The sequence below is a fragment of the Bidens hawaiensis genome, unplaced genomic scaffold (genome assembly GCF_021521415.1).
Source record: "Bidens hawaiensis isolate Kalapana, Puna unplaced genomic scaffold, B.hawaiensis_p1.1 tig00029987_1, whole genome shotgun sequence".
Taxonomy (NCBI): Eukaryota; Viridiplantae; Streptophyta; class Magnoliopsida; order Asterales; family Asteraceae; genus Bidens; species Bidens hawaiensis.
Window position 1 is genome coordinate 154,282 of NW_027494991.1, and position 72,089 is coordinate 226,370.

Here is a 72,089-nt window from a genome sequence, read left to right on the forward strand (position 1 = left end):
GCATCCAGTAACAAACCCAGATCAATTTCAACATGGGTAAAAAAAACAAAATTAAAAATTGATAAAAAAAGATTAATTTTGGGTACCAAAAAAAGCCCTAATTTTGAAGATCTGAATAATAATAATAAAACAATAATAAAAATTATGAATTACAGAAGTTGTACCTGCAAATTGGGTGGATGAATTGGAATGTGAAATCAATCAATTGCAATTGCAATAGTAAATTATTAATCGAATAAATGTTATTCGATTAATAATAATAATAATAATATAGAAAAAAGGACCTGTGTAAAGTGAGATGGATATATACCTTGTGTCTTTGTTTGTGTGAAACGAATTAGGGTTTGAGAGAATAATAATTGAACAAGAGAAGAAGATTCAGTAATCGTTTTCACTCAATATGGTCATGGATCTTCCTTTTCCTTCCAATCTTATTATTATTATTATTATTATTCAATTGTTTATATATAGTTTATGACGTTAGCAAGTTATCCTGGTGACCCAATGGTAAAAGGTCATCGTCAGCCGGTCCAATCCAATCGTATGAAACCCTTAAGCGCCGTTAACTTATCTCAGGTTTTGAGGAAAAGCCGTAGCTCAAAGACCCACAGGTGGTAAAACTCGGACGCCCTCTAGATCGAATTGAAGATCACAATAGGGCTGGCAATTCGTGTCTTAACAAGTTTAACAGGTATGAAGCGACACGCAAAACAAAAGTATAAAACATGAATACGACTTGTTTAACTACTTTATATGTCATGACTATAAGACAGTTTTAAGTTTCATGTACCAATAAGGGAATATAATAGAGTCTAACCTACTAATTTCAATTATTTAAGAAAATTAAAAAATCACATACCGCACTTTTTTGCTTAACAGGTCTTATCGTGTATTTAACAGGTACCCAATTGCCAGCCCTAGATCACAAAGATTTAGCGTGTCTTACAGTCAAATTAGGTTATGCAGTTTGTATTTGAGGTGTACAAAACCAATTTTAAACCAAAACTGAACCGGTTTATAAAATGAACTAGTTTGGTTAACAGCTGGTCAAAACCGGTTTGAGTAACCGGTTTAAAAGCAAGATAGGCCGGTCTGGTCACGTCGGTTCGGTCTGGTTTATAAACCGTTTCAACATGTTTTAACCCAGTTTTCCTCAAACCAGTTCGGTTTTAAAATCGGTTCGGTAGATCTTAAGGGGAATCGGTCCTAAAACTGGCAGTTTGTGTCGGTTTGTGTGAAACCGGTTTTAAACCCAAACCGGTTCGGTTCAGTTTGCCTAAAACCGGTCCCAAACCGGTTTTTATACGCCTCTAGTTTGTATGATATGTGGAAAGGTTTTATATGAACATGTGTAAAAATAAGATAAGACCATGTCAGCCTAGACCCCGTCATAGTCTTGGCGGGCATTTAGGGTACGGTTTCGGTTGGGGCATAGAATTATATATACGTGTATGTAACGATTTTTTTAAAACATTAACAAGTTAAATTGGGCATAAAAAAATGAAACATGAGCCTCGTAATTTAGCATTAGATTGTTTTCATATTTCGGGCCAAATAATATGGGAAAAAAATGTCTAGTAGTTAACAATTTGAAGAGGTAGGTCCCAGCAGAGCCCAGTTGGACCCGCAAGACTCACCTCAAAGAGGGACGTCTGCGCAGTTGAACCCGCAAGACTCACCTTCAACAGGGACGTCTGCGCAAAGGCTAAACTCGCAACCCCTTGAAGAGGGACGTCTGCGTAGAAACCAACTGGGCCCGCAGGACCCACCATGCTCAGAGACGTGACGTCCTTACGCGCAGTACGCAAGCTGTTCCCGCAGGAAAAGCCTCCCAATGGTGAAGTACTCCGCCTGTTCCCGCAGTTGCGGATACAAGCCATCAGGGAAGGCTACCTGCGCAGCAAAGCTACACGCACAAGGCACTTAACTCTTAAATAATTCAGTAATGTCACCTGAAGAAGGAGTGAGCAAGCCGGGAACACTCCCGCACAAAGCCGGGAGAACTCCCGCCCAAATGAGCCAGTCCGTACGATACTGGAGGATCTTTTGTACTGTACCTGACGAGGTATGGACAAAAGATCTGACCAAAGATACGACAGCTCACTGACAACAGTATGACGAGCAGCACGCTCTTGTACTGTATGTCACTATTAGCCGCTGCCTACTCACCAACCTGTCGGAGGACGTGCATGGCATGGCCTGCAGTTGGTGGAACAGGAATAGTACACAGCGGCCTGGTCATTATCAGCCGCTGCCTATCCACTAACCACCGGCATGGCATGTGCGTAGCCCACAGTTGGCAGAACAGGAACACTATTCAGCCGACTGTACCTGCTTGGAAACCTACCTTCGGCTATAAATACTCCAACACCTTGGAATGGTATCATCTCATCTTATCTCATATCTCATATCTTGATATATTACCTGATATCTGCTCTAGTCATTCTCTTAATATACACCTATATTCAAGAGCAATCTAGTCTGATTCTCACGCCGGAGGGTGGTCACAAGGAGGTACCCCCCCTTCTCAGTGACGAGCTCACGGTGTCTGTTTTGCAGGTTATCAGAAGAACCATCTTCGCCGGATCTAACCCCTCGTGGGAAACATCTATTTAACCCCCAGATTGTCCATAATCTGCCCGGGGTCACTTAGTGTTTCTTCATTGGCGCCATCTGTGGGACAAAAGCTAGAACTTAAGTCTTTTTCAGTTTTCTCAAAACTTCTGGAAAGATGGTTAAAGTTACTCCGGTCCCAAAACCAACGAGTGACCAAGAAACCCCGGTAACCACAACCCCAGCTACTGGGGGGAATACCGGCGACTACACAGTTTTTACGAACACTACCCCGGTTACCCAAGCCGGGGCAAGTGCAGTAAATTTTACGAACACAACCCAAGTTACCCGAGCTGGGGCAAGTGCAGTAAATAATCCTTCACTGGGATTCACCGATACCCAGCTAGAGAGACAACGAACGAGACTCCCCCGCCAAACACTCAATGAAGTTAAAGCATGGGCGGAAGCACGTCAAAAAGAATTCCAAGCTGAGTTGGATGAACGCTTACGTTCACTCCAACAGGCTAATGAATTCGGAGAGTACTTGGACGATGATTCGGAGGAATCCGATAGTGACGCAAACCCTCGTCATAGGGCGAAAGGGAAGCGTAAGGAAACGGACTCCCAACCGATAAGGCATTTTGGAGAAACCTTCAAACCAAAAAACGCGGGTGGAAACCCACGTGACTTCTCCAAAACATTTAGACCAACTGCTGCAAAGGCGGGAACGTCCAAATTTGCAAGGGACATTGCGGAAGTAATCGCCCCGAAAAGTGCCAAACAGATGTCCAACATCGGCACTTACGATGGTATATCTGATCCAGACGATCATTTGAACAGGTTCATAGCGGGGGCAACCGTCAGTAGTTGGACGGAACCTACGTGGTGTTACATGTTCCAAATGACGCTTGTTGGGGCAGCTAGAGCGTGGTTCGATCGTCTACCGGTCCACCACATCTACGATTGGGCAGACTTCCAGCAGAAGTTCAGCCAACACTTCAGCCAACAAAGAAAGTATACCGAAGAGCAATGGACAATCCTCAACTGCGTCCGAGAGGAAGATGAGTCTTTACTAGACTTCATCACGCGCTTCAATTCAAAGAAGCTAAGTCTGGGCACTATTAGCGAAGATCTTGTTCGCGCTGCTTTCATCCAGGGCGCGAAAGACCCAGAGCTCGTCCGCACCTTAACGGGTAAAGATGGCATGCTGTCCACATGGGATGCCATCATGACAGCAGCTAAACGCTTTGCGGAAACGGAGAAGCAACTGGGTAGAGATCCCCCCCAGAGCACAAACCTCTACACCCAGAAAACAAGAGAAGACAACGTCCTTACCGCCCGACTAAACAAAAAGCGGAAGCTAGGCATTTGGCAGTCAAGGGTAAACTTTGACACCTCATCCGGCTTGCAACATCGGTTAGGCGGAAGGGATAACGTACAGTCGAACCAGAACTCCAGATGGACGCCACTCACCAAAAGCGTCACCGAGATATTCGCCACTGAGAAGCTCCCATGGCCAAAGGCTCCAATAATCCGACATCGTCACAATGTTGATCGGAGCAAATACTGTGACTTTCACAGGACAAAAGGCCACAACACTGAAGAATGCACAGACGTGAAGGACATCGTCGAAGTATTTGTCAGAGATGGGACGCTCGCGCACCTCGTGGCGTAACGAACGCTGAGCAGGCTGATGCGTGTAGAACCCCAGTTGGGGAAAACACTAATAAAACTGCAGCTTCAATGTTGGAGACTACATACTGCGTAAACAACGAGATTCCGAACCAAGTGCATATCGGCTCGAAAGGCTCGATGACACTCCCAAGAACATGGAAGGGAGCTCAATTACACAATCTGCATGTAGATCAATTCCAAACTTGTAAAAGAAAAGGCCCAGAGCCACTTCTAATGGAAATGATTCTCCTTATCACATTGACGCTGATGGTCCTATATTTATACTTATGAACTTTCCACACTGATATGCCGGTCTTCACCGCATACATAAGTGGGGAAAGAAGTCGTTGCGTGTGGAAGGCGGCAAAACCCGCATAAACACAAAAAACGGCAAACCTTCACGCAGGTCAGTCATAGGTAAAGTTTGGTGATCCCACTAAATGAAAGTGCCGGTCCTAACCGCACAAATCATGATAGAGGAAACCGAACTAACCTATTGACAACCGCGCGTCGAACGGTTAATTTATTCAAAACACTGATATGCCGGTATTCACCGTATACATAAGTGGGGAAAGAAGTCGTTGCGTGTGGAAGGCGGCAAAACCCGCAACTTCGTTCACCTTCTCCACCACCGGATGCGGGAAGGCGGCATACTGGTTCACTGTTTGGTCATATACAGCTTCAGTATCCACATCATATAAAGGGAAGTTGGAAGGCGGGATGCCCTTCTCAACGAACCCTAGACCAAGCAGGAAGCCGGCCTTTTCCCCATCCTCATGAGAAGCGTTGAGGGCTGCGCTCATGGAATCGTCATATGATGTGTCCGTGAAGACTCGATGCACAACCTACAAGAAAAAATACAAGTATAAAAACCTTTTCTATGTACAAAGAAAAGCGTAAAGATATTATGAAATTACGCATACCTGAGACAACGCTTCTCGAAGAAGCCATTCCTTGGCAACCAGAGCCTCCTGGAGGGCAGCTTGAGCTTGGTTACAGGCGCGTTCCGCTTCACTTTTGTTAAGGTTGGCGAGCAACACTTCCTTAGCAGCAGCCTCTTCAACGCCCTTTAGCTTCCGCTCAGTGTGGTCAAGCACGCCCCTCTGGTCCAAGATCTCTTGGAGCTTCTTGGTGTCTTCCATAGCCAAGGCATCATGAGCCTGCTGGAGCCTCTCTAGCTTGGCTTTAAGCTCCTCATTCTCAATGCGTAGAGGCTCAGCAACAGCTTCAGCCTTGGTGGCCCTCTCAGTTGCGTTCCGTGCAGTTTCCTTAGCCAGCCGAAGCTGTTCGTTAACAGCTTGGGCAGCCTTGGAACGGGCCTCGAGACGGGCCTGAACTTCAACTTCAAGGGCCTGGAAGGCCTTCTCCTTTTCCGCAGCCACTGCGGCAAGCCTCTTGTTCTCCTCCCGGATGGCCCGCGCCTGAGCCACTTCCAGGCTACGCGCCGTCTTTAACTTGTCGTATTCACGACAAAGTAACTCGACGCGCGGCTGCATCCGGGCAAGGAGAATCCGCAGTTCATTCGACAGCCTACCCTCCTGGTAGCTGGACATGGCTTCCCCCAGCGCACCGGCAGGGGCGGCGTGGCGCGCCCATTCGACGCATTCTACAGGCGTCCGAATGGTTGTTCCTCTGCGGATGTTCCATCGTGGAACATACACTTCATTGGAATCCGACACTGCAAAAGCAAAAGGCAGTTAGGAAAAGATGATAAATATATATATATATATATATATATATATATATATATATATATATATAATAAAGACCCTACACACCTGTAGGGTCGACGACAGGCCTGTAGCCGCCAAACCCATCACCCGAACCTAACGGATATCCATCCAAGAGGTCAGGCAGATGGGAAGGAGGCAGAGATTGGCTTGACGCCCCAACCCCGGACATACCTGAAGGACCGCCGTAGTCGCCGGCGCCGGAGGAGGCATAGCGGAGGCCGCCGCGGTAGAAACCAGCGGAGGTGAACTCACAACCGCGGCCGCGGCTGCGGAAGAATCCACAGAAACACTCACCGCCGGCTCAGTGAATGAATCAGTAAATATGGCACTAACAGCCGGCGGGGACGTCGTCACAGTTGGAACAGTTGGCTCAACCGGGTGAGCAACTGAACCAACAACTGAAGCAGGCGCAGTCGCCTGGGTCATCGCCTCAGGTAGGTTGACCAAACCTACCGTCACGGGTCAGGAGGAGCTCCTCCCCGCTCCACCCTGGAATGCGGTAGCATCCACGCCTGCACAAAGAAGATATAAGTATAATGGTGGAAAGCTATGCAGTTAAAGTAAAGGAAGATTATACTTACGGGTTTTCTTGAGCCTAAAGGTGCGAACAGGCGGGGACGAACCCGATGGAGCCGGCCTCTTCATACCGGTCACCGTCGTCGTCCTGGGCTGCTCGGAGGTGACAGTCGTCTCAGCCTCCGGAGCAGTGGTCTCAACACCACCTGGGTTCCCCGCCGCCTCCTCGCTCTCGGTCTCCGAGTTTGACCGGTTCCCCGGATCGGCAGTGGAGGCAACCTTCACCTTCCCCTTCCCGCCGGCAGCCTTCTTCTTCCTCGCCAATAAAGGACCATCTGCGGATTCCTCATCAGAAGATGACAAAATTAGAGGAATTCCCGAAGAGGTTTGAGCATTGAGAGGGCGAGGGTCAAAAAGTTCTTTACCTGGCCGCCTGGCGCTCAGGATCTCGTGGCCTGGCGGGTAGACCTCCACGAACCGATCCGCCGTTTGCTCAAGGATGGGCAACTCGTGCTCATCTAGAGCACGAGTACCCATCCGAGCGGGACCATCACTCTCCCGCGGCTGCAGGAGAGACTGCAAGTCGTTTCCCTCTGAAATAAAAAAAAAAAAGAGACAGCTAGAAGAAAAACCTATATCAACAAAGAAGACAGAGCATACCGTAAGGGACAGAGTTCAAACCGTATTCGAGGACGATGGGAATCTGTGACGCCTCCTTCCACACCCGGCTCATCCCGAGCATCACCATCCCGGACTCCGCAAAGCGGTACACCAGAGTCTGGATCCGGGAGATCTTGGCGAACCACTCCGCCTCCTGGTGGTTGAGGGCGTGAAGGGCGGGGAGTGCTCTCCCATTCTTAAACGTCATCGCAAGGGGGACGACGCGAGCGGAGATATAAAAAAACTCCCGCTTCCACGACCGAAGACTGCCCTCGGTAGCGCAGATCTTCAACCCCTTGATCCGATTGACCAAGGTGTACCACCCCTAGATGCACCTCCAGGAGTAGAAGGTCATCAACCGATCAACGTGGGGCTCCACGCCCAGAATGAGGCACACCCACTCAAAGTGGCGGATCTTGACGATCGCCATCGGGTGTACCTCAGTCAGATGCACACCGTGTCTCTCCAAGACACGGTATACAAACTTCGTCAATGGGAACCTGAGATTCCCATAGACGAAGAATGTAGCGTACACCCCTATCTTACCCTTGGGGGCATCGTACACCGTCTGGTGTGGCTCCGGAAACTCAGGCTCGAACGGCTCGAGCATGAACTTCCGGACGACGTATTGATAGAGGTCGGCCGGAAGAGCACACTGGCACTCGCCAGCAGTACTCTTGTCATCCTTATCGGAAGTGGACGACGGATTCTCGACGAACACATCAGACTCCTCAGCAGTAGCCTGAACATCATGGGAAGAAGACATTATGGAAGGATGAAAGGCAACGATTTCAGAGAATATTCGCCGGAAATCGCTTAGAAGGAGAAGATAGAAGTGAAGGTGTGGATTACAAAGGACCCCCTCCCCCTTTATATACTCATCGCAATGAATGCGATGAATTTAATGCGGAGGAGAGAGAAAAGAGCTGGTGCAATGAAACTATGACACGTGGAAAAAGCAAGCTGGCAACAGCTGTTGACGGGACGCGCGCCGTAAAATCCGCACCCACGCGCCCAAAAAATCGCGCCCACGCGCCTGAAAAAGCGTCTGGAATGACCATGTACTGTCAAGTCGCCATAACTTCCTGCACGTCCTGACACTGTCAGAAGAAACCGTCGGACGACGTTTCAACAGTTTGGACTGTTCTTATCCTTTCACCAACTCTTCGAATTTCAAAAAGATTCAAAAAGATTCAAAAGTAAGCGGGAATATACCCCTTACCTTGGCAACCAAGTAACTATAAGACAGGTGCGAGTACAGTATTAAGGCAAAACCCTTCACATACTTAGCACCTGCAGGGAATTGAAGACAAGAATACCTCGGCAACCAAGTAACCATAAGACGGGTGCGAGTACGGTGTCAAGGCAAAACCCTTCACATACTTAGCACCCGCAGGAAATTGAAGCCAGGAATACCTTGGAAGTAAAGTAACTATAAGAGGAGTGCGGGTACAGTGTCAAGGCGAAACCCTTCACATACCTAGCACTCCGCAAGGAATTGAAACCAAGAAGGATCTTCTGGGCCGTGCTTGCGGAAACGGGAATAACATCCCCGCATAGCGGGAACGTCGAGAACTAGATTGTTTGAAGCTCCAAGATGGAATTGGTTGTTTAAACATAATTGATCACTATGTTCAAAACTACCAAAACCTCATGGAGAATCTACACAAGTGGAACTCAACGCTCCTGACTTGCGAGGAGGTTACAGACCTACCCGCATCATACCCAAAGATCAAGCAGGAAAGTCGGGAATTTCTGCACGTGACATTAGGACTTCCGCGGGAAGAATCCCCATGGAAAACCTTAAAACTAAACCCTTTTCAAAACCCTTTGCTTAAAGTCCAAAAGTTCACCTCACTTATTAACAATTCATGAGAAGAACATTGGACTGGGGGGACTTGAAGTGGTAGGTCCCAGCAGAGCCCAGTTGGACCCGCAAGACTCACCTCAAAGAGGGACGTCTGCGCAGTTGAACCCGCAAGACTCACCTTCAACAGGGACGTATGCGCAAAGGCTAAACTCGCAACCCCTTGAAGAGGGACGTCTGCGTAGAAACCAACTGGGCCCGCAGGACCCACCATGCTCAGAGACGTGACGTCCTTACGCGCAGTACGCAAGCTGTTCCCGCAGGAAAAGCCTCCCAATGGTGAAGTACTCCGCCTGTTCCCGCAGTTGCGGATACAAGCCATCAGGGAAGGCTACCTGCGCAGCAAAGCTACACGCACAAGGCACTTAACTCTTAAATAATTCAGTAATGTCACCTGAAGAAGGAGTGAGCAAGCCGGGAACACTCCCGCACAAAGCCGGGAGAACTCCCGCCCAAATGAGCCAGTCCGTACGATACTGGAGGATCTTTTGTACTGTACCTGATGAGGTATGGACAAAAGATCTGACCAAGGATACGACAGCTCACTGACAACAGTATGACGAGCAGCACGCTCTTGTCACTATTAGCCGCTGCCTACTCACCAACCTGTCGGAGGACGTGCATGGCCTGCAGTTGGTAGAACAGGAATAGTACACAACCGGCCTGGTCACTATCAGCCGCTGCCTATCCACCAACCACCGGCATGACATGTGCGTAGCCCACAGTTGGCAGAACAGGAACACTATTCAGCCGGCTGTACCTGCTTGGAAACCTACCTTCGACTATAAATACTCCAACACCTTGGAATGGTATCATCTCATCTTATCTCATATCTCATATCTTGATATATTACCTGATATCTGCTCTAGTCATTCTCTTAATATACACCTATATTCAAGAGCAATCTAGTCTGATTCTCACGCCGGAGGGTGGTCACAAGGAGGTACCCCCCCTTCTCAGTGACGAGCTCACGGTGTCTGTTTTGCAGGTTATCAGAAGAACCATCTTCGCCGGATCTAACCCCTCGTGGGAAACATCTATTTAACCCCCAGATTGTCCATAATCTGCCCGGGGTCACTTAGTGTTTCTTCACAATTAGTCCGCTTACATTTAATTGAGCCAGAAATATGAAAACACATTCTAGTAATTTAGCAATTAGTTTGTTTATGTTTAACTACGCCAATAATTTTGAAGGAGAATACACACACACACACACACACATATATATGAGGCCTGTTTTTATATTTGTCTTGAACACTCGAAATCTCATGCACAACCTTGAGATAAGATTTTATACAGATGGTTTAAGGCGATATGTTGTTATACAGACAGTCTAACTTTACCAAAACTTACTAATGTGATGATTGTGTGGTGTGTTATAAGTTAGACTACAAGTCATATAACCAAGGTTTATAAGAACCTGTTTAAAAAATAAAATAACATTTTACACGAGTTGTTATACGAATCATTTAAGGTAATGTGGAAAAAGTTTTATAGTTCACACAAATTTAATAAGAGAGTAAAGTTAAAATATAAAGGGAGACAAAAACGAAATGTATGAGAAGTATTTGTGATCATACAAAAAATCCCTTAAAATAAATTAAAAAAATAATAAAAAAATCATAACTAAAATATAAATAAAAACAAAAAAAAATAAAAAAACTAAAATGTTTCCCTATCATTCTTGTTCAACAAAAAAAAAGCCCGACGAAAAGACACAATGCCGAGATCAAAGACACAATGACGAAAATGAACAAAAGACACAATAGATGACAAAATATATCATAATGCCGAACAAAATATAACACAAAGTTGAGTAATATAACACAATATCAAGAAAAAAAAAAGACACAATGTCAAAGAAAAAAATACACAATCAATGACGAAAATAAACAAAAAACACAATGATAAACAAAAAGACACACGGTGATATTTTTCACTTAACATTGTATTTTTTTATTTTTTTAGAACAAGAAAGACGGTGAAAATATTTTTGTGTTTTTGTTTTTTTTGTTTTTTTAATTAAATTTTGAGTTATGTTTTTTTATTAATTATTTAAGGATTTTTCTTTTGCTATAAATAAATCTTTTTCATATTTTTTATTTTTTATTCTTTTTATAAAATAACTTGACCTTTAATAAGATTGATTTACATGAGAATAACAGTGAGGTACTGTGTCATAAATTGGTTTACATGTATGCCAAATGAGTGGTGTATTTACAACTGTTCCCACGTTAAACATACATTTCAAAAAAGTTACTTATTTTAGGATTAGAGAGAAAAAGGAATGTTTGATCTTTTGGTGTCACATTTAGGTAATGTTATAAATATATAAAATACTAAAATCGTGTTACTATAAAAGAACTTGTTTTAACATTTTAATGTTATAATCTTTTTGATTATGTGTTTGATGTTGTGAAATGCAAGAGGATATTAATATAAGTGTTGATGTTTGAAAGATCAACCTATTTTAATAAAGTAAAATAATTGTAAAGACGTGTTGCTTTGCGGTTAATCCTCACAATTTTTTCTCTCCAAAACTAATATATGTCATTGATAAATAATTAGTCACTTTTCTTTTACACTTCATTTATATTGTATCTATAACATGATTAAATTATTCATTTTTCTTTAATCTCTATTTATATTATATCTATACACTTTTATAAAATAAATTTTTACATTTATACTACTATATATACATGGTTAGTTAATATTTCACAACATACTTGGTGAAATTCAAAAATCAACAACAAACCGTGTTTGTTAAATATTGAAAAGAATATAATTGTAAATGTTATCACTAACATATTATACTATGTATATTGTTAAATATTGTAAATAAAAAAAACCCCCTCTAATATGCTTTCATTTTACGAAATAATTTTTTTAATCATAAATATATTTTTAAAAGTTGATCATTTTTTAAAAATAAATCCATTTATCTGTTGGTTTTTTTATTTATTTGTTGGTTTTTTTATACATTGTCATATAAATTTATAAATTATAAATATATGATTTAAATTTATCCATTTATTTTTGGTTAATTTAGAAAACTAAATATATATGTGTTAAATTGAAAGGTTAGTATATGCCAATCAATTTCAAATATAATAAAGTTTATCATATTTAGTTTATTGGTTTTTTTTATCAAGGATTGTTTCGGATTTTTTTTGGAACTCAAATTTGATTGTTACGGGTTAAAAGTTGGTAAATAGATCGTTTGGTACAAATTAACTACATTTGGATCAAATTTGTTACGGGTAAAAAATGGGTAATCTGAATATTTTTAAAAATTTGAGAATGCAAATAGATTTATTGTCAAATTTGTTACTGGTTCAAAGTTTTGACTTAAAAATATAAAACAATTGAAAGTTAGAATTTTAAATGTGATTGGGTTTCGAATTTATTTTTAAGGACACTTTTGGAAAAACTCAAAAGATTCGGGATTTTACACATTGAGTATTTTTCCATGACTATTAAAATTTAAGAAAAAAAGACAAAACACTTCCGACATACCACCTTCAAGCCTATCAATGCTTTTAACTTTTATCAAATTTGAAACATTTGTGTCAGCATTGATTTTTCCTTAAGTAGTGATCAGAATGTTGTGTGTGAAGCATGTCATATAAAATTATTCTCAAGTGAAGCAAAACATTCACAAAATTGAACGGGTTAACATGTTTAATTTTTTGTTGTCAATATGGTAAGATTGATAAGCCCAATCAAACTTATCAAAATTTTTTTCATGATGTAGTAGCTCAAAACTCTTATTATATGAGAAGTATTCTCCAAAATTGTTTAATAACCAAAATTATTTCAATTATACATATATGATACCGAAAATTAAATTTACAATAAATGGAGTGTTCTTTGGTATGTTTTTTCACGTGCATTATTTTTTTTATTAAGTTCGTTTTTTTAGAAAAAAATTATTTTGTGATATAAATAAAATCAATTTATATATAATGATACAAGCATAGATGTAATAATTTTTCCATAAACTTTATCTATTGCTTTATTTGTAACATACGGGATGATGTAAAAACTTTATTATTTAGATCATCCCGTATGTTACACGGGCTCTAAAGCTAGTATTAATATAAGTCTTGATGTTTGAAAGATATTATACGATTAATATATAATTTTTTTATTTAACAATTAAATGTTATCGTTTAATATATATGTGATATTCAAATTGATGAGTGCCATGTTATTTATTTAAGGTATACTAGTTTTTATCAATCCTAACTATCGTCTTTTGATAACTGCCGATCTCAATTAACGAATTGGCCGCTGACGGTCCCAACTTTTAACATATTTGTTCCTAACGGTCTGCGACGAACAGAATCCTAACTGCGTTAGTTTCAGGTCGTCGTAAAACAATTTTAGCTGGAAAACTCACATTTTTTCCCAAAAACTCAACATTTTCGTCCCAAACATCTTGGTAACTTTGTATCGGACCTTTAGAAACCTTTTTCTAGTAAAAGCCCCGATTATTGATGTCGCCGGAACCCTAGAACCATCGTCGGAATCGGTTGATGATGCTTAAGTGGTGGTGGTGAGCCAATTGCTGGTGGTGGCGGTGTTCAGGCGGTGTTTTCCGGTAAAAAATGAAATTGACTTTTCCAGCCAAAAACGTTTTCCGGATACCTGAAACTAACGGCGTTAAGATTATGTTAGTCGTACGTTAAAAGTTGGGACCGTCGGTAGCTAATTCGTTAGTTGAGACCGGCAGTGACCAAAAGCCAACAGTTAAGATTAATAAAAACCAATATACCTTATGCATGTTCTCAAACCGTTCAAAAAAAAAAATAAAAATGCATGGTCTAAAATCAAACAAGTTTCAATACACATTACATTGTACGATTCCCGTGGCATGATATACGTATTTGCTGACGATTTTGTATTACTTATTAAGCGACTACTTTAACCGTAATTCTCTTTTTACATGCAAAGTCTTGACCACCGAGTGAAGAATGACGTTTTGCTAACCACATGCTAACTATTATTCAATAGGTGTCATATCAATGCAAGCGTCCAACACTTAGATAATATAGTTCATTGATTATTTGAGAAAATTTTTTTGTCAATAATAGTGGTAAGATATATTATTGCAGAACACCGGCTAGGATCGTTTGATTCCGAGCTTATTATGTTCGTTTCACAGAGTTCGTGAGAATTTAAAGGAACTGAAATTAAAATCTCAAGAATTGAAATTGGAATTCAATTGCTTTAAATAAATGGATTCCAAATCCGTTCAAAATGTGGAGGATTTAGGAAATTCATAAAAAAAAATTTCGAGTATTTATTTATTTTTATTTTATTTTACGAGGACAATGAATACAACATTTTAGTTTTTTGTTTTACTTTTTTTTTGTTTTTGATTTATATTTTGAGTTATGAATTTATTATTATTATTATTATTATTATTTTAAATATTTTTTTGAGAGATTTTTGATCTTAATAGAAAAACCCTACAAAAATTCAAAAAAAAAGCATAACGCAAAATATACATAAAAAACAAAAAATTTAAAAAAATAAAATGTTTCCGCCGTTATCCTCGTTAAAAAAAACGATTTCAATTCATTTGTGGTGATAGATTACAATTAATTTGTCAAACGAACACATCAAGAATGCAATTAGATTTCAATTCTAATTCCTATTGGAATGTTTTCCAAATCCTATGCAAATTCCAATTCTATTCCATTATGTGAAACGAACACGCCTTAATGGTTTGATTGTGTATGCTTTATCATGAATATATGACATTTTACACAAGTGAAAAATGTTAGGTTAGTTGGTCTCATAAGGTCATAGTTTATGTTTTTTTTGCACATTGAACATCTAGATCAAAATAATAATGTAAAAAAGGCAGAACATCTAACAAAGCGAAGTTGGTCTAGTAGTAAGAGGCCTGCCTCTCAAAGTGGAGACGCATGTTCGATTCTCACTTGGGCCAGTTAGTAGGACATTTGGGTGATGGGATGAATCAGGGCTTTAATCATGGTTCGAACCCGACAGGGGGCGATGGTTTAAGGCTTCACGACGGTCGAAGAGTCGACTTTGGACATAGCCCCGAAAGGGTAGGTTTATACGTGAGATTCTTTGCCGTTCATAAAAAAAAATCTAGCAACGCAGAAACTTTTATGATTGGGGAAACTTAACTATATGGTCATTGAAGAGGTAGGTCCCAGCAGAGCCCAGTTGGACCCGCAAGACTCACCTCAAAGAGGGACGTCTGCGCAGTTGAACCCGCAAGACTCACCTTCAACAGGGACGTCTGCGCAAAGGCTAAACTCGCAAGACTCACCTTGAAGAGAGACGTCTGCGCAGAAACCAACTGGATCCGCAGGACCCACCATGCTCAGAGACGTGACGTCCTTACGCGCAGTACGCAAGCTGTTCCCGCAGGAAAAGCCTCCCAATGGTCGACGTACTCCGCTTGTTCCCGCAGCAACGGATACTAGCCATCAGGGAAGGCTACCCACGCAGCAAGGCTACACGCACAAGGCACTTAACTCTTAAATAATTCAGTAATGTCACCTGAAGAAGGAGTGAGCAAGCCGGGAATACTCCCGCACAAAGCCGGGAAAACTCCCGCCCAAATGAGCCAGTCCGTACGATACTGGAGGATCTTTTGTACTGTACCTGACGAGGTATGGACAAAAGATCTGACCAAAGATACGACAGCTCACTGACAACAGTATGACGAGCAGCACCCTCTTGTACTGTATGTCATTATCAGCCGCTGCCTACTCACCAACCTGTCGTAGCACGTGCATAGCCTGCAGTTGGTGGAAAAGGAATAGTACACAGCCGGCCTGGTCACTATCAGCCGCTGCCTACCCACCAACCACTAGCATGACATGTGCGTAGCCCACAGTTGGCAGAACAGGAATACTATTCAGCCGGCTGTACCTTCTTGGAAACCTACCTTCGGCTATAAATACTCCAACACCTTGGAACGGTATGATCATCTTATATCTTATCATCTCATCTCATACCATCATATCTGCTCTAGTCATTTCTCTTAATATACACTTATATTCAAGAGCAATCTAGTCTGATTCTCACGCCGGAGGGTGGTCACAAGGAGGTACCCCCCATTCTCAGTGACGAGCTCACGGTGTCTGTTTTGCAGGTCATCTGAAGAACCATCTTTGCCGGATCTAACCCCTCGTGGGAAACATCTATTTAACCCCCAGATTATCCGTAATCTGCCCGGGGTCAATTAGTGTTTCTTCATTGGCGCCATCCGTGCATAAAAGCTAGAACTTATTCTTTTTCAGTTTTTTCAAACTTCTGGAAAGATGGTTAAGGTTACTCCGTTGCCAAGGCCAACGAGTGACCAAGAAACCCCGGTAACCACAACCCCAGCCACTGGGGGGAACACCGGCGAGTACACAATATTTACGAACACTACCCCGGTTATCCAAGCCGGGGAAAGTGCAGTAAATTTTACGAACACTACCCCGGTTACCCAAGCCGGGGCAAGTGCAGTAAATAATCATCCCCTGGGATTCATTGATACCCAGGCGGAAAGACGACAGACGAGGTTCCCCCGCCAAACACTTGATCAAGTTAAAGCGTGGGCGGAAGCACGTCAGAAGGATTCCAAGCTGAGTTGGACAAACGCTTACGTTCACTCCAACAGGCTGACGAGTTCGGAAGCACTCGACAACAGCTCAACATGAGCAATGAGTGCGAGTCCTCGGACGATGATCGAGAGTCCGACAGTGACGCAAACCCTCGCCATAGGGCGAAAGGGAAGCGTAACGAAACGGACTTCCAACCGAGAAGAAATTTTGGAGAAACCTTCAAACAAAGGAACGCGGGGGGAAACCCACGTGACTTCTCCAAAACCTTCAGACCAACTGCTGCAAACGCGGGAACATCCAAGTTTGCAAGGGACATTGCGGAAGCAATTGCCCCAAAAAGTGCCAAGCAGATGCCCAGCATCGGCACTTATGATGGTATATCCGACCCAGATGATCACCTGAACAGATTCATAGCGGGGGCAACCGTCAGCAACTGGACGGAACCCACGTGGTGTTATATGTTCCAGATGACGCTGGTTGGAGCGGCTAGAGCGTGGTTTGACCGTCTACCGGTCCACCACATCTACGATTGGGTGGACTTCCAACACAAGTTCAGCCAACACTTCAGTCAACAGAGGAAATATACTGAAGAGCAGTGGACGATCCTCAACTGCGTTAGAGAGGAGGATGAATCTTTACTAGACTTCATCACTCGCTTCAACTCGAAAAAGCTGAGTCTGGGCGTTATAAGCGAAGATCTCGTTCGCGCCGCTTTCATCCAGGGCGCCGAATACCCAGAGCTGATCCGCACGTTGACGGGTAAAGACGGCATGCCATCCACATGGGATGCCATCATGACGGCGGCCAAGCGCTTTGCCTAAACAGAGAAACAGCTGGGTGGGGATCTGCCCCAGGGTACAAGCCATCACACGCAGAGGACTAGAGAACACAACGTCCGGACCGCCCGCAAAACAAAAAGAGGAAGCTAGGCATTTGGCAGTCAAGGGTAAACTTTGACACCACATCCAGCTCTCGCTCTTTAGTAGGCGGAAGGGATAACACGCACCCGTCAGGCCGACACCCCCGGTGGACGCCGCTCACCAAAAGCGTCACAGAGATATTTGCCACTGAGAAACTACCATGGCCAAAAGCTCCAACGGTCCGGCACCGGCCTGACGCGGATCAGAGCAAATACTGTGACTTCCACAGGACAAAGGGTCACACCACTGAGAAGTGTTCATCCTTGAGGGATATTATTGAAACATTCGTCAAGGATGGAAAACTTACACACCTTGTGGCATCAATCAAGAATGGAAGGAAGAATGACAACCGATACAAAAGCAACGGACGAAAGCCCGTTGACATCAGCATCCACATGGTTCATAGTAACATCAGAGGAAGAAAAAGACGGATGACAGAACCATGCGCATGGAAGGAAGCTGAGGTGCGCTTCCCGCGAGTACCGGGAGGACCCAGCAAAGAAGGCCCTATCGTCATCAAAAGCCAGTTGGGGCCCTACATCACTTCCCGCACTCTTGTTGACAACGGCGCCTCGTCAACGGTTATGTACAGGCAGTTCTTCGACAAGCTAGACGACGAAGACAAAGAACGCCTGGAAATGGTCTACGCCTCGATGGAAGGGTTTGACGGCAGCACAAACACCCCCCTGGGTATCCTATCCTTCCCCGTCATTCTCACAGATGGGAAACACTCCCGCACAGAAGACGTGGACTTTGTCGTAATGAGGAAGCCACACCACACATACGACATTCTCTTCGGGAGAGACGGGATGGCAAGATTCAATGCCGTGGTATCTTCAGTCCACGGCATGATGGGATGGCCAACAGCTGAGGGCGTGGCGATGGTCACCGGTATTCCCCAGGTATGCATCGCATCTGTCTCATCAACACCCAAACCAAAGATGGCTAAACCCACCATCACCGAACCAGAAGAATGGGCTTTCAATGGCAAATACCCCGACCAGGCGGTTACCATTGGCCCAACAATCACTGATCCTACGCGCACCTTACTCAAACGCTTACTACAGAAAAATGCTGAAATCTTCGCATGGAAACCAGCTGACATGACTGGTGTACCTCGAAGTAAGGCAGAGCATAAGCTCAAGTGTGACCTGGCTTTTACGCCGGTCATTCAAAAGCGTAGAGTAATGGGGGCGGAACAAGCTAACGTGTGTAGAACCCAAGTCAAGGAACTCCTTGACGCGGGCATCGTACGCGTTAGCAGATATCAAACTTGGGTTGCAAATCCCGTTATGGTACCGAAGTCTAACAAACAATGGCGCATGTGCATAGATTTCAAAGACTTGAACAAAGCATGCCCCAAAGATTGTTACCCGTTACCCGAAATTGATCTTAAGGTAGATTCGTTAGCACCGTTTCGCCTTAAATGCTTCCTTGATGCGTATAAAGGGTACCATCAAATCCACATTGCCGTTGACGATCAGGACAAAACCGCATTTCGGACGCCCGATGACACATTTTGTTATCAAATGATGCCATTCGGACTTAAGAATGCCGGGTCCACATACCAACGTCTGATGGACAAAGAGTTTCATGCCCAAATTGGGAGGAACTTGGAAGTCTACATGGATGACCTGGTCATCAAAAGCCTTGACCCAGAAGCGATGTTGAAAGACATCGAAGAAACATTCGACACACTCAGAAGGATAAACATGAAGCTCAACCCGAGCAAGTGTTCCTTTGGGATGGAAGAAGGGAAGTTCTTAGGAGTCATTGTTACAAAAGATGGCTTCAGAGCGAACCCTGAAAAGGTCGAAGCCATTATCAAGATGGAATCACCTACTACCATCAAGCAAGCTCAGACACTGAATGGATGCCTAGTTGCACTTAACCGCTTCTTGGCAAATCATGCGGATAGGTCGTTCCCATTCGTGTCAACGCTGAGAAACTGTTTAAAGAAAACACACTTCCGCTGGACACCAGAAGCGGAAGCAGCTTTTCAGGAAATTCGGTCACGCTTGATCGAACTCCCAACGCTCACAGCACCAGAAGCGGGAGAGGAATTAATCCTATACCTCTCCGCCACAGATAGAGCAACCGGGGCCGTCCTGCTAGTCGAGCGAAAAGGCATCCAGATGCCAATCTACTATGTTAGCCGTCTCCTAACAGACGTCGAAACCCGGTATTCTACCCTGGAAAAATTAGTCTTAGCACTTGTACAGGCTTCACGCAGGCTACGACGATATTTCCAAGGTCACCCAATCACCATTCTCACCAACTTCAAACTTGCAAACGTTTTAGGCAAACCCGAACTGTCGGGACGCCTAGCCAAATGGGCAATAGAATTGGGAGAATACGCGATAAAGTACAAGCCAAGGCCAGCCATAAAAGGCCAGGTCTTGGCCGACTTTATTGCCGAAGTCCCCGCCTCGCGGGAGAAAGAGTGCCAGGACGAGGCTCAACCCTCTCCAGCACAGGACATCGATGATGTTTGGCGACTTTACACTGATGGAGCAGCCAACAACGAGGGCTCAGGCGCAAGGTTAAAACTAACCAACCCAGCAGGCCAAGAATACACTTAAGCTATTCGACTAGATTTTTCAAGTACGAATAACGAGGCTGAGTATGAAGCATTCTTGGCCGGGTTAAGGATTGCGCGTAAGATGGGAGTAAAGAACTTGGAAGCCCATGTGGATTCCATGTTAGTAGCCAATCAGATAAATGGGACGTACACGGCCGTGAACGACACAATGGCCTTGTACCTCGCTCAAGCAAAAACCCTCATGCGCGATTTTAACGATTGTAAGGTCATACACGTCAAGCGTAGCGAAAACAAATCTGCGGTGCGTTAAGCAAGCTTGCGTCATTGGCTTTCACCCACTTGGGAAAGGACATCCGCATTGAACTCCTTGGAGCACAATCAGTCCCACACAAAGAAGTCTGTCATCCAAACCGGCACGGAAACGTGGATGACACCAATAATAAATTACCTTGCGGCGGGTATACTACTAGAGTCGAAAACACAGGCAAGAAAACTACGCTGTAAAGCACTGAACTATCAACTCATCGATGACATCCTTTACAGACGTAACTTTCTTGGCCCACTCCTCAGATGTGTTGACGACCAAGATGCCGACTACCTCCTAAGGGAAGTACACGAAGGCATCTGTGGGATACACGCAGGTCCACGCGCAGTTGTAGCTAAGCTAAACAACGCGGGATACTTTTGGCCGGGGATGCATACGGATGCACTGGCATACATCAGAAAGTGTAGGTCTTGCCAACTCTACGCACCTAACACGCATCGCCCGAAGAACGAACTTGTTCCAGTCACCTCTTCATGGCCATTTCAGAAATGGGCCATTGATGTGACAGGCCCATTTCCCACAGCAGCAGGGAACGTTCAATATCTAGTGGTCGCCATCGACTACTTCACCAAGTGGATAGAAGCAAAACCCTTAGCCCAAACAACCGCAAAACATATCAAGAAATTTATTTGGGAATTTATTATTTGTCGTTTCGGGCTTCCACAGAATTTGGTGAGCGATAACGGCACCAACTTTGCTGACAAGAAGCTACAACAGTGGCTGAAAGAACTTCAAATCACCCACACCTTTACCTCAGTGGCGCACCCGCAGGGCAATGGTGAGGTGGAAAGAGCGAACAGGAGCATCGTCGATGGCATAAAGAAAAGACTATTGGAACACTGATCCGGCTGGGTGGACGAACTTCCACACGTCCTTTGGGCACACAGAACGATGAAAAAGGCAAGTACGGGAGAAACCCCGTTCAGCCTCACTTATGGCACTGAAGCCATGGTCCCGGTTGAAATTGGTTTACCCTCACCAAGGGTCTTGATTCAACCAGAGGACAATGACGCGGAAAGACGGTTAGACCTTATGCTAACCTAGGAACGCAGAGACTTAGCCGCAGCGCGTGAAGAGAACTACAAACGACAAATGCAAAAGTACTATAACACGCGGGTAAAACTCTGCAGCTACAATGTTGGAGACTACATACTGCGTAACAACGAGGCTTCGAACCAAGAACGCCCAGGAAAGCTGGCCCCCGTCTGGGAAGGGACATACATTATCAAAGAAGTTTTGGGAAATGGCGCATACCGGCTCGAAAGGCTCGATGGTACCCCCATCCCAAGAACATGGAATGGAGCTCAATTACGCAAATGTTGATCAATTCCAAACTTATAAAGAAACGGCCTGGGGCCACTTCTAATGGAAATGATTCTCCTTTATCACATTGTGTTGATCGCTTTACATTTACACTTATAAACTTTCCGGACGGTATGCCGGTATTCACCGCATAAATATGGAAAGAAGTCGTTGCGTGTGGACGGCGGCAAAACCCGCATAAACACAAAAAATGGCAAACATTCACGCAGGTCAGTTATAGGTGAAGATCGGTCATCCCACTAAATGAAAGTGACGGTCCTACCCGCACAATCATGATAGAGGAAACTGCACTAACCTATTGACAACCGCGCGTCGAACGGTTAACTTATTCAAAACAATTGGAAAATTGCTAAATTAAACTAAAGTATGCGTGAGTAAGTCATACAACGTTTACAACGCAAGTCAAAAAGATTCAAAAGTAAGCGGGACTATACCCCTTACCTTGGCAACCAAGTAACTATAAGACAGGTGCGAGTACAGTGTTAAGGCAAAACCCTTCACATACTTAGCACCCGCAGGGAATTGAAGCCAGGAATACCTTGGAAGTAAAGTAACTATAAGACGAGTGCGGGTACAGTGTCAAGGGAAAACCCTTCACATACCTAGCACTCCGCAGGGAATTGAAACCAAGAAGGATCTTATGGGCCATGCTTGCGGAAACGGGAATAACATCCCCGCATAGCGGGAACGTCGAGAACTAGATTGTTTGAAGCTCCAAGATGGAATTGGTTGTTTAACATAATTGATCACTATGTTCAAAACTACCAAAACCTCATGGAGAATCTACACAAGTGGAACTCAACGCTCCTGACTTGCGAGGAGGTTACAGACCTACCCGCATTATACCCAAAGATCAAGCAGAAAAGTCGGGAATTTCTGCACGTGACATTAGGACTTCCGCGGGAAGAATCCCCATGGAAAACCTTAAAACTAAACCCTTTTCAAAACCCTTTGCTTAAGTCCAAAAGTTCACCTCACTTATTAACAATTCATGAGAAGAACATTGGACTGGGGGGACTTGAAGAGGTAGGTCCCAGCAGAGCCCAGTTGGACCCGCAAGACTCACCACAAAGAGGGAAGTCTGCGCAGTTGAACCCGCAAGACTCACCTTCAACAGGGACGTCTGTGCAAAGGCTAAACTCGTAAGACTCACCTTGAGGTGAGACGTCTGCGCAGAAACCAACTGGATCCGCAGGACCCACCATGCTCAGAGACGTGACGTCCTTACGCGCAGTACGCAAGCTGTTCCCGCAGGAAAAGCCTCCCAATGGTCGACGTACTCCGCCTGTTCCCGCAGCAAACGGATACTAGCCATCAGGGAAGGCTACCCGCGCAGCAAGGCTACACGCACAAGGCACTTAACTCTTAAATAATTCAGTAATGTCACCTGAAGAAGGAGTGAGCAAGCCGGGAATACTCCCGCACAAAGGCGGGAAAACTCCGCCCAAATGAGCCAGTCCGTACGATACTGGAGGATCTTTTGTACTATACCTGACGAGGTATGGACAAAAGATCTGACCAAAGATACAACAGCTCACTGACAACAGTATGACGAGCAGCACGCTCTTGTACTGTATGTCATTATCAGCCGCTGCCTACTCACCAACCTGTCGTAGCACGTGCATAGCCTGCAGTTGGTGGAAAAGGAATAGTACACAGCCGGCCTGGTCACTATCAGCCGTTGCCTACCCACCAACCACCAGCATGGCATGTACGTAGCCCACAGTTGGCAGAACAGGAATACTATTCAGCCGGCTGTACCTTCTTGGAAACCTACCTTCGGCTATAAATACTCCAACACCTTGGAACGGTATGATCATCTTATATCTTATCATCTCATCTCATACCATCATATCTGCTCTAGTCATTTCTCTTAATATACACTTATATTCAAGAGCAATCTAGTCTGATTCTCACGCCGGAGGGTGGTCACAAGGAGGTACCCCCCCTTCTCAGTGACGAGCTCACGGTGTCTGTTTTGCAGGTCATCTGAAGAACCATCTTTGCCGGATCTAACCCCTCGTGGGAAACATCTATTTAACCCCCAGATTATCCGTAATCTGCCCGGGGTCAATTAGTGTTTCTTCAGTCATGTTGACCGCTAGCATATATAACCGACAACGCCAGTTCAGTTTTCAATGCAATTTCTCAAACCTAAGTAACCCGACCCGCTATCTAACCGGGCTTGTTTTCGGCCCCTTCTGATGATTTGCATGGTGATGACCATCTGTGGCAGCTTCAATATTACCATTGTTGTCATTTGTCTCATTTGATTTAAATGGACCACATGCAACTAAATGGTGCACTTGCAAATCATTATAAAGAATGATTGTTGGTCCAACCATCAAAAGTCAAAATGTGGCTGCACTCAACAAGTGGCCCTTTTATTTTTCTTGTTACAGTTTATTAGTTATGAGTTCTAATAAGTTTTATAAAATATATTCAAGTGTATAGAATAGTAAACACTAACACATTGAGTATTGGGCTCAATTAATTGTCTAATTATAGTTCAACACATTTCCCAAGAGGTTGACTTGATGAGTTTATGCTAGGGCTGTAAACGAACCGAACGAACACGAACAAGGCCTTGTTCATGTTCGTTCGTTAAGAAAATAATATGTTCACGAACACGTACCGAACGAGATTTTATGTTTGTGTTTGTTCATTAACGAAATTAATGTGTTCACGAACGGTTCACGAACACAAACGAACACAAATAAAAGCAGCAGAGCCTATAGATTGAGACCAATGTATTCATCAATGTGAATAATAAAAGCCTGTAAACGAATCGAATGAACACGAACAAAGGCATGCTCGTGTTCGTTCATTTAACTTTAAAAGAACACGGACACTTAATCGAACAAATATCTATGCTCATGTTCGTTTATTTGAAAAGGGACATTTGTGTTCGTTTGTTTAAAATCTAAACGAACATAACTGAACAAAGATAAACAAACATAAATGAACTTAAATGAAAACACTTAAATGAACACAAATTAACAAATATAAAAACCTTTAATCAGATTACCTATTTATATAATATTTAATTATGTTCTATTAATACATAAACAAACATGAATGAACAAACATAAGCGAACATAAATAAACGAACATAAACGAACGTTCGTGAACATAAATAAACGAACGGAACATGTGTTCATGTTCGTTCGTTTAATTATACGAACACAAATTTTTTGTTCATGTTCGTTCGTTTATTAAATAAACGAACATAAACGAACTTCTCGTTGAACGATTCACGAATAGTTCCCGAACGTTCGGTTCGTTTACAGGCCTAGTTGATGCTTCATCTTGTTTTAATTTTTGGAGATATTATGATCACTATTGTAAGTTAACTGAGTAAGTTAGCAGCATTTGTTTGTATTCAATTCATTTTATGATAGTTTATATATGGTTTTTTTTAAGGCTATAAGTTGTGGTTTAACCAAAAAGTGTAATAACATCCTGCCACGTCACTACCAACAACTAACTCATTCTTTAACAGTCGCGTTGTGGTTTAACTAAATAATTAAATATAAGAAAAAGAAAAATAAATGAAAGCTGGTGACTGGTTGAGGTTCCACGGCCCCACCCCTCTTCTCTCTAACGCCTGTTAATGGGCTGATGCCCCCATTGCTGACACACCTTTTTAACGCTCACGTCGCATTGTTTCAAGGCGTTAAAAGCCTACATGTACAGAGGCGTTAGCCCACAACAAGTAGTGCAAGAGTTATGAACTACTTTAATTCACCGTTTATTCACATTTTCACCCGTCCCTTGTATATATATATATATTATATTTATTTATTTATATATTTTCTTTCAAGCTATAGACACCCATACCTTAAATTCAACTCCACTGAATGAGGGACTTATTTAACCACATTTAAATAAATGAAGGACTGGAAGTTGAAAATGTCAGTTAAACAAAATATATATTAACACATTTGCAGCCCATCATTTCATCTTCCTCTATAAATACATTTCTCTGTTACTTAATTTACTTAGTACAAAGTTAAAAAAAAAAAAAGAACCCGGATCCAACCCGGGTTCAGTTTAGTAACAATCACAGGTTTGGTTCTCCTTGTTATAAGTGTAGTGATTTCAACTTTATATTTTTTATATATTATGTAAGCTACATTTGTTAAGTTGTGACTTGTGACTGTTTATTTTAATTAATATTGGTGTCAATGTCATTTGATATGCATTCTTGTTATTATCACTTATCAATGATTATAACAAGTTATTAATTTATAAAAATTATGGATAATTTTTTGATCATGATCATTTTGTTGTTTCATTAGGGAAGCAAAATAATGGGCAATTGTGCATCGTGTCGGTTTGAAACGAAAAATGCTAGGAAAGCGATACATGTTTGCGGTCGAAAGATAATTTGTAGGCATGAAAACTCAAAGAAGAATACAACAATCACTTGTACACGAAGCACGGAGTCAGATGAATCATGGTTTGATTCTGTTAGCAAACTTGAAGAGTCAGACTCAGATGATGATGATTTTAGTAGTTTGGATGGAGGTAAGTTATAAACATGTATTATTTGTCAGGTTAAATAGTATTTAAGGATTTATTTTGTTTTAATATTATGCATGATATGGACAAGTTATTTGAAAACAGATAACTGCAACTTGAGCAAGATTTTAGAGTGTCATCATGGGAGCTTGAATGGTATAAAAGATGATGTTGTCATCATAGGTAGGTTGTTTCAAGTGATAGATCCAGAAATATTATTACTATTATTATTATTATTATTATTATTATGTGTATTGGTTTTTATTAATCTCAGCTATTATCTTTTGGTCGCTGACAGTCCCAACTTTTAACGTATTTGTTCCCAACGGTCTGCAACTAACAGAATCCTAACGCCGTTGCTTGCAGGTCGCCGGAAAACGATTTTGGCTGGAAAAGTTACATTTTCCGGCCCAAAAACGTTTTCCCGGCGACCTGCAAGCAACGGCGTTAGGATTCTGTTAGTCGCAAACCGTTGGAAACAAATGCGTTAAAAGTTGGGACCGTCAGCAGCCAATTCCTTAGTTGGGACCGTCAGCGACCAAAAGATGATAATTGGGATTAATAAAAACCAATACACATTATTATTATTATTATTATTATTGTTGTTGTTGTTGTTGTTGTTGTTGTTATTTCGTTCATGTATATGCCCATTTAATAGAATAGTTAACAGACCACGAATGAATGTTCGCTAGGTAAAACTTAAATAAATGCACATGAACACGCCCGTTTTAGTTAGTTCAAATCGTTAGACCCCTACTTCTAGGCACATTATGGTCCTTTATTGTAAAGAAGATGGTTGTAGTGAAAGTAATATTTATTACTTGAAGGTGTGTCTAATACATAAGCCACTACACCTATATATACACAACTAAACCCTAGCTAACAGCCCATAAAAGGCCCATGGGCTCTATCTAACCAAATGGGCTAAAACCCTAACTAAATACAATTAACACTCCTCCTCAAGTTGGAGCATAGATGTTAATCATGCCCAACTTGTTACAAATAAAATCTATCTGAGCTTTCCGGAGCGGTTTAGTTAGAATGTCTGCTAGCTGAAAATTTGTCTTCACATGAACTGGTTGAATGGAAGGAGGATCAATTTGTGTGCCTACTACCCGATCTCTGATAAGGTGGCAGTCGACCTCAATATGTTTTGTCCTCTCATGAAATACTTGATTCTTGGCTATGTGAATAGCTGACTGATTATCACAGTATAGCCTCATCAAGTCATTAGAAACAACCCGAGCTCTCTGAGAAGACGACGAACCCATGTCATCTCTGATGTTACATCTGCCATGGCTCTATATTCTGATTCGGCACTCGACCGGGAGACCGTGTGTTGCTTCTTACTCTTCCATGATACAAGGTTTCCCCCAACAAACACACAATATCCGGTGGTAGATCGTCGAGAAATTGGACAACCTGCCCAATCTGCATCTGAGAACCCTGATATTCGACCATCTCCTTCTTCCGTGAAGGCACCTACACGACAATGACCCTGATCAGAGTATAATATGCCCAAGCCAGGTGAGGTCTTAAGATATCTTAAGACACGAAGGGCAGCATCCCAGTGACCGGTGTATGGTGTAGCCATAAATTGGCTCAGAACACTGACAGTAAAGGAGATATCCGGTCGTGTGACGGTTAAATAATTAAGTTTACCAACCAGCCGTCTGTATCGCTCAGGATCTTTCATTGGATCTCCTTCCTTTGGGAGGAGTTTCTTTGTAGGAAGCATTGGTGTATCAACAGGTTTACAACCCAGTAAGCCACATTCAGTTAACATATCAAGAACATACTTTCGTTGGGAGAGAAGTATTCCTTGTGGAGAGCGGGATACTTCTATGCCAAGGAAATACCTCAGTCGACCTAAGTCGCTTACCTGAAACTGAGACTGAAGAAACTGCTTGAGTTCGGAAATCCCGACCTCGTCATCACCTGTGATTATAATGTCATCCACATAAACAACTACGATAATCCTCTTCCCTTTCTGGTGTCTAAAGAAGACAGAGTGATCGTAGGCACTCCGCGTCATCCCAAACTGTCCCATAACACTAGAGAATCGACCAAACCATGCTCTGGGAGACTGTTTAAGACCATATAGAGAACGACGTAGTCTACAAACTTTCGAGGCCTCCTCCTCAACGACGAACCCTGGGGGCTGCTCCATATATACCTCCTCCTCAAGAACACCATTAAGAAAGGCGTTCTTGACATCAAGCTGGTGGAGCGGCCAATGATTAATGGCAGCAAGAGCGATGCAAATACGGACAGATGGCATTTTAGCAACCGGAGAGAAAGTTTCATCGTAATCAATGCCATATGCCTGAGAATACCCTTTTGCAACCAACCGAGCCTTTAAGCGGTGTAGGGAGCCATCCGGGTGTAGTTTAACCGTAAACACCCAACGACAACCAACAATACGCTTCCCTTTAGGAAGTGTTTCAAGATCCCATGTATGATTGGACTTTAGAGCCCCGATTTCATCTTCCATAGCCTGTCTCCATCCTGGGTGAGCGAGAGCGCTCGTCACATTTTTGGGAATCGGGTAGGAATCAAGGGTAGTGGTGTACGCATGAGATTCAGGAGATAGGTGGGTGTAGGCAACATAGTCCTGAATTGGGTAACGAGTACATGTCCGGGGTTCCTTGCGAAAGGAAATAGGTATATCGGGAAGTGGGGCACCAGGAGGATCATAAACAGGTGTGTCGGAGGTTGGTGGATCGGGTAACGATGTAGTAGTGAGAGGTGTGGATTGCTCAGATGTAGGCGGAGTATCGGAGGGTATTTCGGGGTCGTGGCCAGGTTGTGAATCAAGAGTCGCTGATGTTTGACCCCTACCCCGCCTAGCATATGTGAAAAGCAGTGGCGGAGATTCTGTCGGTGGGTCAGAATCAGTAGAGATTGGATCGGTAAAAGGAATTGACACAGGAATGGTGGGGATGAAGGGAGATGTGGGTATATCGAGGTCGGGAAACGGGTCAGAAACAGGAGTGGAACCCTCGGGAAAGTAAGGAGACTCGTGAAAAGTGACATCGGCACTGGTAAAGTATCGGTGAAGTGATGGGCTATAGCATCGATACCCTTTTTGAACCCGTGAGTAACCAAGAAAGACACAACGAATGGCTCGAGGATCAAGTTTGATGGTTTTTGGACTATGGTCATGAACATAGGCGACACAACCAAATACTTTAGGTGCGAGAGGAAATGGATCATCGTTGGGAAATAGTATAGAAAACGGTGTTTTACCATGAAGAACGGTTGATGGCATGCGGTTAATCAGATATGTGGCAGTGAGAACGGCATCTCCCCAAAAACGATGAGGAACACGTGATTGGATCATGATTGTGCGAGCAACATCCAATATGTGACGATTTTTGCGTTCGGACACACCATTTTGTTGAGATGTATAAGCACACGATGATTCATGAATAATGCCGTTGGTTTTTAAGTATGAAGAAAAGTCGGTGGAAAAATATTCTTTAGCATTATCAGATCGTAAAGTTTTAATGGTGGTGTTAAATTGGTTTTGAACATAAGCATTAAATTCTCGAAATATGGAAAATACCTCACTACGAGATTTCAATAAATAAACCCAAGTAGTGCGAGAATAGTCATCAATAAAGGTAATAAAATATTCAAAACCCAACGTAGATTTGATAGGGCAAGGACCCCATACATCAGAATGCAACAGTTCAAAACAAGAACTGACTCGATTGGGCACCCTAGGGGGATAGGGACGCCTGGTATGTTTACCAAGTTGACACGACTCACAATGAAAATTAAAAGACGAAAGTGGTAAATCTGGTCGCATTTGCCTCAGAACTGCTGTAGAGGGATGACCTAACCGACAGTGAGCCTCCCTGACAGCGGAATCACATAAGTTTGCTACAGGATGCGAAAACGGGGATATACGATAGAGACCTCCTGATTCAAAACCAGTACCAATTACCCGATTTGTTCCTAGTTCATGAAAAACGCAGTGAGTTGGGTAAAAGGTCACAGAACAGTTGTTTTGTTTGGTAATCTGACTCACTGAACAAAGACTGGTAGGAAATTTAGGAACAAATAGGATAGAAGACAGTTTTAGGTTTTCCGAGTTACTGATGGATCCTATGCCGAGAACGGGACATGAAGATCCATCGGCAAGACGTACTGGTGCATGGGAAACATTTTGAAGACTAGAAAAAATACCCCGATTCCCAGTCATGTGATGTGTGGCTCCAGAATCAATCACCCATGATAAGTCAAGGCTAGAAGGTTTACCTGAATGTGCCGAGCTGGTTTGAGGATGAGGCAACTGGGAGGTAAGAAACCGTTGAATAAGATCATGCTCCTCTTTAGTAAATGTATACATGTATGTATTTTCGCCCATAGTGATACACGAAACTGAAAATTGACTGTGAACAGTAACAAGTGCGGGTGGAGGGCAGGAACAGATTCCGGCGTAAACAGTTACTCGTCGTGAACAGTTAATCCCGGCAGCGAACAGTAATTCCGGCAGCGAACAGTAACTTTCCGGCAGCGAACAGTAATTCCGCAGCGAACAGTAACTTTCCGGCAGCGAACAGAAATCCCGGCAGTGAACAGTGGTTTCCCGGCTGTGAACAGTGTTTCCGGCAATGAACAGTACCGGTGAACAGTTATTTCGCGTGAACAGTGCTCGTCAGTGTACAGTAGTCCCCGGCAGTGAACAGTGTTTTCCGGCGTGAACAGTGTTTCCGGCAATGAACAGTACCGGTGAACAGTGCTCGGACAGAACAACAAGGCAGGAGCTTGTTTCAGATCTGAAGGCTGCTGGTGACGGCTGGTCAGACTCAGGTTCGGGTCAGATCGCGGCTAGAGTTTGGATCGAGAGCCGTAGCTCTGATACCATGTAAAGAAGATGGTTGTAGTGAAAGTAATATTTATTACTTGAAGGTGTGTCTAATACATAAGCCACTACACCTATATATATACAACTAAACCCTAGCTAACAGCCCATAAAAGGCCCATGGGCTCTATCTAACCAAATGGGCTAAAACCCTAACTAAATACAATTAACATTTATAAAGGACACTGCTACTTTTTGCAGCTTCATTTAAAAAAGCACAATTTACATGCATTTCAAATGTATAATGAAATAAAATAATTTGATGTTGTGAGATCTATGATACAACTTTTGGACTATGCAAAATCTTCTAGCAACTTCTTTTATCGACCCCGAGCAGGACTCTTGATCCCGTGTTGTACAGATGAGAAATCGACTCCTGGCAGCTGGTCTGCAATCGACCCTTCATGCTTCACTCTTCGTAGTGAATCGTTTTTTAAGTATCTTACTTACCTATCTTACCATTTATTAAAAAAGTAACAATAATTTCTGATAAACACTATGAGGTTTCAAAAGATAAATGAACATGGTCAAAGTCAAACTGCCACACAAAAGTCAAACTTTCCAAGTTTAATCTGCCACGCCAAAAGGTCAAACTTGGTCAAAGTTACCGATACACATCATTTTAATTGCGTAATGGCCAAGATTACCTTTAAGATTTTTAAAAGTTGGTCAAAATTAAAATTTGACTTCGGTTCGTTATCTGTTTACTAAGTATGTTACTGACCTATCTTGCAATTTATTAAATACTAGTTACATACAACATAAACCAAATGGCAAAATCAATAAAAAAGTAACAATAAATTTTTGATAAAAACTATCAAGTTTCAAAAGAAACCCGCGTATAGTCAAAGTCAAACTTGGTCAAAGCCAATCTGTCACGTAAAAAGTCAAACTTTCCGATTTCAATCTGCCATGTCAAAAAGTCAAACTTGGTCAAAGTTACCGACAAATCCACATCTGCTGTCAAAGTCATCATTTTAACCACTTAACGGGCCAGATTACCTTAAGATTTTTGAAAGTTGGTCAAAATGAAAATTTGACTTCGGTTCGTTACGCATTCGCAGAGACAAGAAAAAAAGCCCAGCCCCAAATTACAGTCCTTATACTCCATTTGGTGTTGACCTCTTTAAGTCTCCAAGAAAAGTCAACCACATTGGTCAACACATTGAGCTTCCATCTTTAAAACAAATGGCATATTGCCTCCTCTCCTCATTGTCAATATTCAGGTTCCAATTTTTATTTTTATTTATTTATTTTTTTATGACACTACTTATAACATGTTTATATGGTTGTTAACTTGTTACAGTTGCCAACATATCCAACTCCTATGTTTCTCGGTGACAATAATAGCGATGGTTTAAGCCTTGTTCTATATTTCAAACTCTCCGAAACATATGACAAAGACATATCTCCTCAATTTCAGGAGTTGATTAAGGTACTAAATATTATATATTTCTTATTATTTTTTAGATTCAAAATTTATATTTTAAGGTTACTTAATGTTGGATATCCAGAGTTTAGTTAAAAACAAAATGGAAAAAGTCAACGGGGTCAAGAAAGACGCGGTTGTACCGTTTAGAGAAAGACTAAAGATCATGGTTGGTGTGGTCAACCCCGTTGACCTTGTTTCGAATAATACCGAAAAGAAACTATTATACGCTTATAATGAAAAACCCGTTCTTTCGCGCCCACAACATATATTTTATCAGGTAGAAGTTACAAATTTGTATACTTTATTATTATTATTATTATTATTATTATATATATATATATATATTTTTGCATAATAAACGGTTTGACTTTTATTTGTCAGCAGGGTCAAAATTACTTTGAAGTTGACCTTGACATTCATTGGTTTGGTTACATTGCAAGGAAAGGTTTAGAAGTGTTTCGTGATCGACTTAAAAACGGGATATTGAACTTAGGCCTCACAATTCAGGTACAAAAAATATTATTCATTTTTTTTAATGTGACAATAAATATGACATATTATGATTGAAAAATGTGTTTATTTGGGAAATAATTAGGCTCAAAAGCCAGAAGAGTTACCAGAGAAAGTGTTATGCTGTTTGAGATTGAACAAGATTGACTTTGTGAACCATGGTCAAATACCTACATTAATGACCATGGATGGAGATTGACTTCCTTTGACTTTTTGACTTTTGTTGACCAAGTGTAGGAAAACTACAGTTACATGTCCTTAGGCTTTGAACAAAGTACATAGGAGATAAAAGATCATGTTTGACTTTTTTGGCTATATGAATGACTAAATGTTAATAAGCGATTATGGTTGACTTTTTTTTGTAATTTGTTTGTTACACTGCATATCTTTTTAACTGGCATTTTCAAATGAGTAATAAGACTTTATTAACTAAATTTTTAGATAGCCGGTTTTTATCGTTCGATTATGGTCGTATGCGCATAAATAACCGAATTAAAGAAATCGAATCAACATTAAAACCAATCTCATATATTATATATTGGAAATGTTTTGTTAGTATCATACTAGTTGCTCTTTATATTTTATTTGGTCAAATATATGACCGAAAATTGCTTAAATCCACTTATGTTTAAAGCCAGGCGGTTAATCAAACTGAAATCAAAGCAGTGGTTATAGATACAAGTTTAACCCATAACCAAACCGAATCATTCTATACGCGCTTCTAAAGTTAACTAATATTCCCTCCCTCAAAATTTTTTCTGGGTGAATCACTAGGGGTGCAAATGAGCCGAGCTGCTTGCGAGCTACTCGAGCTTGGATCAATAAAAAGCTCGAAACTTTCCGATCTTTTTCGAGTTCGAGTCTTAAATAAAGCTTTTTTTGGTTATCAAGCCTGAGCTCGATCCTTGCATTGGAAGCTCGTTTGCTTGTGGATATTTAAACTTGACCTATTTTGGACTTCCATGCATTAATTTCACACCGCAGTCCGAGCTTGACTCGAGCTGAGCTTAGGTTGTTTTAACGTCTTTCTCAAAATATATAAAAGGAATTAAAATTATATACATTAATTAATAAATACTAAACGTTCCGAACCCGAGCTTGATAAAACAACTCATGGCCCAATCTCAAGCTTTAGAAGAAGAGCTTAAATGAGCCGATCTTAGCCTCGTTTAAGGTTTTTCTCAAAATACATTTAAATTTTTTTAAAAAATATATGTAAGTTAATTAATAAATAATAAACAAACCCAACTTAGAGGTGCACAATCCAGGTATTTTTAAGAACTGGTTTCTGGTATAGTCGGGTATCTGACTGTTTTTTTTCCAGGTTTTGGGTCTGGTTTTGACCAGGTAAAAACTGGTTCCGGGGGGTCCAGTTCCGGGTACAGATACCGGTTTCGGGCCGGGTCCAGATGCAGATATTTTGTGCACCTATACCAAGCTTGAACTTGACAAAACAAGCTTGGGCTCAGCTCGGCTTGTTTACACCATTTCAATCATTCATAATAAGAGTGTGGACCATGGGCCTTGGCAATGAGCCCATAACATACAAGTAAGCTAAATTTGAACTTCTGCCAGCTTTGCCCCTAAAACCCAAAGCCCACACACAATATTCAAAACCCAACGAAGGGGTAAAACCGTAAACAACCAATTAGGGTTTTGACTATTGAGTATATAAACAAAGAGAGTGAGAAACAAATGCAATTGAACGCCATAGGCCGAGCGCTTATCCCGTAAACGAAGGGGTGGCGTGGTATAAACACGGAGAAAGAATAATTAAATCGTGATTGGCGTAAATTAAAGCGTAGCACGCACGAACAATATACTACTGCTGCTTGTTCGTGCGTGCTCGGGAATCCACGGCCGCTTTGTTGCTTTTCATACGCAACAAAGCGAGAGGATTTCCTACATTTTGTTTTTGTTTGTTATTATTTTTTATTTTTTGAATTGATGTGGTTTTAAGTCCTATCGATTTTATTTGTCTTACGTTCATGAAATGACGCGGTTTAAGAGAGCCGCTAGTGAGTTATTTGAGACCGGATCCATAGGCGAATCTTACTTAGGGCCTGGGTCCCTGTTGTAAATATTTTATACGTAGTGTCAATTTAGTCGTTTTAGTCGAAATCTGTTTGTGAAATGGTGTACACATTTTGAGTCTGTTGTTGGTGTCTTAGTCCAAGCTTTGCTGAGCATTGGAAAAAGCTTGTTTAATTTTATTGTTTGCTTTGTAGTGAAAATTTATGTGTTTTTATATGCAATGTGAATTTAATTATTTTTGTTTGAAAATTTTGAGCTCGGCAACCTCGGTTTATGAATTATTTAATCTGTGTTGGGTCTGGCCATCTTGACGTTTTCATTCAAGCTTCTTCGCTCTTAACAAGCATGGTGTATTTTTTAAGTTTTTATTTCTTTTGGCACATTGGTGTGCTACATGAGTTGTACCCGAGCTTCGGCTCATTAAGGTTGTACACGAGTTCAAGTCGAGCTTAGGATTGTTTAAGGTTTTTCTTAAAATTGTTTAAAATGTATGTAAGTTAATTAATACATAATAAACAAGACGAACTCACGATCGTTAAGGGTGGTGAAGCTTAAAAATACACAATGCTCATTAAGGGTGGTAAAGCATGAAAACGTTTTTCTTAAAATTGCTTATCATGTTTAAAATGCATATAATAATAAGCTAATTAATACATAATAAACAAGACGAACTCGTAATCAACCATTAGGTTATCAAGCTTAACCAACTCACCCACAAAAAGCCCATTAATAACATGATAAACATGATTTCTAGCTGTGAAACTTGGTTGTCGAGACTCGAGAGAGAACAAACATTGCTGTGTTGATACCTCAAAGTGCGTCATTTGTCCGTGGAGAACAGAGTTGTGAAGTGATTGTTGGACGAGTGTGAAGAGGAGTCGAACTGCTCATGGGAACAACATGAGTCAACATGAATACTTCACCCAAAACAACATATATCTTCTGCAAATACTGTGCAAGTATGATTTAAACAACATGAGTCAACATGACTTGCTATAGGTTTCATGTTTTCAATTATATAGATAGTCCACTTTCAGATTAAAGTATTTCGCTTACACACAAAATAATCACCAGATAAAATAGAAAGTTGTTATCAAAGAACGATAAGTTCTTTTCCACCTCTACCGACTGTCAGGTGCTCAAGGATCCCCTGATAGCAACTGGCTTTATCAGCACATTGTATATCAGATTTTCGGTTTTATTATAAACTAAAAAAGAAGTTTGAAAGAAAGAACACCATCCAAAACCAACTCATTTTGTTAGTAATAAATCTAACTTAATTAGGGAGTACCTACTGACCCATCATGCACCAGATCAACTCAATCAAACTTTAGGACCACGCCTTGTTAATCGACTAACAAACAGACAAACGACACAATCATTTTCATCATTTACGTCCATTTAGATCATTATTGAATGAAGATAGACAAACACAAACGTGTACATTACTTTAAAAGAATGGACATTAACATGTAAATCTGTTTGAATATTCAACAATATTGTGGTATAGTTAAAAAAAAATTTAAAAATAAAAAAAAGTTAAAAAAAATTATAAAAAAATTTTAAAAATTAAAAGAAAAGAAATAAAAATTTAAAAAAAGTTAAAAAAATAATAAAAAATTAAAAAAAAGGTCCTACCGGGAGTCGAGCCCAGGTCGCTGGATTCAAAGTCCAGAGTGCTAACCACTACACCATAGAACCATTTTTGGTAAGCAACAAAAAGTAACAATATTTATTGCATAACCAGTATTTGGAGTTCTTGTTTTTTATGAGCAGTTAAACCATCCAATTCAGTAACAATGCAGTTACATTTCAGACTCTAAATGTCTCACTCTTTACATATAAATCAATATGAAGCTCACAATATCGTTATTAATTTGAGCGTTGCGTTAGGTAAATGTTCTATCACACTAGTTGCGAAAGAAACAAACCATGTTCAAATAGAAGCTGATATAAATTAGATATCAGTGCTTGAAGTTGTATGGTTAGACCGACGAAAGCTGAGAAAATTGAACGAAAAATATATTAAGTTTGGTGGTTTATAAGGATGTGGTCACAGAGAGACCTTTTTCTCTGTGACGAGGTTAACCGGTGTTATTTTGTAAGTATTACGCAAAATGCAATATTTACCAAAGACTCGCAAGTCGGAGGCTTTGTAAATAACTAAATACACGAATGCAATATTAACCAAAGACTCGGGTTTAATCGAATTCTTGTCGATTCAACAAAACTGGGGGCGGTAAACACGTTAGGCACGCTACACTAGCCGATGCTAAAAATTAGTTAGGAGTAGTTGTAACAACTATTTTTAGTTGAATTCTAAAGGACATTGGGACCAGATTTTTATCAACAAGTATAACTGTGTTCCCTTATTTAATAAATGAACGGATGTTCAATGAATCATTTTACGAAAGGTACGTTTAATTATGCTCGCTTATTTAATAAATGAACTAACATGAGCAATTTAGTGTCCATTTAATCAAACAAACTAACATACATAAATGTCTTGTTCCATTGTTAATACAACTATACAGTGGCGAAAACAAGAAAAAATTTCACAGGGGTTATAAGAGTGAAGAAACACTAACCAGACCCCGGGCAGATTACTGGTAACCTGGGGGTTGGAGAGCTGTTTCCCACGAGGGGTTAGACCCTTGGAAGATGGTTCTTCTGATAACCTGCAAAACAGACACCGTGAGCTCGTCACTGAGAAGGGGGGGGGTTCCTCCTTGTGACCACCCTCCGGCGTGAGAATCAGACTAGATTGCTCTTTAAATATAAAAGTATATTAAGAGATTGCTAGAGCAGATATCAGGTATATATGATAAGATAAGATGTTGTAAGATGATCATACCATTGGGGTATTTATAGCCGAAGGTAGGTTTCCAAGGGGTTTAGCCGGCCCAACACGCTACCAACTGTAACCTATGCACGTGCCCTGCCTGTGAGTGGTGGATAGGTAGCGGCTGACACAGAGCAGGCGTGTCGTGCACTCTTCCTCTTCTGCCAACTACAGGCTAGGCACGTGGTATGGCAGGAGTTGGTGGGTAGGCGGCGGCTATTGGTCACAGTGCTGTGGCGTGCTGTCTGCCATGCTGCTGTCAGTGAGCTGTCGCATTCTTGGTCAGATCTTTTGTCTGTACCTCGTCAGGTATCACACAAAAGATCCTCCATCATACGGACTCGCTCATTTAGGCGGGAGTTTTCCCCCTCCCGCCTTTGCTCATTCCTTCAGGTGACACGGGAGAGTTAAGTGCCTTGTGCGTGTAGCCATGCTGCGCGGGTGGCCAGTCCCTAATGGCTTGTATCCGAGGCTGCGGGGACAGGCGGAGTCCTTCACCATTGGGAGGCATTTCCTGCGGGACCAGCTTGCATACTGCGCGTAAGGACGTCATGTCTCCGAGCATGGTTGGTTCTGCGGAACCAGTTGGTCTTTGCGCAGACGTCCCTGTTTAAGGTGAGTCTTGCGGGTCCAACTGGGCTCTGCTGGGACCTACCTCTTCAAGTCCCCCCAGTCCAATGTTCGTCTCATGCATGTTTAATAAAGTGAGGTGAACTTTTGGACTTAAGCAGAGGGTTTTGAAAAGGGTTTTTGTAAGGTTTTCCATGGGGATTAGCCGGCCCAACACGCTACCAACTGTAACCTATGCACGTGCCCTGCCTGTGAGTGGTGGATAGGTAGCGGCTGACACAGAGCAGGCGTGTCGTGCACTCTTCCTCTTCTGCCAACTACAGGCTAGGCACGTGGTATGGCAGGAGTTGGTGGGTAGGCGGCGGCTATTGGTCACAGTGCTGTGGCGTGCTGTCTGCCATGCTGCTGTCAGTGAGCTGTCGCATTCTTGGTCAGATCTTTTGTCTGTACCTCGTCAGGTATCACACAAAAGATCCTCCATCATACGGACTGGCTCATTTAGGCGGGAGTTTTCCCCCTCCCGCCTTTGCTCATTCCTTCAGGTGACACGGGAGAGTTAAGTGCCTTGTGCGTGTAGCCATGCTGCGCGGGTGGCCAGTCCCTAATGGCTTGTATCCGAGGCTGCGGGGACAGGCGGAGTCCTTCACCATTGGGAGGCATTTCCTGCGGGACCAGCTTGCATACTGCGCGTAAGGACGTCATGTCTCCGAGCATGGTTGGTTCTGCGGAACCAGTTGGTCTTTGCGCAGACGTCCCTGTTTAAGGTGAGTCTTGCGGGTCCAACTGGGCTCTGCTGGGACCTACCTCTTCAAAGAGGGTTGGTGTCAACATTTTATAAGGGTCGATAGCAATTTTAACATATATATATATACCTTTAAGAAAAATATTTTATAGGGGTCGGCCAACACCTACACCTTTGGTGCAGGTCCGCCACTGCAACTACACAAATTCTTTTATGTTTGTTATTTTCATATTCACTTAACTTTATTCCGTCACTGCAACACTTACACCAAGCCTTAGGTAGTCGGCCAACGAACAAGCAACACGTTCATTTTCACTGTTTATATTCATTCATCGACAATGATTTATAGCATTAATGAACGGAAATAAACAAATGCAAACACTAGCCAGAACATATATTTGTTTAACCGTCCCTACTTAATCGTTTTTTCGGTTAAAGCTAAACAAACGAATGTAAACGAGCTCTCATTCGCGTGTCAGTCCTTTTAAATATAAATCAAAATTTGAAGCTCAACAATAGTGGGGTGGTTGATAGTTTAGCAACCGGCAGTGCTAAAAATTTAAAAATGCATCAGTGGTAAAAAGTTCATAAACATGAGTTTTATAAAGTTTGGTGGGTCCCACCACTGGAGTATTAAAAAAATATAGGTCCTACCGGGAGTCGAACCCAGGTCGCTGGATTCAAAGTCCAGAGTGCTAACCACTACACCATAGAACCATTTGCTTTATTAAGCAATAATTAATATTATTATTGAATACTTACTGTTAATATCATTTTGAGCAGATTAAACCATATTGATCAATAACCTTTAGAATATATAATCGAAGTATCATCTTGTTATGTTATTTATTTGAGTATTGCGAATATATAATCGAAGTCTTCAAACATTGAAATACATATGATAACCTTTAGAATTTATTAAACGAGTACGATACATAAGCATTGTAACTAGGAGTACCCATAATAAACTGCAACGGTTGAAACCACTCGAATGAAAATTCGAAAGTTTTAGTGTTGAAGATTTAAAACAAGAACTCCAAAAACAAATTCATTATCTCACCATTTTTTACTTATTTCTTTTTCTGTTTTCTTTGTAAACTTCAACCCAAAGCAATCATTAGATGCAGCATCATGCTATGCAATATAGGGCTGTTTAAAAAGCTCGAGGCTCGAAGCTCGGGCTCGTGGCTCGCTCGAATAAAACTAGCTATAAAAAGTTGATTTCAAACATCCTGAGCTGATTTGAATCATTTTGTAACCGAGCCAAAATTGTAACACCCCGGCTTAAGCGGAAACGCCCGAGTGTGACGTACAGATGCTCAAACACACGTGGCACTGTTAAGTGACCATAATAATATTAATTCATTTAATAAGCCAAGTAACACAAGTTCGAAAGTAACAATACAAGTTCAAACCAAAACATAACCATAACAATAGTTCTTTTATTGAAATACCCTAAGTAATCCAAGTGTCTTCAATACTTCAACCTCTAATCACGGTACCTGTAACATATGTATAAAATATGGTCAACTATAAATATAGCTGGTGAGTTTCCACAGTTTAAATACGTACATAAAAACCATACAATTCATAGACATGTGATAAACGAGCAAGTAAGTCCTTTCCAGTTGGTACAACCAACGTACTTGGATAATCGCGCAAGTAAGGTCCTTTCCAATTGGTAACAACCAACGTACTTGGATAATGAGGCCCTTTTCCACTCGATACAAATGGACCAGAGTGCAAAGGGGGGCGTATGATCATACTTAATGAGGCTTCCCAATCGTGCAAGTAATATTCGTGCAAGTAATACAAGTAACACACAAGTCCATGTACGAATTGTAGTTTTGTAATAGAAGAAATAATACTTGAATCTTTATAAGGATACATATGTTACCCCAAAACATTAAAACATTAAAAAGGGGTGGTGAAAAACTCACCTTAGTAGTTGTAGTGAAAAAGAAATAAGAATAACTTGAAGGCGTTAAAGGAAACCGAAGCGGTCAATCCGTACGAACTATAAATAAGAATAAACACGACTTTTAACGGCTATTCTAACGGGATTCTAAAGTTGCTTAATTGCAAGAATAATTTTTAGAATTTAGGAGTTATTATTTTATAATTTTATTACGAATCTTATGGCTCTTAGATTATTATATTATTATTTATGTTTTAACGACGACTTGGTTATTAATACAATTTAAGCACTTTAATGGCGAGAAAACAAAGTTTATATGTTCGAAAAGCTTGAACTATTGTTTACAAGTCGAAAATATAATTGTTGCTTTAACAAAACGATTTTTAGAGAATTAAAGTTTACTTTGCGATTATTAAATGATTTTTAATAGCGGCTTATGAAAACGAGAAACTTGGTTTTTAAGGGTGAGATGGTGAGTTATATTTTATAGTTAATTTACGTAATTTTTATTTAATTTATAAAGACTTTTATGATTTATTTATGATTTTTAATTGATTAAGAATTAATTAATATTAATAAACTGAATTTAATTAATACAAAAAAAAACATGACTGACCCGGGTTTCGAACCCGGGTCTTGGTGTTATAATCCTTGTTTTCAACCAGCTGCTCTAGACTGCATATTCGTTTATGGTTTAGTTCTTAATATATAAATATAATGACTGTTTCAAAGGAATTTTATTAATAATAATATTAACAGGGCCAGTTTATTAAATCAAAAAAAATGAGCGAATTGAGTTTAACCAGTTGAACTAGAAGGATATTCGTTTAAGAGTTAAGAATCATTATATATATAATACTTCAGGTTCATCTTCTTCACATGAAGAACATAAACCCTAATAATTCAATCTCAGTTTCTGTTTCATGTGTGTTTAAATTAGTATAGGGTTTTTGTTTATTGGATCAAAACTAATCAAAAACATGTTACAATTACCTCAAAAGGTGTTGATTTGGTGAAGAACAAGAACTCGCCGGAGCCGAAGCTTTGCCGGATTATTACGACTATTGTAGAGAGAATTAGAGGGAAAGAAGGTTATGAGCGAGTTGTAACAAGGCTTAGGTCCCTATTTATACAACTAATCGGAGTGTATACGCGTCAATGCATTAATGTGATTTACCCGGATTTTCCGGCGATGATTACGAGGTGATTTACGGATGTTAAACGCAATTAAATAGTTGGTTAATGTTTTATATTAACGGAGAAACGCGTTTACATATTTATTTGGTTAAAACGACGAAGTTTGGTGGTGTTTGGGTCACCTCCGGCGCCGCTTCCGGCGGCCGGAGGGTGGCCGGAAAAACGGGGGTGGGGGGAGGCGGGTAGGGTTTTATTTTAATATAAATTCAATTAAAAATGTTACACTATTAGCCCCAGAAGTTTAAAGAACCTTTAAATGATAATATAAATATCTTTTAAGTTAAATAAAGTTTTCAAGTTTACATTTTTTAACCCTAAACTTTATAATTAAATTAAATAGTTTTCGGTTTTACGTGTTTAACCCGTACGGCTTGATTACTTTAAGGCTCGGGAATTTATAAATACTTGAATGACAACGAACATCGAATAATGAATATTAAATGTCGTGAATAACTTTATTAAAATATTTAGTACATCGAAACGACCCAACGGGTCGGGTTTACAAATACGAAAACGAATCGAAAAACTGACGAATGTCACAAAAATCGGCCTACGCTCGGCTCGAGTCATGGCTCGGCTCGATCTTAAGCTCGTTTTACTTCAAAATCAAGCTAGAGCCTAGCTAAGTTGCCTCGTTTAATTTCGACCCCGAGCTCAAAACCACCCTGGCTTGACTCGGACTCGACTCGTGAACAGCCCTATATGCAAACTCCAGCATGCTTTATCTGCCACAAAATCATAAAAAAGGCTACTTTGAAAAAAAAAATCTCAAAGATAAATAAAGTTATTCAAATGAAAGTTGGCTTTCAAATCTATTTTGTACAATTTTGTTGCAAGCTTGTAGAGGACAAACCATTTCTAAGAAACTATAAGTTAATAGTTTATGCAATTTTACAACCACTATCCAATTCATGGGTCAAGGGGTGTGCATAAAACCGAAATAACTAATCATTAACCGAACCCAACTCAAAGCCAACACTTTGATTTTATGTATTTTTTTTTTCGAAAACCGAATTTCTGGTTTTTCGGTTTACATGCATCAAAAACCGAAAAAACCAAACCAAACTTAAATAACTAAACCCGTAAAAACCAAAAAAATAGACTTCTTTTGGAAGTTTAGTAATTTATTAAAAAGAAGAAATAAATGGTGTGGCCCAAAAATTTAGGCTTAAATGTGTAAAAATCAACTCATCATTAGTTAATAAAAACTTTAGACCTAAAGTTTCAAGCAGAAATTCATTATTTTTGTCATTTTTTTGCCTCGAAATTTTAATAACAAAGCCATAAATGAATCGAACCCATTATGAAAACAAAAACCGAAACCAAATTCTTTTCATTTGTTCACCCAAAACCGACCCAAGCAAGCCCATCAATCTAATCTTATGATGTCAAGCAAATAGGGCCCACAATTACTTTTCATTTCTTCAAGTGCTATATAATGTTAAAATGTTGGCCTAAATAATAGATTATAATGGTACTATGAACCAAGATAGGGTGGTTGGATGTGTTGCAAAAGTGATTACCAAGTAATAACCAAATTTCTAAGGTTTGGAGAAATTATTAAAACTCCAAATAGTTACGGTCAAGATAATCATATTTTAACACAAGGGCAATAAATTCTTACAAAAAGAAAATAATAATAACTTTGAAACATGTATCCAAACACCCTCAAATGCCATTTTTCCGTAGAGTTGCAGTTGGTTAGCACGATTTGATTGGTTGCTACCCTTGTCTTCGACTTTTGCATCTAACACCCTGACGCCTATAGGGTGTGACAAATTGAACCATGCTATCAAATCAACCGTTAAAAAAAGTGTTAAAAAGAGTGAAAAAACTATTGTACCCTAACCATGTGGTTTGTATTATATAAATTTTGAACCCTCTCAAATCCCGTTAATTGTTCCTTCAATTATTCTTATTCTTCCTCACAATCTACAACCTTGGAGAGAATATCCCGAGAGAGTGATGCCGACGTGTTATTCGATGGCAGACTAATCAAACCATCAAATCCAATTTTAGGTTCAGCCAGGTTACTAGGTTTTACTGGGTTGCTTAGAGTTTAGTCATCATTTTGGTGAAGTTTGTCGTAGAAGATAATGAATTTTGAATTTATTGGTTTTTATGTAAATTGTTTAGTGGATTTGTAATTTTTCAAATTGTTTTTGACTTTTGATCATTGTTTGTTGAGTTTAATAAAAGTATTTATTCGTACAAGATGTATTTATTTTCCTAACTAAAAATTAAAGAAATATTCTTCTTATTATCAATAGAAAAGCAAAATCCGTATTAATATCTATAATATCATCATCATCATCATCATCATTATTAGTGTGTGAAAAAGACGATTTTATCCCTGGCCTTACTCCTTTTTAAGAGTCAAACCAATGGCTGACTTGATAGCAGGGCTTAATTTACCACACCCTACAAACATCAGGGTGTCAGATGCCAAAAATCGAAGACAAGGGTTGCAACCAATGAAACCGTGCTAACTATAGGGTGCAAACTGCAATTAAGTCGTTGTAATATTTGCATCATCATCATCATCGTACTCGGTAAATAGCAAAGCTATGGAAGGGCCTAAGGAGGGTAAAATGTAGACAGCCTTACCTCTCTATCTGTGGAGGCTACTTCTGTCACACACCAACCTACGGCGGAACATGCCAAGACGCGACATAATTGTATCATAACTCAAAAGACACTAGAGTAAATTAAATGTGTCAATATCTAAATTGTTTATTTCATAAAGCATTCAAGTACACAAAAACAAATATTGTCTTAAGGGAAATACATCATAATTAAGTAACTAAAAATAAAATCCAACTTTATTCGTCATGCAATCTAAGGTCCAATATATTCTTTAACTTCTTTTTCATCCCAAAAAGCTACCTGCGTCATGCGTGAAAATAAATAGGTTTGTCAACATAAAGTTGAGTAAGAAATCACAAGTTTTGCATATATATAATATTGAAAATGACAATTTCTTGCGATAAACATGAACCAGTACAACTAGCATCAGTATTTTTGAATCTCATTCGTGTCCGTTCTTTTACATCTAAATCCAATTTTGAAGATTCAACAATATTCAGGAGGTAGTTAGCTTAGCAACCGACAATGCTATAAATTTTGTTAGATATTTGGCCATATGTCTTGTCACTTTTAAAGCTGCATTCAATGTTTTCACTGCTAACTACACCATAGAACCATTTGTGTTATGCAATTTAAGGGTTTGGGCAGATTAAGCCATATGATTCAGAAGCAATGTAGTTACATTGCATACTCTAGATGTCTTAACAGCTTACGGGTCGATTAATACGAAATTAACTCACAATATCGGTGTTATTAATTTGAGAGTACATTTACCTATTACAATAATAGGCAATAAAACACAGTTCCTATGTGAACTTTCAAACAAGCTATACTCATATGACTCAAATTCTATCTTACTTAGCATATATGTACATCACATGTTCATAAATGTTGAGCCTGATGAAATTGTAGTACATCACATGTAACTTTCACTCATATGTTCATATATTTAGTTTTTTCTCTTTTCTTTTTGTCTTGACAAAATATATAATTAAATAATAAAAAAGGTGGCATGTAAGAATGATATATGAGTATAGTAGTGTTTGAGGTAAAAATGTATTTGGGTAAAAATACTAATATGACATGTTGACCAGGCATGTGTGAAAAGAATGAGTTGTAGCGTTACGGACAACCTTACAAGTAATGGGGAATTTATAAGCAAAGTCTTCATATGCAGAAATGCATATGATAATTTATTAAACGAGTACAATACATAAGAAAGTAGAAGTTCTCATAACAAACCGCAGTGGCTGAAAATAGTCAAATGAACATTCAACAGATTTTAGTGTTGAAGGTTTAGAATGATCTCCCTCAACACCTTATCACAACTCCCTCCAACTTTAACGGCGTCCTTCGCTTCTTCCCCAAGTTTTCTCACCTTTTCCCTTAACTTCCGATCCATCATCACAGTCATCACTTTCTCAGCAATCTCTTCACCATTCACAACCTTCTCCCCCAACCATCCCCACCCTTTATCCCATACTGCTACTCCGGTCGTCTCCATAACTCCAGCACTCACCTTTTGATCGCCACCTAGTGGCCATGCTAGCATTGGTACCCCTTTTGCCACCGCCTCCATCACCGAGTTCCAGCCACAATGGCTGACGAAACACCCGATTGCAGGATGTGCTATGATCTTCTCTTGATCCACCCATCCTTTCACCACCATCCCTTTTTAAAAGAATTGAAACAAAGAACAAATCAATATTAATAAATAATATTTTTCTGTAGTTAAAAAAAAATAATCATAAACCTAACCATCTAAGTATAATGATAATATTAAAATAAGTTTGTGTAACTATGCATTTTATTCATCATTCAATACTATATCATCGTCACATCATCTTCCACTCTCTGTTAATCATTTTTCATATGAAAATAATATTAATGTATGTAAACTAGGCACACTACTCACCTAGTGGCCAGATTGGACCCCGCCCAATAATAACTAACTAACAAACAAACTTAAAAATAACTGATAATAAACTGGTTTAACAAATAGCACCTTTATCTTTGGTCCTCTGAATAAACGAATCTCCAACAAATTCTTCAACTTCTCCGACATCTTCTTTGTCTACAATCTTGGATTTCAACACCCACAAGAACTTGTACCCGCTTCCCTCCAAACCCTTTCCTAACTCTGTTATCTGTTCGTTAGACAACGCCGTTCTATTTCCAAAGCGGTCTGGAATCCGCTACCTCTAACCCGTGTGGTTCTAATGGCCCGATTGGGAGAAAAGGAGGTAAATCTGGATTTAATTTGCCACCATTAAGTGCTTCAAGTGTTTCATGCTCAAATGCATGGAAAGTGTTGACCAAAATGCCCTTAGCTTTTCTTAAAGCCAAAGAGCTTGATACAACAACATTAGTGAATATATGGTTTGGTATGAAGAATGGGGGTGGTAGAGTGGAGATTTCGAATGGAGCCAAACTCGGGATTAGAACCTGATCCCGGGTTTTGGTTTCCGTCATGTTTATGGAAGTTGGATCAAAGACGGGAGGTGTGCGACGAACGAGGTGACGGAAAGGATATAGTGCGGTAAGCCAAGATCATCGGCCACGTGGTATGCTCCCGCACTTGCTGCGATGTCGGAAATGATGGCGGAAAGAGGTGGTGACATGGCTTCGTATTGGACGAAGAATGGGTCCGCGGTGGTGGGGTCGGGAGGCGTGTATGGGATGATGTGGAAGTTGAGGGTGTTGATAGTGGGGTGTGCGGCTAGGAAGGCGGAAATGTGTGTGGACTCAGCAGTGGATGGTGGTTGTTGGGCGTTGATAAGAGTGATGTGGCAGTTGTGGGAAGCTAGCATGGCAGCTACCCGAAGGATCGGGGTCAAGTGGCCCATTCCCGCACTCGAAAGTAGAGCAACATGTGGCAACATGTGGCGGTGGTGGTGATGATGGTGGTTGATAGTTTGAGGTTATTGACATTTTGTTGTTGGAAATATTTTGATATTGGTGCTACTCTTATAGCAAACAAAACTGAATAAAAGAAATATTAAAGAAAAAAAAAAACAGAGAAATAAAACAAAGACAAAAATCGAAATGGTAAAAAAACGTAAGTAAAATTAAGCTCCAACTGGCCACGTAGGGTTTGTAAAAATTGGTTAATTTGGTCCACCTGTCCTTCTTAATATAACATTTTATTTACATGGCTGAGCACGTTAGAGGTTCTGATTTGCCATGATAGCTGGCCTACGGAGGTCCATGTCAATGCCGGTACAACGTTGGCCTCATGTGATCGGCCTAACGTGCAATCGTGAAAATTTTAGGAATCTTGGGCCGAGATTGGTTTCTACGTCACTCGCTACGCGTTGTCCTGCTTTTTATGTACAATGTGTCCTTCGCTTGACTCTTTGAGTTATTATGTGTTAAGTACTTTTTCCGCGGGTGAAGTTCTCTCAACTTGCGAATGGTCTTCCGAGTCCCGCGATTACCTGTCACACCCCAACCTAAGGAGAAAATGCGGGGGCATGAGCCGATTGCTCACAGCTCAAAGGTACTATCATAATTAAAATGACAATATCTATTAATTTAATTATTTCAAATTACAGTGCACACAAATATTCATAACACAAACAAATAATTTAAATCAAATAATCCAATCAAGATTTAAATAAAGATGGTCTTCATTAAGTTCCATATGGTCTTTTCTAGATGTCTTTCACGTCAAACTTCAAGTCACGTGATAACATGCATATGCGTAGAAAATGGAATAGAGTTTGTCAACAACACATGTTGAGTGAGATGATCACCAATATTCATGAATATAATAATAATATATAATATGATATATGATAAATGTTAAATGCGCAAACAAACATATGTGAGTAATAATCAATCAAATCACAAACAAACCATAAACATGCTAGTGTGCCATTTAACCGTTGCCATGCGAATGGGCATTGGCTACAATGACTGATTGAGATTGTTGGTTTACCATCGCCATGCGAACGGGCTTTGGTTACTACGACGGCGTATGATCATACTGACTTGCTAGACTTCAAATGGACCTCTCCGAAACATGATAGAATATAAACACTTAACAAATAGCAATTAGCATTTAATTGAATTACACACAATAATTATGTTTGCGAGTTTGTGTGTGTGTGTGTGTGTGTGTGTGTAGGCTAAGTATAAAATGAAAACCCATTTGAGTTGTGAAAACTCTAGAAACCCATTCTCAACCACATGTTTTTAACTAATGTTTAAATCTTGTGGTCCACAATTAAAGTGAATAAAAATGTAAATATAAATATAACTTTTTCTCTCTCTTGAAAACATATATAAAAATTAGTAAAAAAATGTTAAAAAATAGCAAAACATTTTTTTTTATGTTTCGATGTTTTGTATTAAATGTTACAACATATATTACATGTAACAAAAAAAAACGATGTTACATAGGGTTTTCGCGGGTTTTCACAACTCAAGTGAGTTTTCATTTTAACCTTACCATATATATATATATATATATATATATATATATATATATATATATATATATATATATATATATATATATACTAGTAGTTTGCCCGCACGATGCAGCGGAGAATGACGCTTAAAGGCTGTTAATGGTCAAGGTGAGCCGAGCCAAGTCTAGTTCGAACTCGACTTGAACTTCATTCCAAGCTGGCTTTGGTAGAATCCAAATTGAACTCGAGTCGAGCCAATCACATTAGACGCACTATCAATACGAATACGCGCGCAACCCGGTTTCGAACACGTGTTAATTTTCATAAAATTAAAAACTATAGCAATATCATACTCAAATTAACTAGAATGAAATGTTTTTTTTATGATGTTATTATTTTTAGAAAATATTAACGTATGAAAAAGTTATAATCGTTTAAATATTGTAGGGGTAGTTGGTTTGAAATAAGGGATTAATGTGTAAATATTCATTAAATTAACAAAAGAGAACTAAAGTAGAGGGACTAAGGGTGTAATTATTTTTAAAGAATGGTTTACTTAACTAATGATGATAAAAGGATAATACTACCTCTAAAATCTCTTAACCTTATGCATTATGTAACACCCCGACCAAAGGCGGATTATACATCGGGGCGCCACATATTGTTTCATTACTCGTGACACTATTGGGTGTCAATATTTAATAAATACATTCATTCGCGCACGCGCAAAGCAAACACATAATATAAATCAACATAAATCAATATATTATAAATCAAAATATTCGAACAGCAATAACTTGTCTTGATACATTTTAATCTAGGTCCAAAAGTAAAAACGTCCTATGTGTCCACAAGCTCCAAAACGGCTACTGCAAACCTGAACATGTGTTAAAATAAACGTCAAACACTTGCGTGTTGGTGAGAAATCAAGTTTAATACAATACATAGATAGCAATAAATCTGCGCGCAACATGTGTATGTCTGGTGTTTAACAAGGGTGCAATCAGATTGTGATCAAGCCTAAATAGATCATAGCTCATAGTTCATAGTTCAATCCGTGCTCCCAATTGAGCACAAAAACGAGAAAAACATCTGTGCAAGTGTAAACAAAGAAAACCGTAAACGATAGGTCTCCCGTGTTCATCTAATGGATCCATGAAAACTTCGGAATAGGCCGAACAAAGCGGTTAATGATACACACATACAAATAAACAGCCAAGTAAACGTCCTCAACACATGTGATACTGCGCGACTAAAGTTCATAAACAAATTTAAGACTCTAAGTTTGTATGAACACATGAACATCCCAAAACATTAAAAATAAAAAGGGATTAGGTACGAGATTACTCACTTGATAAAGATGCGATGATAGATAAAGCAAGAACCAACTTTAAACAAGCACAAGTTAACCTATAAACAAGATTATTGTTTTAATGATTTGTTTTAAGTCTTGATTATAAGTTAGCATAATTAATAAGTTATTATATATAATATATTACCGGAAAACAGGGCAGAGGAGAGGAGAAAACGGAGGCAAGAGAGGAGGGAGGCGGCTGAAGAACAACGGCAGAGAGCAAAAAGGGAGGAAGAGAATAAGTGTAGTGTGTGAAGTGTTAAGAAAATAGTACTATATATAGGCAAACCCTAGGGGACACAAACCCTAGAAAAGATCTCCAAAAGTAAAAGAAAAGATATCAACAGTAAAAAGTTCTGAAAAGTAAAGATATCAAAAGATATGGTAGCAGGGAAAAAGAGGAAAAGGTTGACAGGATTCAGAAAAAGGCATGGGAGAGGACAGATAAAGTTACTGGTCAAGCATGGCAAAAGCAGATCTCAAAAGATTATGTCAGTCACTTTATCTGTCAACCAATGGGGTTGGTGCGCATGCTGCGCTGAAAGTAACTTTTCAGACATAAAGCAGATTAGGTCAACAGCTCAAAAGATAAGACAACTCAAAAGCAACGGCTAGATTAAACAGAAGAAAACTCAAAGGGTTTAACGCGAGAAGGCTGACACAGAAGGTCAAGAGAGCGCGAGCGCGAAGGCAGACAGAACTATCCTTAACGCGTCGCGGAAAGAACTACCATTTCTAAGCGCGCCGCGGGAAGAGTCACATTTCTTAGCGCGCCGCGGGAGGAACTAAAATTCCTAGCGCGCCGCGGGAAGAACTATAATTCTTCGCGCGTCGAGGGATGAACTACGATTCTTAGCGCGCTGCGAGAAGAACTACAAATCCTTAGCGCGTCGCGGGAAGAACTTCCGTCCTTCGCGCACTGCGAGAAGAATTACAATTCTTAACGCGCTGCGAGAAGAGTTCGTCTCGCGTATCGCTGAAACAGGTGGTCTTCACGCAGGATTCCTTGTAAGGGAGTCTGGCGCGTGGAGCTGCGCAGACAACCTTAGGCGGGAAGGAACAAAGGACAAGCAAAGAGTTAGAAGAAAAAGAGGGAAACAAGGCGGAAAGAGAGAAGGAGAGGGACGGAACGGCGGAAAGAAAGAGAGAGAAAGAGGCGGGAAGGAAAAGTATATTATTATTATTAAAAGTAAAATATAAGTATAAATAAATATTAAATCATAAAAGAAAGAGATCGGGTCAGAGAAACGGGTACCTGGGTCGGGTCGGATCGGGTCAGATGTCACAGTCTCCCCTACTTTAAGAAATTTCGTCCCGAAATTTATCTCGAAGTAGGTTGCGCAGAGAACAGGTGCGGGTACTTGATCTTCATTTGATCTTCCCTTTCCCATGTAAACTCGGCTCCGCGCTTGGACTCCCAGCGAACTTTCACGATAGGGATACGACTGCGCTTGGTTTGCTTAACCTCGCGATCCATAATCTCAACAGGCTTCTCAACGAAATGCATAGTTTCATCAACTTGAACTTCATCAAGTGGAATGTGAAGGTTCTCGTCAGCTAAACACTTCTTGAGATTGGATACATGGAACGTTGGATGCACATTACTGAGCGCGGGCGGCAGGTCAAGTCTGTAGGCAACTTTTCCCACACGCGCGAGAATCTTGAATGGACCAACATATCGAGGAGCAAGCTTACCTTTCTTCCCAAAGCGGACAACACCTTTCCAGGGCGACACCTTGAGGAGAACAAGATCACCAACTTGAAATTCGAGAGGCTTCCGCCTACGATCTGCGTAACTCTTCTGTCGGCTACTGGCAGTCAGCAGATGATCACGGATCTTGGCGATTTTATCGGTTGTCTCTTGAACAAGTTCTGGTCCTGTGATTTGAGTTTCACCCACTTCGCTCCAACAAATCGGGGAGCGGCACTTACGACCGTAAAGTGCTTCAAATGGGGCCATACCAATACTGGAATGATAGCTGTTATTATAAGAGAACTCGATCAAAGGCAGGTGCGAATCCCAATTACCTCCAAAATCAAGAACACAAGATCGGAGCATATCCTCAAGAGTCTGAATAGTTCGCTCAGACTGACCGTCAGTCTGAGGATGATATGCCGTACTCATGTCCAAGCGAGTTCCTAGCGCAGATTGGAGAGATTTCCAAAAGCGAGATATAAAACGGCCATCGCGATCGGATATGATGCTCAAAGGAGTACCATGGCGGCAGACAATTTCCTTGACATAAAGCTGCGCGAGATGCTCAACACGGTAGTTTTCACGAATGGGCAGAAAGTGAGCAGACTTAGTCAATCGATCCACTATTACCCAAATGCTATCATGTTTGCTTGCTGTCAAAGGTAACTTGGTAATAAAGTCCATCGCTACACATTCCCATTTCCACGTAGGAATTTCTGGTTGTTCGAGCAAACCAGATGGGCGTTGGTGTTCAGCTTTTACTTTAGAACAAGTCAGGCATTTAGCTATGAACACAGCAATATCCTTTTTCATACCGGGCCACCAATAAGTTATGCGCAAATCCTTGTACATCTTATCAGCGCCAGGATGAATAGAATACCGAGATTTGTGCGCTTCACTCAGGATATCAGCGCGAAGATTCTCATCAAAGGGAATCCAGATGCGATTGAGATAGCAGAGAATTCCACTCAGATTAGGGACAAAATGCGCTTCCGTGCCACACGCTAACTCGGCGCGAAGGTTACCATTACTGATGGATGCGCGCTGCGCGTCGCGAATGCGTGATTCAAGATTGCTCTGAATCGGCGCAAAGTGAAGCTGCGTGCGCGGCAAAATACAGTTAAGCTGGCAGGGTTTTCGGCTGAGCGCATCGGCTACCACATTAGCCTTACCAGGATGATACCGGATCTCACATTCGTAATCGCTGATGAGTTCGTTCCATCGGCGTTGCCTCATGTTAAGTTCCTTTTGATCAAAGATATGCTGAAGGCTTTTATGGTCAGTGTAGAGGATACACTTAGTACCATAAAGGTAGTGTCTCCAGATCTTCAAGGCAAAAACAACTGCACCTAGTTCGAGGTCGTGAGTTGTATAATTCTTTTCATGAACCTTAAGTTGCCTCGATGCATAAGCGATAACCTTGCCTCGTTGCATAAGAACACAACCGAGACCTTGGTTGGATGCATCGCAATACACGACAAAATCATCATTACCCTCAGGTAGCGCAAGAACAGGAGCTTCACACAACAAACGCTTGAGCGTTAGAAAGGCTTCTTCTTGCTTCGAGCCCCAAATATATGGTTTACCTTTGTGCGTTAGAGCTGTTAAAGGCAAAGCGATCTTCGAGAAGTTCGAAATGAAGCGCCGGTAATAACCAGCTAAGCCCAGAAAGGAACGGATCTCAGAAGGAGAGGATGGCGTAATCCAGTTCTTGATTGCTTCAATTTTGGATGGGTCGACATGAATACCCATCTTGTTTACAACATGACCAAGAAACTGTACTTCATCAGACCAGAATTCACACTTGGAAAGCTTAGCATAGAGTTGCTCAGCTCTAAGCTTTTGCAACACCAACCGAAGATGTTGCTCGTGCTCGGCCTTGGTCTTAGAATACACCAGAACATCATCGATAAACACAATCACGAATTTATCCAAGAAAGGCCTACACACCCGATTCATTAGATCCATGAAAACGGCGGGTGCGTTGGTTAAACCGAAGGACATGACCAAGAATTCAAAATGGCCATAACGAGTTCGAAAAGCAGTCTTCGGAACATCTTCATCGCGGATGCGCAACTGGTGATAGCCAGAGCGGAGATCAATCTTCGAGAAACAAGAGGCACCTTGGAGTTGATCAAAGAGGTCGTCAATACGCGGTAAGGGATACCGGTTTTTAATGGTGAGTTTGTTCAACTCGCGGTAATCAATACACATGCGAAACGATCCATCTTTCTTTTTAACGAACAACACCGGAGCACCCCAGGGCGAAGAGCTAGGGCGAATGAATCCTTTAGCGGTCAACTCTTGAAGTTGACTTGCCAATTCTTGCATCTCAGCGGGCGCAAGACGGTAAGGAGATTTAGCCACGGGGGAAGCACCAGGGACAAGATCAATACGGAACTCGACTTCACGAGTGGGAGGGATACCAGGAAGATCATCAGGAAAAACTTCAGGGAAATCACGCACAACAGGGATATCGCGAAGCTTCTTCTCTTCAGCAGGTTTAACCACATGGGCTAAGAATGCAACACACTTCTTCCGCATGAGTCTTTGGGCTTCGGCGCAAGACATAAGTTTAAGACCACTGGAGGGTTTTTCGCCGTAAATATGAATATCACCATTTTCTCGAGGTATGCGAATCAATTTCTTGGCGCAAATAACTTCGGCGCGATTCTTCGAGAGCCAGTCCATACCAATGATAACATCAAAGCTTCCAAGAGGCATGGGGATGAGGTCGATCAGAAAATCGTTTTCGTTAAGGTTAAGCGTACAATCTTTAATCACTGAGTTTATTAAAACAGTTTCACCATTAGCCAATTCAACTGAAAAATTTTCTTTTAAATCGTTGCGCGGTCGCGCAAGCTTCTGCTCGAAGGCGCGAGAGATAAAACTTCGATCGGCGCCAGTATCAAAAAGTATAGAAGCATAAAATCCGTTAAGCAAAAATGTACCATTAACTACGTCATTATTCGCTTGCGCTTGGTGCGCGGTTATATTAAAAGCTCGTCCACGCGTCACTTGGTTTGAAATCTGGTTCACCGGATTCGCTTGTGTGATTTGCACTTGTAGTCTCGGGCACGCGTTCCGGAAATGACTGGGATCACCGCAGTTATAGCACGACCTGGGTCGTGGGTTTTGGTAGATTGATTGTGGGTTCTGCGGGTAGACTGGTGGTGTTGGCGCAATTGGGTTGGCGGAAGGGACTCTACAGTATTCGGTTGAGTGACCAATGCGGCCACATCGGTTACATTGTCGACACGGGGTCTGAGTTGGGTGGTGAAGTCTACAGGTTGGGCAAAGGGGTTGGTTTCCTGTGTAAGGTTTCTTAGTTGGTGGGGCAGGGAGTGCTGGATTGGTTAGGGCATAGTTGTGAACTACAGGGGGAGTTGGGTAGGCTGACAGTGGGTTAGGCGCGTAAACTGGAGGTTGGTAGGTGGGTTGCTGGACAATGGGCGGGTTGGTAAGCGCATAGGCCTTGCGCCTGCGCTTGAGGTTGTTACGGTTTGAGGGTTCAGGTTTGGTTTCTGTTGGTTCAGGGGCAGTCTTGGTGAGTTTGGTCTTCTCAGTTCCCCGCAGGAACAGGGTTCCTGTTCTGACATGGTTGTCGCTGAGCACAGCGGCCAACTCAATGGCGTCAGAGAGGGTAACTGGGTTTCTGGCCCATACAGAATCTTGAATTTCCATGGGGAGACCCCCAAGGAATTTCTCTATGGCTCGGCGGGAAGGGGTAACAAGGTGAGGGACAAGCAAACTTAGTTCATGGAAGCGCGTCGCGTACTCGCGCGCTTCACCGCTGTATTGCTTAAGATTCCAAAATTCCTCCTCCAGGCGCTTAATTTCGTTGGGAGGGCAGAATTCTCGCGTAAGAATTTCCTTGAATTCCTCCCATGTCATGCTAGAAGCAGCCTCTGCGCCACGCGCATGAGCTACTCCATTCCACCATGTAAGCGCTCTGGATTCCAGGACACTGGAAGCATATAGGGTTCGTCTGTCTGAGGGGCATTGGGTGTGAAGGAAAGTGTTTTCTATTTTCTCAAGCCACTGGAGCATCACGGTGGCTCCTTCAAGACCTGTGAACTTTGGAGGGTTACCCGCGTTAAAGGACTTAATGTTATAACTCGAGGTGTTGTTTTGGCTCAAGGCTTGGGCTATCGCGGCGGCCATTTCCTGGGAACGTTGCTGTCTACGCATGCGCGAGGCTTCTCTTCTCTGAAATCGGCGAGATAGCGGAGGCATTCTATAAAAATTTTAATTTTAGTTAATATCTTGGTTTTAGCGCAAAGTTTTAATCTTATAAAGCTTGGTTTCACGGAGTCAGTTACAGTCAACAGTTAAAGTAAAATAAATGATCCTAAATGCAGACTTAATAAAGGTAACAAATTCGAATCAAGAATCGACAATTCATGTATCACCATGACTTTCCGAATTCCCAATTTAAAATATACGAGCAAACGAGTATTGGAGATTGACGATTCATGTATCACCATGACTTTTCAATCCTCAATATAAAACATACAAGAAAATGAGTATTGGAGGTTGACAATTCATGTATCACCATGACTTTTCAAGTCTCCAACCTCAGAACATAATCGTAAATGGAAATTGAAAATCAACTATTCATGTATCACCATGACTTTTCGGATTTTCAATCCCAACAAACGAATATGTAAGTAAAATCAATAAAAATCGAAATTCACAAAAATCGAAATATCGCGGAATAAAACATAAAATCATATACAGCGCAAGCGCGAGCATATTCATAAATAACGAGTAATTAACAATAAGCGCGCAAACATGAGATTTCTCTCATGCGCGAGAAGGGACTCTTAGGTATTCTAGGCCGTTACGTCTAACCACCTATCCTAAAGTCAACGAGCTCTGATACCAATCTGTAACACCCCGACCAAAGGCGGATTATACATCGGGGCGCCACATATTGTTTCATTACTCGTGACACTATTGGGTGTCAATATTTAATAAATACATTCATTCGCGCACGCGCAAAGCAAACACATAATATAAATCAACATAAATCAATATATTATAAATCAAAATATTCGAACAGCAATAACTTGTCTTGATACATTTTAATCTAGGTCCAAAAGTAAAAACGTCCTATGTGTCCACAAGCTCTAAAACGGCTACTGCAAACCTGAACATGTGTTAAAATAAACGTCAAACACTTGCGTGTTGGTGAGAAATCAAGTTTAATACAATACATAGATAGCAATAAATCTGCGCGCAACATGTGTATGTCTGGTGTTTAACAAGGGTGCAATCAGATTGTGATCAAGCCTAAATAGATCATAGCTCATAGTTCATAGTTCAATCCGTGCTCCCAATTGAGCACAAAAACGAGAAAAACATCTGTGCAAGTGTAAACAAAGAAAACCGTAAACGATAGGTCTCCCGTGTTCATCTAATGGATCCATGAAAACTTCGGAATAGGCCGAACAAAGCGGTTAATGATACACACATACAAATAAACAGCCAAGTAAACGTCCTCAACACATGTGATACTGCGCGACTAAAGTTCATAAACAAATTTAAGACTCTAAGTTTGTATGAACACATGAACATCCCAAAACATTAAAAATAAAAAGGGATTAGGTACGAGATTACTCACTTGATAAAGATGCGATGATAGATAAAGCAAGAACCAACTTTAAACAAGCACAAGTTAACCTATAAACAAGATTATTGTTTTAATGATTTGTTTTAAGTCTTGATTATAAGTTAGCATAATTAATAAGTTATTATATATAATATATTACCGGAAAACAGGGCAGAGGAGAGGAGAAAACGGAGGCAAGAGAGGAGGGAGGCGGCTGAAGAACAACGGCAGAGAGCAAAAAGGGAGGAAGAGAATAAGTGTAGTGTGTGAAGTGTTAAGAAAATAGTACTATATATAGGCAAACCCTAGGGGACACAAACCCTAGAAAAGATCTCCAAAAGTAAAAGAAAAGATATCAACAGTAAAAAGTTCTGAAAAGTAAAGATATCAAAAGATATGGTAGCAGGGAAAAAGAGGAAAAGGTTGACAGGATTCAGAAAAAGGCATGGGAGAGGACAGATAAAGTTACTGGTCAAGCATGGCAAAAGCAGATCTCAAAAGATTATGTCAGTCACTTTATCTGTCAACCAATGGGGTTGGTGCGCATGCTGCGCTGAAAGTAACTTTTCAGACATAAAGCAGATTAGGTCAACAGCTCAAAAGATAAGACAACTCAAAAGCAACGGCTAGATTAAACAGAAGAAAACTCAAAGGGTTTAACGCGAGAAGGCTGACACAGAAGGTCAAGAGAGCGCGAGCGCGAAGGCAGACAGAACTATCCTTAACGCGTCGCGGAAAGAACTACCATTTCTAAGCGCGCCGCGGGAAGAGTCACATTTCTTAGCGCGCCGCGGGAGGAACTAAAATTCCTAGCGCGCCGCGGGAAGAACTATAATTCTTCGCGCGTCGAGGGATGAACTACGATTCTTAGCGCGCTGCGAGAAGAACTACAAATCCTTAGCGCGTCGCGGGAAGAACTTCCGTCCTTCGCGCACGGCGAGAAGAATTACAATTCTTAACGCGCTGCGAGAAGAGTTCGTCTCGCGTATCGCTGAAACAGGTGGTCTTCACGCAGGATTCCTTGTAAGGGAGTCTGGCGCGTGGAGCTGCGCAGACAACCTTAGGCGGGAAGGAACAAAGGACAAGCAAAGAGTTAGAAGAAAAAGAGGGAAACAAGGCGGAAAGAGAGAAGGAGAGGGACGGAACAGCGGAAAGAAAGAGAGAGAAAGAGGCGGGAAGGAAAAGTATATTATTATTATTAAAAGTAAAATATAAGTATAAATAAATATTAAATCATAAAAGAAAGAGATCGGGTCAGAGAAACGGGTACCTGGGTCGGGTCGGATCGGGTCAGATGTCACACATTATGTGTTGTACATGTAGAATTGTTTATTGTATCTGTTAAAATTTAAGAGGTGCCTAATTCCTATATTATATATATATATATATATATATATATATGTATATGATAGAATATGTGAATAGGTACGCATATGTCCCCAAAACGTTTAAAAACAGTAAAATAGGGGGAAATGATCTGTAACATTCGTTACTTTTCAAATCTGAAAACCCGACCCATTTCAAATTTTCGGTTTTTGTTTATAAATATATAAAAATATATATATTATTAAAAGATTCTTAAGTTTCACTTCAAGTGACATTCGTCATTTTTGAGTTAGTATTGTGTTCGTTAAACCGACCCGGTTTTTCATTTTAATATACTCATGTTTGTCGTTTATCATACCTTCATTTTCTATTCGTATTGAATTCCGAGGATTTACGGTTATCATTTGTCGCTTTCAATTCATTTTGCGCAATTAACGAAAGTCAATGTTTTAAAGATAAAACAATTTGCAAACTGTGCGGGTAAAATATAAAAATATCCAAGTTATATAAATTCTATTTCATATAGATTGCACCTCAAAGTTCAAGGACTAAAGAAGAAATATATTTTGAAAACTAATCCGTTTTATTAGTCGAGGTGATCCATTTAGTTATAAATACAATCATATGTTATATATTTCATATGTAATAGCTTTTCCTAAAGTTATTTAAATATATTAACCATTACTAATATATATATATACTTTGTTCAAATGTCGCATAGATAACATTACTTACGTATAATCAAAGTACATTTTTTTTATTATTATTTAATTATGTCACATTTTTTTTACTTAGTTGATTTTAAAAGATGAAGAAAAATACATTCCTACTACATTTAAATCTTGGTCAAAATTCTTTATGATGATAATAAATGTGTTTGAATATAAATTGCAGGTTACAATTTAATTTTTATGACCAATTACAAGTTTTAAATGACATTCATGATCCATTAAGTATTTTGACCAATTTAATACAATTGAAACAACTCTAGGTCACTTCACTTATAAATAGAGCTCCATTCATTCTCATTTCCTCACAACTCAATTTACAAAAGATTCTTGTTATTTTCTCATTTTGGTGACTTTCACCTACTTTGATTTATGAAGTCAAACCGTGAAGTTCAAGATTTCTTCTTTTATTATCTAAGTTCTTGTTCCCGTTATGTTTTAGTTTCTGCTTGTTCGTGTCGTTTAGAACTTAATGTTATATTATTTATTTAACAATAGTGTAGTTCATCAAAAACGATCTTGACTCGCTTATGTATTTATTCGGTTCGGTTTAGTTATTTTATTTATCCAACATCTAAAACTAATTCTTTTCATCTCACTCTCTAAAATATAATACTTTTTACCATGTCAGAAACGAACCCAACCTAAAGTTGAGTCCGGGTCCGACCGGAAATGAACCGAATTCTTTTAAGTCGTCTTTATTATTAAATAAACCAAATAGATTATTAAAAATTATTTTAAATCAAATAAAATCATTTTAACATAAATAAATTATGTATAAATCTAAGTTTAACATTTTTCACCTAAAAACTAACGTTCACCTTCATTAAACCCGATAAAATTATTTTATTTTTCTGTTTCGTTGACTATAGCTCGTTACCTTTGATAAATTGTAAACATAATCATTTTTTTTAGATAAAACTATAGTTAAAATCCCTGATTCGCAAATATCATAATTCTCGTATTAGCGTTAAGTTATTAATAAAATATTAATTTAAATCTTTAAAACCCGTTAAAGCTTAAACAATATTATTAAAATATAAAAATGCCATAAAATAATAAAAGTTACATTAAATAATGCTTAACTCCGTTAACAAAATAATTTTAACCTTTTCAATCCCGATAGTTAGACTTTGCTTTTGTTTTAATTATAGTTCGAGAAGTTCAATCGTTTCGGATTTCTTTAACGCATGTTCGACCGCTTCGGTTTCGTTATTATGCTTTCGGTTTTCATTGCAACGTTTATCTTCAATTTCAAGGTGAGTTTTTCACCACCCCTTTTTAATATTTTTATTGTTTTGGGGTAGCATTTGTATTCATATTAAAATTCAAAGTATTGTTACTTCTATTACAAAACTACAATTCGTATATGGACTTGTGTGTTACTTGTATTACTTGCACAAATATTACTTGCACGAATATTACTTGCACGATTGGGAAGCCTCATTAAGTATGATCATACGCCCCCCTTTGCACTCCGGTCCATTTGTATCGAGTGGAAAATGGCCTCATTATTCGAGTACGTTGATTGCTATCAACTGGAAAGGACCTTACTTGCGCGATTTCCCGAGTACGTTGGTTGTTACCAATTGGAAAGGACTTACTTGCTCGTTTATCACTTGTCCATGAGTTGTATGGTTTTTACGTACGTATTTAAACTGTGGAAGCTCACCAGCTATGTTCGTAGCTGACTTTATTTTATACATATGATACAGGTGTAAAGATACGAGGATGAAAGTTAGAAGACACATAGCATGCCTATAGGATATTCAAAGAATAACTTATCATTTGTTTATTTATTTGTTACAACTTGTATTATTTGATAAACTTGTGTTACATAAAGATTTAAATGAAATAATGTTATCATGGTCACCTAATAGTGTCACGTGTGTTTGAGCAATCTGTACGTCACACTCAGGCGTTTCCGCTTTAGCTGGGGTGTTACATGATCAAGCTCACCTTGATTCGAAGCAAGTGAATAATAATAATAATGATAAACGAGTTAAGAATTAAATGGACCGTCTTCAATGCGTCGAATGAAATAAACCAACTGGACCTGAAACTTTGATATTAGAAAATATGAGTAAAAACGAACTCGTTGCCGCTGGAATCGTTCCAAACGGGCGTCTAGAACTCTGGTTATGTTAAATTAAACGTTTAAGCGAGTCAGTACTGACCAGGACCCGAACAGCGAGTCGGAAGTCGAATTTTGTTCAGTAGCCTTAAAATCTCGTTATGAAAATAAAAGTCTTATGGACTAAACGTTGGTTCTAACCAGAAGAATGAGAAAAATGAATAGTCAAACTTGTTGACTATTATGCCCTTGAACGGGTTTGAGTCCAATTGACCACCGAGACTCCCTCAATCGGAAAAATTGATGAAGGGCTTTTATTCTACAGATAAAAACCTACAATATTGAAGAAGATAACTTACCCGAACGATGAATGGAACAAGAGATAATCGAGGTCAAAGGGTCTTGAAGCTTGAAAGTCAACGAAGGCTTAAAGAACTTGAAGAAACCGACAATGGGGAAAGGAATTTTATGGATTACAGATATGGCGGCTGGTATTGAAGTAATAATTAAGGGTTTTATGATATGTCATGTTTAAATGTTAAGGGTTAAGACGTGTGTATTAGGAAATAGTTATTTTAGGAAACTAAATTATCAATAAATGGCATAATCGAATCAATTAACAATCAAAATTCGGTTTGGACAAGAATAAAACGAAATTGGACATGCAATAACATTTATTGGAGTTTAATTTTCGTTAATTTAATCGAAAATAGAAAATAATTGGCAAAATTAGTCCATGCAGTTCCCGAAAATACGATTTTTAGTTGTTTTAAGCGATTTTAAAGACTGTTAAGGGTTATTTAGCATAAATGAAAGTTATAAAATTATAAAATAAGTTAAACCAAGTTTAATATCAATAAATACAAGTTTTAAATAGTTCGAAAGATCCGAATTACATTCTCGAATCGGTTTAAACAAATACGAAAAATCCGAGATGTTACGTTACCCGGCTTTGCCATTCCTTATGGACTTGTGATGTTTTGAGGACGATTTATAACCTTACCTCCACAGCCAGATTACATAATATAAAGATAAAACTAAATTAAATTTCAAATGCTCAAAAAATAGTATGTCAATCGTCAATATAAATCAATGCTGTAAAAGTAGGTTTACAGGGTTGAGTACTCCCCTAGTACTTGCTACAAGGTATGTCGCCAAAGATAGTTTCTTTAACTCCACACAGTTACAAAGAATCGATAAAAAGGTGGTCAACCTCAGCCAGAATCGCATCTAGTTTGTGAACTTAAGCAGATTTTGATTTAAAAAATAAAACGTAATTCGTAATTCTATAATATTAAAGAACAAATATCATTTTTTAAATTAATGATTAGCAATTTTTGGAATAATTTATTATTTAAAAATGTATTCTCGTATTTATATTGATGTTCACATATTTTGTTATAAATATTAGTAAACTAATGATCTTTGACATGTATATAATATCCAAAAATTATTTTTCTTTACATTTACCATGAGTACTCTTCGTGTACTTCAACTACACCCAACTCTGCAATCGGTCGTCTAGAGTCTGCCTAACGATTTTTACAAGCTGATATAAATGATAACTAAAATACAATATCCTTAAAAGAGTTCTCCCTACGTATTTTCATTTTATGTCCAAATAGAGTTTTCGTGACTAGAGGTGCACAAACCGGGTTTTTTAATACCCAGTTTTGGGTATGAAACTGGGTTCCGGTATGACCGGTATTGGAAAACCGGGTATTCACTATACCTGGGTCAAGTAAGGGTCCGCGTATTGTCTCTAAAAACCATACATTATGCACCCTATTTTCGAGTATTGAAAAAACACCATATTTTCGGTTATAGATTGAGTTTTTTAAGGGGCTGCGCCTTTTTTTTGGTACTTTTCGGGGATTTTCAGGTATTTTTCGGGTAAGTTCAGGTATTTGAAAACCCCAGTTTTGGTTTTCGGGTACGGATTTTTGTACTGAAAATGCATACCCCATCCGTACCCTATGGGTAGAGTTAGGTACGAGTTCGGATAGTACAAACCCGGGTATGCAAGAACACCGTTCCGGTTTTTTTTTTTCCGGGTTAGGGTATTTTTTTCATCTCCATTTGTGACAATACTTATTTTATTTTCACATTACCGGTTCACACAAATTATATTTTATTATTGAATCGGTCTACAACAAGTTAAAAAATGACTGTATCAGTTATTGAAGTTTCCATAATATAAGAACTTGTGATTTTTGATACATGAATAATACATAAGGCGAAAAGCAAGGTAATACAAGCTATATTGGCGGTAACACTTTGATTGTATTGGAAAGCGTGAAACGACAGAATTTTCAAACATAAAGAAGGCTAAACGACAAAATTGGTGAATGACGTTAAAGCCTTCTCCTTCATTAGGCTGAGGGGTGTGGGGGGCTCTAATGGGGGCTCCAACCAATAATATTATGACGTGTGGCAGAGAGAGAAACTGGATAAGGGGGGTGTTGGAGCCCCCGTTGGAGCCCCTGGCCCTGGTATGGGGGGTTTTAATGGGGGCTTTAATGGGGTATAATTATATAGGAAAAATATTTTTTTTTTGGGTTTGGTCGGCTCCCAACGGTCAAAAAACCATCAAATCCCGTGTTTTTCTCTCTCTTCTCCGGCTAACCAGCTTGCGCCTGCATGTTTTTCCGCGCTAGCGCCCCGTTAGCGCCCCGGTTAGCGCCCAGTGGTGTGGTGTTAGCGCCTGGGGGCGCGAGCGGAGGGGCTCTAGCGCGCCCGTTGAAGCCCCACACCCCTCAGCCTAAGGATAAAAAAAAGAAGCAAAATAGCGAATTTGGATTGGAAGCCTTGGTGCAAATGAAAATTTGTTAATTCCCCGTTGTGGTTTTTATGTCGTCATTTGTTTTGTAATTTCATTCTTGAACGATTGTTTCTCGGGACTTTTGTTACTCACTTGAGTTTCTGTTTATTTAATATTAACCTTTTAAAACAATTAAAAAATTATATAAAATTGAATTGGCCTTCGTTCTTGGCTACGTGCGACATTCTTATGTTATTTAATTTTTTCTTTTTTTCTTTTTGTCTTGACAAATATATAATTAAATAATAAAAAGTAGGTGGCATGTAAGAATGATAAGTATACTAGTGTTAGAGGTAAAAATGTGTTTGGGTAAAAGCACCGATACGACAAGCTCACTAGGCTTGTATGTGAGAAGAATGAGTTGTAGCGTTACGGACAATCTAGGGGTGTGCAAACTAAGATACCCGACCCGAATTTGAAAATACCCGACCCGATGACTGAATTTTAGAAAAATAGAACCCGAAGACCGGACTTTACCATAAATTTCGGGTATCGGGTTTGTCCGGTTCGGTTCTTCGGGTATGCTTTCAAAGACCGAAACCGATGATTTTGCTTGAACTGGCGTTAGGTACTGCTGAAAACAGAGAGAAAGTTCCTTTATGGTTGGCTTCAAACTCTACTCATCTTCAACAAAAGTCTCATCCAAATAGTTTCTGCCATGAAAGACACTCGAGAAGCATTAGTATCATTGTCGAAGCACGAAATGAATCTGACCTGATCCATGACGATGTTTCCACGGATTTTCGAGATAAAACGAACCACGTCTTGATTTTCTTCTCCGGCTGCTTGAGACCTGCAATGGTTTTTCGGGGGTGTGGAGGTGACTGCTAAGAAATCTCAAAGATCTCTTGTTTACAGACACAAAAAAGTGGTGGTGGCTCTTATTGAGCATCACATTAATAAGGAGGTGGAGACCTCCTTATATAGAGAGCCTCATGGCCACCATCATGGTACCCTAATGGGCCTAGCCCAGTTAGGGTTACCTCCACAAAACCCCCTCAGGCCAATAACATTGTATTAGTCCATGTAATAAAATAAGCCAAACATAATAAATTTAGGGTCGTAAAACCGGGTTTAGTACCATACCCTTACAAGCCCCCCAAGTCCAGCGTTGCTCCTGGGCGCGCAAGCGTCTAGGTGGAGCGCTGGACTTTATGAGGTGTGTTAGGCCATGAGGCGGTTTTTTCCCTTTTCTTCGGCCTTGTCTTTATTGTCTTTGAGTTTTGGGAGGTTTTCTTCATGATGGTAACATGTTGTGGTCTTTATGATAATGATGGTGCCCTGGCATGAATAAGATATAGCACGCATCATAACAATAGTGGCGCGAGGCCTGATAAAAGGTAGAGTGCGCATCTCGATAATAATGTAACATAACTTGCGCGCGAGGCAGCTTACGAGTTATGAGAATAATAAAGCCTGCGCGCGAGGCGACTTACGAGCTATAAGAATAATAAAGCCTGCGCGTGAGGCGACTTACGAGCTATAAGAATAATAAAGCCTGCGCGCGTGGCGACTTACGAGCTATAAGAATAATAAAGCCTGCGCGCGTGGCGACTTACGAGCTATAAGAATAATAAAGCCTGCGCGTGAGGTGACTTACCAGCTATAAGAATAATAAAGCCTGCGCGCGTGGCGACTTACCAGCTATAAGAATAATAAAGCCTGCGCGCGTGGCGACTTACGAGCTATAAGAATAATGATAATGACTGGCCCACAAGGGCCTTTTCCGCGCAGGATGACTATCCCAGCTTGTCTTCAAAATAATAATGGAGGCACAAACGGCCATAGTAATAATGTTATGGGTGCTTGTGCGACTCGTAGCCGAACATCGGCGCGTGGCCGTTTGGGATATTGTTAGGCTCCCGCCCTAAGATTCGGATGTCTTCCGTCAGGACAATGCAGTGGTGGTATACCACGATAGTCCCCTAGTTCATTGCTGCTAAATGAGGTTGTCCTTATCCTGATTTGGGAATAGACTATTCTCATTTGCTGTGTTGCTTGCGCATAGGCTTTGGCTTTGTGTTATGCGCCACGCACAGGTGTTGCATGCGCGTGCGCGTAGACTTTATGTCCCGCGCCACGCGCAGATGTTGCATGCGTATGCGCGTAAACTTTATGTCCCGCGCCACGCGCAGATGTTGCATGCGCTTGCGCGTAGACTTTGTGTCATGCGCCACGCGCAGATGTTGCGTGCGCGTGCGCGTAGACTGTGTGTCATGCGCAGATGTTTCATGCGCTTGCGCATAGGCTTTGGTTTTGTCATGCGCCACGCGCAGATGTCGCATGCGCATGCGCGTAGACTTTATGTCCCGCGCTACGCACAGATGTTGCATGCGCGTGCGCGTAGACTTTGTGTCATGCGCCAAGCGCAGATGTTGCGTGCACTGATGTGATGTGTGAGCATGTGATGCGTAAGCACATTTAATATGCGTGAGCATATGTGATGCGTGAGCATATGATATGCGACTGCGCTCAAGCATCATGGTGGTGCGCATGTTGAACGGAGCGGAGCCGCGTTAGGTCTTGTATTCGGCGCGAAGCCGTATGGGTTTATGAGGATTCTCAACCTTTAAATTTGGCGCTTGGCCTGATGGGTTTATGAGGATTCCCAACCTTTAAGTTTGGCGCGTGGCCTGATGGGTTTATGAGGATTCCCAACCTTTAAGTATGGCGCGTAGCCATATGGGATATTATGAGGATTCCCAACCTTTAAGTATGGCGTGTAGCCATATGGGATATTATGAGGATTCCCAACCTTTAAGTATGGCGTGTAGCCATATGGGATATTATGAGGATTCCCAACCTTTAAGTATGGCGTGTAGCCATATGGGATATTATGAGGATTCCTAACCTTTAAGTTTCGCGCGTGGCCTGATGCGCGCATGCACGGCGATGGAGTGGTGACTCGCGAGCGCGCGTGCGTGGCGGAGGTCTCTTGCGCAAAACCCACATGGTGGTTCCCGCGGCGGCACATGCATGGCTGCGGAGTGAGAATCCGCGGGCGCGCGTACATGGCGGCGGAAGTCTGGTAATTTTTGGATCTGCAATTTAAGAGTTAGATCTGCAATTTTAAACCTAAAATCCAGGTCTGTAATCTAGATCTAGATCTGTAAATCAGATCTGGATAGATCTGAGACTCGGAGCGGATTTAAAACCATCACAGATCCGGAGACTTGATCATTCGAATCAGGCAGTTTCTTTTTGCACAGATCTGGGAGCCTCCTTTAGATCTATGGATCTTTTTGAGCTTTAATAGAACAAGCTTTGAAGCCTTTTTCTGTAAACTTCTAGATCTGGGCTTTTCCTGGGAGAGATCTGACAGCCGAGAGGAAGATCGAAGGGTAGTTCGTTGCCGTCCCACGGATGGCGCCAATGTCGAAGCACGAAATGAATCTGACCTGATCCATGACGATGTTTCCACGGATTTTCGAGATAAAACGAACCACGTCTTGATTTTCTTCTCCGGCTGCTTGAGACCTGCAATGGTTTTTTGGGGGTGTGGAGGTGACTGCTAAGAAATCTCAAAGATCTCTTGTTTACAGACACAAAAAAGTGGTGGTGGCTCTTATTGAGCATCACATTAATAAGGAGGTGGAGACCTCCTTATATAGAGAGCCTCATGGCCACCATCATGGTACCCTAATGGGCCTAGCCCAGTTAGGGTTACCTCCACAAAACCCCTCAGGCCAATAACATTGTATTAGTCCATGTAATAAAATAAGCCAAACATAATAAATTTAGGGTCGTAAAACCGGGTTTAGTACCTTACTAATACAATCATGAAAGCTAGTCGTGGTTAGTTCGTCTTTGAGTTCTTAAAGATAAGACTCAAATTTATGAAGATGTTAAAAATGGAGTAGTTTTAATTAATCAACTAGGTGAATTTATGAGGATTGTAATAAGTTAAGAGAAAATAAGATGCATGCAAACAAATTGTCTGAACATTAATTTTCATTTCAAATTATTTATTAAAAAGTGAAAAAGAATTAAAAGCTATTTCATACTTTATCAAGTAAAACAAAACTTGAAAAAAAAATAAAAGAAATAAATGGTCTTTCACGTGTTCTCAGAACCATCTCTCATCTTCTTCTTCAACGTTTCTCAAAGCGGTCTAGAATCCGCTACTTCTAATCCGTGTGGTTCCAAAGGACCGATTGGGAGAAATGGTGGTAAGACATTGCCACCATTAAGTGCTTCATGCTCAAATGCATGGAAAGTGTTGACCAAAATGTCCTTAGCTTTTCTTAAAGCCAAAGAGCTTGATACAACAGTGTTGGTGAATATGTGGTTTGGTATAAAGAATGGGGGTGGTAGAGTGGGGTGTGCGGTTAGGAAGGTGGAAACGTGGGTGGACTCAGCGGTGGATAGTGGTGGTTGGGCGGTGATAAGAGTGACGTGGCGGTAGGTAGTCTGTGGTTCTTGACATTTTGTTGTTGGAAATATTTTGAGATTGATGCTACTCTTATAGCAAACGAAACTAATTAAAATTAAAATAAATATTAAATTACAACTAAATTAAAAATTAAAAAAAAAGGAATAAAATAAAACAAAGACAAAAAACAAAAAGATAAATCTAAAGAAAAGTAAAGGTGAGCTTTAAACCGGCCACGCAGGAGTTTGTAATTAAATAAATGAACATAAAGGAGCTCTCGTGTATCTTGTTTTACATTTAAATCCAATTTTAAAGATTCAACAGTATTCAATTCAGGTGGTGGTTAGCTTAGCAACCGACAATGCTATAAATAAAGTCAGATATGTGGCCATAAAACTTTACTTCAAAAGCTGCATTCATATGGGATATAAATCATCGTCAAACTTATCATAATTTAAAAAAAAAAAAAAACAATATGATGTTTTATTATTAATTATGTGAAATAAAGGTACAAAAATGTATTGGATTACATCGAAACAGAAGGCAAGCGGGCAACAAGCTGCGCCGCTATCCCTTTTTGAATTGCAAAACCCAATCTTTTAAAAACTATATTTGCATTGTGTATTTAACTATTTATGTAATTGTTAGAGCATTCCCAATCTATTTCTTACCATATATCCATATATATTATATAATTATACTAAAAATCACTGTTTTTTCTCTCTCCTGTTTAATTAAATAATAATTTTTATATCTTTATTATTATATTTTCTCTTTCCTCCACTCACAACCACTTTTAGAAAATATTAAAAAAATTATACGGTATAAACAGTGAATGCCCAAATTTAACTTTCCCCTATAACATTTTCTCTCTACTCTACTCACAACCACTCATAACCATACCATATAATTTACAAATCCCCCTCAAAAAAATATAGAGAATGGGCTAAGAATGCTCTCAGTGAATTAAAGGCACGGTGTGATTATTTCCCAAACTCTCTCAATATCTTATTAAAATATTCTATCATGATATCATCCTCTTGAACGAAAAAGAAAAGGACAAAACCGGATCAGCCGGTCTTGTTTCGTGGTATCAGTTGGACGCCGTACTTAAGCAATGGATCTATGACATAGTTCTCATAATCTTCTAACGAACGTTATTAAACCGAAGGCCATTGCGGTCTGGGAAAGAAAAATGGGACGCCGTTGCCCATCTTTTTCAAGAAAATCAAGCATCTCGAGCCTTTGCCTTGAAAACTCGCCTTACCAACACCAAACTAGAGTCGTTTCCCAGCGTCTCGACCTATTGCCAATAACTAAAGTAGTGTTTGGTATGAAGGAATGGAGTATAGAATGGACTGAATATTCCAAAAGAATGATTTAAAACATGTTTGGTTGTCATGTGTTAATGAAATGGATTATTCCTTAAGAAATGAAACTCTTTCCCGTTACGGGATTTTCATTCCTTTAAAAAGAAGTTTTTTTAATTCTTTCAAGCGATGAAAAAGACCAAATAATAATAATAATAATAATAATAATAATAATAATAATTGTTACTATTATTATATCAATATTATATTATAATTATTATTATACTATCAGTATTATTATATTATATAATTATTATTAATATCAATATTGTTTTATATGTTGTAATATAATATTATTATATTAGAATTATTATTACATTTAAATTTGGCGAGTTAAAATTTCACCACGCGCATGTGTGATTCAACATTTTTACGATTTATTTTTATTCGGTTTAATAATATCGCTGCAACGCGCGGATCTTAAAAACTAATAATAATAATAATAAAGTGAATAATCAATTCATTCCTACATGTTAACCATATATAACAATGAAATGGTAAGTATCTATTTCATTCATATCTCTATTTCATCCCTTCATTCATTCAATTACTCCGTACCAAACAGACCCCAAAGGTATTATCCAATCAATTAGCTAACATCGAAGCACCAATCTCCAATGCAGATTTAGTGTTGCAACTAGTCACCAGTCTCACAAATGCTGAATACGATGTGATCGGTATGTTTATTAGTCAAACCGTACCGCTACCCACTTTTTCTCGGGCAAGATCCAGACTAACACAAGAAGAAACCATGCGAGCCGGTTACAACTATAATTCAATTGTGGGGATGTCACTTCTCACTGCTCTAAACAACCCACATCGTGACACATCGGAACATGGCTCTTATGTATCGGCAACTGAAAACCTGGCTCGCCTGATCCATCTCAACACGGTTGGGGTCGTGGTGCTCTTGGTTGGGATGGTGGTCGCACTATTATGGCCAAACCATCCTCTAGCCGATATGCTCAAGGAACAAAACAAAGAATAAAAAACAAGAAAGAAAAAACAAAAAGAAAGCAAAGGTGAGCTCTAAGCCGGCCAGGTATCATAGTAATCGAATCTGCGTCCTACTCGTGTGAAGAAGAAACACAACCACCACCTGACCAAGCGACGATTTTGTTCTTTCTTTCAGAGCGAGAACCAAAGATAAGCTACGGGCTTTAAAACATCAGCATAAAGCGTCATGCACAAAAGCGAGAGCTTTTTGTACGCGAGACGAACATACTTATATAATTTTTATATATGTATATATCACGGGTTTTTAGCCTCCCGATCTATAATGTAGTTATAAGCATCATATATGATTTAATATACAAACCTAAAAAGCATATTGTATAATATTTAGATGCTTAAAGACCACTTTCATACAAAAGACGA

The 72,089-nt window shown here is 40.3% G+C and overlaps 1 protein-coding gene, 2 non-coding genes and 2 pseudogenes across 5 annotated transcripts in view; 1 reads left to right on the plus strand and 4 right to left on the minus strand.

Annotated features, from left to right (window-relative positions):
• LOC143579818 (SNF1-related protein kinase catalytic subunit alpha KIN10-like) overlaps positions 1-223 on the minus strand; it is a 6,276-nt gene extending 6,053 nt beyond the window's left edge. Inside the window, exon 1 of the mRNA XM_077063008.1 lies at positions 165-223. The gene's annotated coding sequence lies outside the window, so the exon portion shown is untranslated. The remainder of the gene's footprint in view (positions 1-164) is intronic.
• Positions 224-31,387: 31,164 nt separating this feature from the next.
• Positions 31,388-33,268, plus strand: LOC143579816 (uncharacterized; annotated as a pseudogene). The gene is made up of 6 exons (XR_013143532.1): positions 31,388-31,548; positions 32,176-32,337; positions 32,418-32,546; positions 32,626-32,820; positions 32,928-33,050; positions 33,139-33,268. The product of XR_013143532.1 is annotated as an uncharacterized LOC143579816 (transcript).
• A 3,448-nt stretch (positions 33,269-36,716) lies between these two features.
• On the minus strand, positions 36,717-36,788 carry TRNAQ-UUG (transfer RNA glutamine (anticodon UUG)). Its single transcript has one exon. It is a non-coding gene; the product is annotated as a tRNA-Gln (tRNA).
• Positions 36,789-39,886: 3,098 nt separating this feature from the next.
• Positions 39,887-39,958, minus strand: TRNAQ-UUG (transfer RNA glutamine (anticodon UUG)). The gene has a single exon. It is a non-coding gene; the product is annotated as a tRNA-Gln (tRNA).
• Positions 39,959-46,224: 6,266 nt separating this feature from the next.
• LOC143579817 (UDP-glycosyltransferase 13 pseudogene) lies at positions 46,225-47,873 on the minus strand (annotated as a pseudogene). The gene is made up of 2 exons (XR_013143534.1): positions 46,948-47,873; positions 46,225-46,613 (listed from the first exon to the last, which is right to left on the minus strand). The product of XR_013143534.1 is annotated as a UDP-glycosyltransferase 13 pseudogene (transcript).
• Between the last annotated feature and the right edge of the window lie 24,216 nt (positions 47,874-72,089).